This window comes from Mastigoproctus giganteus, chromosome 2 (genome assembly GCF_048544385.1).
Source record: "Mastigoproctus giganteus isolate SK-2022 chromosome 2, ASM4854438v1, whole genome shotgun sequence".
Lineage (NCBI taxonomy): Eukaryota > Metazoa > Arthropoda > Arachnida > Uropygi > Thelyphonidae > Mastigoproctus > Mastigoproctus giganteus.
The window spans coordinates 236,583,583-236,655,671 of NC_143576.1; the positions used below are offsets into that span (position 1 = coordinate 236,583,583).

The 72,089-nt window shown below is 36.4% G+C and overlaps 1 protein-coding gene across 2 annotated transcripts; it reads left to right on the forward strand.

Annotated features, from left to right (window-relative positions):
• The first annotated feature begins 672 nt into the window (after positions 1–672).
• Dpm3 (Dolichyl-phosphate mannosyltransferase subunit 3) lies at positions 673–37,027 on the forward strand. 2 transcript variants are annotated; one of them, XM_090369049.1, is made up of 5 exons: positions 673–773; positions 21,232–21,360; positions 29,507–29,536; positions 32,728–32,805; positions 36,917–37,027. In XM_090369049.1, exons 2-5 carry the CDS (start codon positions 21,241–21,243, stop codon positions 36,971–36,973), a joined length of 285 nt encoding a protein of 94 aa, XP_090225175.1. In that variant the 5' UTR covers positions 673–773; positions 21,232–21,240; the 3' UTR covers positions 36,974–37,027. The 2 variants fall into 2 exon arrangements, with proteins under 2 accessions (XP_090225175.1, XP_090225174.1); XM_090369048.1 differs by lacking the exon at positions 673–773 and adding an exon at positions 1,071–1,348.
• The last annotated feature ends 35,062 nt before the right edge of the window (positions 37,028–72,089 follow it).

Genomic DNA, 72,089 nt, shown 5'->3' on the forward strand with positions numbered 1-72,089 from the left:
CTTGCCTTCTTCAGCTTTATTTATATCTTCCTGCTACTGCACTTCTTCTTTACAATATTGGTATAAAATGGGATTATTCTGCAGGTATGCTTTAGTATACCAGGTTGTTGTTGTAGTTGGGTTTTTAGCAGAAAGCGTTTCGTCGGTTGACGGCGTGGCAGATCCCCCTGAACGGAGCTGTTACACAGAGTGGGTGCAAGGCCCATAACTGATGCCGTGTCTTTCGCTTGCGATCCCCTTGGAGTCCGGATGCTTGGGAGTGCAGTCCTAAGTGATTGTATACTCCACCTAAGGCTAAATACTACCGATAGCAAACAAGTACCGTGAGGGAAAGTTGCAACGAACTATGAAGAGAGAATTCCAAAGTACATAAGTACTAAGGCCATGTTGCTCTGTATGTGTTGTCTGCAAACTATGTGTGTTCTGTGGTCAGTTTTCTTTTTTTGAACGAAAAACCGAGTTTCCGGGAGAAAACCTCATGCGACAATCACTTGACACCGACTAACTCAGCCACGTTGTGAAAACTGCTCATAAAAATTCCTCATGTGATCGACGGGACACAAACTCAGCTCTTTTCCACCCGGTGTGGAGAGCTAGCAATTCTACCAACTGCGTTACCCACTAGGATGCACTGCGTGCCCTTACTTTTTTGTACCTAAAAAACTTAAAACGGTGAAGTGTTGGTGATCCCGCACAGTAGCACATGAATTTAAAATTTAGTTTCAGATCGAAATCTCTTCCATCGGGGGAAAGTATTCATGGGCTGGACATAGGTGAGATAGGAACATATGTAATGTATATCTAATTCCTATATTATTCCTATCTAATCTCTTGGGACACTGAACCAAGCAAGTAATTTTTTGTATAAATGTCTTCATGCAATTAAGAAAATTAAGTAAATATATATTAAAAAGAATAAATGAATGAAAAGTTAATATTGAATTAAATGATAGAGTTTATTATTATTTTGGGATATTTACTGGTTTCTAATCGCATGGCAACGTGGGGTTCCTGCATAATGACACGTACGTTTTTTTCACCTCGTCACATGTTGTATTGCTTCCTTAGATTTATAGTCGTCCAGTTGCGTATCTTTTTATAATTAATAGAAGCCTCTTACGGTATTTGCCTTTCTCGTGACAAAATTACAATACGTTTGGATTATGGAATTAAAATAAGTAATTGAATTGTAATGGCCAGAAGAATTTTATTTTCTGATGAAGCGATTGTTCCGCAACGTGTTTCTGTTTAGGTCTCTCAATTTCATTCATGAATAACAACTTTTTGACTTTGGGTGTGATAAACGCTCGTAATTACGTGTAACTGTATTAATATTCTGCAAATAAAAGTAAGTAAATGTTATGATATTATTTCTGTATTTTTAATTTTTAATTTAGTTGACTGATGATTACTGAACAGAGAAAAGGCATATGAACAGTGTCGGATCCAGTAAGAGCGATTCTCCATCCCCTGAGTTAGCATTAGCAGAGGCATATGATGCAAGAAACAAGCTTATGCAGCATCAGCCAAAAAAAAAAAAAAAAAAAACCACTTCCACTTCACCCCTCCGTTCGTTCGAAATACATGTCCAGCTGAGCCTTAAATTTATTTAGGCTATCAACTTCCACGACAAGGAATGGAAGTCTGTTCCACCAACCAACTACCCGCTGCCAAAAGGCAAATTTCTGCACGTCTATCCTACATCTGTCTTTCCTCATTTTGAATTTATTCCCTCTCAGGTGATTATTCTGAGCAAGAGGCAGAATCCCTTCAGCATTGAGCATGCTCAAACCATTCAAGACTTTATATACCTCTATCAGATCACCTCGCTGGTGAATAGTCTCCAGACACTCTAATTTGCAAAACATAAGCCTTTCTATGTAAGAATACCCCATTGTTCCATTCACTAATCTTGTTGCCCTTCTCTGTACTCGTTCCAGCAGCTCTACATCCTTCTTGAAATGAGGCCTCCAGACCTGTATACAGTACTCAAGGTGTGGCCTAACCATTGCCTTATACAAGGGAATAATCACCTCCTTATCCCTGCTAGAAAAATTCCTGTATATCATTGACAAGACCCATGAGCTACTCTTGCAGCCCATCTGCACTGCTCAGAGAACTTCATATCTGCTTGCACAATTACCCCCAGGTCCTATTCACTCTCTACCACTGTCAATATAGTACTACCACACAGTTGATACGTTGCTCTGGGGTTGCTGTTTCCCATATGTAGTACTTTACATTTGTCAATGTTAAACTTCATTTGCCACCTCTCAGCCCATCTGCTCAACCTTTCCAGATCCTGTTGCAGCAGCATAGTGTCAGTAGTGTCCTTGACAACCCTGCCAACCTTCGTATCGTCTGCAAACTTGGACATTAAGCTTGATATACCATCATCAATATCATTTATAAATACAGAAAACAATAAAGGACCCAATACTGAACCCTGAGGGACTCCACTAATAACATTAGTCCACGATGAGCAGTGTCCATTGATTACCACTCTGTCTTCTCCCCCTCAACCACCCCCTTATCCATAGCAGCAATTTGCCTCCAGTGCCACACTGCTCCAATTTGTTCAGCAGTCTTCCATGTGCAACAGTATCAAAAGCCTTTCTAAGATCCAAGTATATAATATCAAAGTTATTCCCTGCATCCAGTTCTTTTGTGACTGCATCATAGTATCCAATCAAATTGGTCAGGCAAGACTTCCCCTTAACAAAACCATGCTGTGTCTGAGCTATAACTGAAGTCTTGTCTAGATGATCCTGCAGTGCTTCTTTAACCAGTGCCCCTCCTTTAATTTTCCTGGAACAGAAGTTAAACTCACAGGTCTATAATTATTTGTGTTGGCCTTTGATCCTCTTTTGTGAATTGGGGTCACATTTGCACATCTGCAGTCTGTGGGTACCTCCCCTGAGTCCAAGGAAGCTCTTATAATTATGGCTAAGGGTTTGCTTACTTCCTTTGCTGCCTCCTTTAATATAACTGGATAGATCCCATTCACCCCAGGTGCCTTTCTTGTGTTTATCTTCAACAATTTCTCCTCCTCCACTTTACTCTCAGTTATTACAAGGTCCTCTAGCTTACTGCCAGAGTTGAATACACCTCTGGCATTCCCCTCGCTGAATAACTCCTCATGTGTGAATGTCGATGCAAAATATTCATTTAGTTTGTTAGCTACCTGAGCAGGATCATCAACAGTTGACCTATCGATATCCAAGTGGACCAATCTGATTCATCCCCTTTCTTCTGGAGTTTACATAACTAAAGAACTCTGCTGTTTTTCTTTGCATCCCTTGCCAAAGATTTCTCGTAATCTGGCTTTGCCTGCCTAACCTCCTTTGTAACTTGGTTACGGATCAACTTGTATCCATCAGGTGCCTCCGTAGCCAGGTGGGAAGGAGCAGCACTGCATGGCACACGCTTCTTGATTAGACCAGGGTTCGAGCCCGTCACCACCAAATACGGAGGATGCGGAAAGATCAAGGGAATGACCACCGCATATTCCCAGAGCAATATGGTCTTAGTTGCTAATGCTCCTAAAAACCAAATAACAATCAAACAAACAACTTGTATCTATCATAGGCTTCTGTGTCACGTGTTAATTTATATGTATCCCATGCATTTTTCTTCTCTGTCATATGTCTCATAAGTTCATCTGACATCCATTTAGGCCTAAACCTTGAACAATATTTGTTAGTTGGTATGTAAAGCCTAGTAGCTTCCAAGATAAGTTCTTTGAATACTTCCCATTTTGAATTTGCTGTTGGTAACATCTTCAGTTGGACCCACTGTTTAGAATTTAAATGCTGTCTCGGACCATCGTAGTCGCCTTTATGAAAGCAATAACCCTTCCCTTTACCTCTGATGGTAGTTACCTCTTTGAGTAAATCCCACTTCAGAACACTGTGATCACTGCCAAGCAGTTCCGTTATCTGCAGATTCTTAATGCATAAAGAATCACTACTGATAATCAAATCAAGAGTATTACTCCCTCTATTTGCCTCCCGAACATGCTGATGTAGAAGCCAATTATCCAATAAATCCACAAAAGCCTTGCTGGTGTGTGAGTGACCAACCCACAAATTCCAGTCAATATCTGGGAAATTAAAATCCCCCATTATAAGACATCTCTGATGTACTGCCCACTCTATTTCCCTGTAAAGTTTCTTATACTCATCAGAGTCATTAGGCCTATAGCACACTCCTATTCTCAATTTTGATCTCCCAATGCTTATGTCACACCAAACTGACTCGACACTGCACTGTCCAGCGATGTCGAATGGTTTCACTTCCTTGGATTTTATGTGTTTCTTAACTAATAGCATAACCCCTCTTCCCTTCCTATCCTGTCTATCCTTTCTGTAGACGTTGTACTCCCCAAATTTCAGTTCTGCATTCATTATATCTGTGTGACACCACGTCTCTGATATCCCAACAATATCTGCCTTTGATGCTTTGAGCAATACCTCAAATTCATCAAATTTATTTACCAAACTCCTAGCATTGGTGTACACGCAAGTATACATTCACCTGTTTCTATTCTTAGCTACCCTAACACAACCCATGTGTTTATTTGTACCGCAATGACTCCCAGCAGTCTGAAATATCCTGCATCTTGTTTTTCAGGCTTCTGCTCATTCCAATAGAAGCAGTGCAAGAATAACTTTCACCTCTGCCAGTGGCTACTGTTAATCGATTAGTCTTTGTATCCCCCAAGCTAGCAGTTTTCCGACCCACCTAACACTGCCTCGATAGCATCAGCAAATATTCTTGCACCCTTTCTATTTAAGTGTATCCCATCCCTATAGAAGCAGTCTCTCCTTTTAACAAGTACAGCCCAGGCTGAAAAAAATTCTACCCCTTGAGCCTTGCACAATCTTTCCAGGGCCGAATTGATCGACAAGGCTCTCATAATGTGCTCCCTCCTATCGTGTCTGGGCAGAATTGCAGACACTTTCAAATTCAACCCTAATTCACGGCTTGTTTTCAACAGTGACCTGTACTTGTTAAGTAATTCTGCCTGTCTCCTACTCTTGATATGATTAGTGCCAACGTGTACAACTATATCACCTGTTGTGCCCTTAAAAGATGATATCCGCTCTACAACGTCATCAACCTTTGCCCCTGGCAGACATACCCTGGTCCTGTTCCACCTATCCTTTTTACAAAGCACGTTCTCCATTTCCCTGACAATAATCGCCAACAACTACTAGTTCCTGTGGGACCAGCGCATTCTGCCTTGGGGTTGCCGCTGTGTTGCGTGATGAACAAGTGCCAGCTCTGGCATTGATGTGGGCCCCTCAATTTAGTTCCTTCGAGGGTACCACCCTGCCCTTCAAGCTCTCATACAGGCCTACAACAACGCTGAGTTGTTTCCTGATTTCGTTACACTTCTTGCATCGCGTGCACACACAAAGTCATCCCCCATGGCAATATCATGTCCTGTACCTGATCGCTCCACAAACATCATGCAAGCAGTGCATTTTAAAACCCTGTGATTCAGAGGGCAACTGCCCCCCTCAGTTCTCCTCTGAGCCACAGCACTCCCATTAGCTTGAGCCTTTTGCTTTGCTGCTCTGGTTAATTCCAACAAGTACAGTATCGTGCATTTTATTATCGTATGGTAACTGTTCGAGTTGCATGTATATTATATAAAGGCTGGTAAATTCAAATTTTATAATATATATAAAATTCGAATTTAATTTTCAATTGTGTCAGACACATTGTTGTAGCCTCTACCCCACCTCCCAGAAAAACTCTATGGGACCAACTCTCGGTACAAATAATATTGGATATAAGGGACTCATCAGAGCCTCAATGAGGAAGTTTGCTTTTTGCCACCGGCTTTGAAAGTGCCGGTGGCAGTAAGTTTCGAATAGCGAAAAATTTCTATGCGAGGAACTCTAGAAGCAAACTCTTGAAGTTCACCTGTGGGCAGCGGGTTGATGAACACTGCAAAAAGTTGCCTCCCAAATGACAGAGGCAATGAGTCTGGTGAATTCCAAAGTGGAATTAGATTATTATTTTGTAGGCATGGGAAAAGTATAAATGTTTTGTTTTATTTTATTATTATTATTACTTTAATTAATTTTTTTTTTTTTTTTTTTGACTGATGAACAAAAAAGTCAGCTTCTTTGCATGAATTGCCTTGGTACATTTCCAGACAGTTTAATATCTGATTTCAAGTTATTCAGGTAGATATCTGCTGCCATATTCTCATTAAGCCAATTAGATTTTGGATAGTTTTAAAGACAATTAGTTGTGTGATGAGCAGTTGAATGTTGTTAGGAAACTTGTTAATTATATACAGGCAATGCCCATATAACACGGTACTTCTACAACATGGTTTCGCTCTAACACGATTGATAAATTGTGGCAATCCTAGCACAACATGGTACTTATATAATACGGTTTCGCTCTAACACGGTTAGAGAATTTCAGTAAACCTCACACAACAAGGTATTTTTGAGCTTTTATGCGGAGGGAAACCCTGCTATTATTATGTTGGTTGCAATTTTTCAACATTTCCTCGCTGTTGACTCGCTAGTCAAAAAAAATTACCGAGAAATCCGTGAACTTTTGGAAAATTCTAGATTTCAAAGTTTTATTACTATTGAATGACACAACAGGCTATCCAAAAGATTTAAGTCATCCACGCATTGAAGTTATGTACTAGGTTAATACAACCAGTTGTACTAGGTAAATACAACTTCTTTCATTCAGCCATTAGATCAAGGCATTATATCCACCTTTAAAACTCATTACATCAGAAAATCGTTACAATGGATTTTGGTAAAAATTGATTCCGAATCTATTGAAGTAATGGAGGCATGGACACATCTCTCAATTGTGGACTGTATCAGAATCAAAGCTTTATTGCTGAAAGAAGTAAAACTGTCAACAGGTGCGTGTCGGAAAAATGTATGGCCAGAGTTAGTTCATTCAGGAAATATGGTCGAACTGGCAGAAAACGGAATTGGTGTGATAGTAGAACTTGCTCTGTTGATAGGATGGGAGCCCACTGGGCTAGCCAGGTGGGTAAAGTGCTTGCCTGGCAACCCATAGGTCACGGGTTCGAATCCCGCGTCTGGCTTGGAGCAGAGTAAAACTTTGGGAGGTGCATTATGGCCACAGAAGCTGATGTGCCAACAACTAACAAAAAAATAAATAAAAAAAAAAAAGATAGGAGGGGGAAGGTTTTGATGATATGACTACTGAGGTCCTTGTGGGTAGCACAGTTGATAGAATCACCCTCCTCCCCACACCGGCTGGAAAAGACCTGAATTTGAATTCTGTCAATGAGAGGAGGAATTTTTATGGGTCTTTGTCACAACATGGCTGAGTCAGTCAGCTCAGGCAGCATGGTTTTTTCTCTTGGAAACTTGGGTTTTTCGTCCAGTAAAACAGAAAATCGATCTCAGGACACGCAATTTGTAAACAATATACACAGAGTAACAGGGCCTTAGTCGCTGATGCTCCTAAAAAAATGAAATGGTTACTGATAGAAAAAGAGGCTGGCGAAGCGGATTTGGTGGAAGTGGCATCAGAGGTAAAGCCAAATCAATTCAGAAGATTGATAGCGCAGATGAAAATTCTAAACTCCCAAATTTTACGCTAAAAATCATATGGGAAGGCATAAAGTTAGCCGAGCAATTAGAATCTTATTTTTTGAATGCAGATTCTTGAATGAAAGGAGCCCAAAGTTCAAAAGGGAGCTTCCAAAATGCTTAGTTCCATGCGATGAAATTCACAAAGATTTATCAAGCAAGAGCAAACAAACTCAGATTACTGATTTTTTAAAGAGAGCAGAATATACATGAAATCTAGAATGGTGTATTTTTGTTAGTTTTGTTAACATTTTGTTAAAGAAATAGTGTATTTTAGTTTTGTTAACATTTTGTTAAAGAAATAGTGTATTTTAGTTTTGTTAAAATTTTGTTAAAGAAATAGTGTATATTTTTGTTAGCTTTTGGAACGTAACTCCCCCCTTTTTGTACTTTTTCTTAGTCCCGTATAACACGGTTTCGCACAACACGACATTTTATAGGAACCTAACTACTGTGTTGTACGAGGGTTACCTGTAATGAGTTTAGTGCCAAATCACATAAAGCTGAAATAAGTTGTGGGATAACAATTGGATTCACTATCAATAATAGAACTATCTCTCTATCTAACTAAAATATAGAACTGCTATCAAACATTTTGTAATTTGTAAAATTCAGTCTTTCCAATAGTCTTGTATTGAAGTAATTTTAATGGAATGCTTTCAGAGGCAAAAATCTATAAATTCTGGACCCCCCCCCCCCACCAGTAGCTGAATGGTGCCCATGTAATCTTTAATAATTTTACTAAACTTGCTGTCAGGCCCTCCTTATGGTGGTCAACATGGCAGTATGGTAGTTTTGCCACTGAATGTTGTTAATATTTACATGTTCTATCTGATACGAACAGATCTTTATTGAATTTATGGCTTAGATTATTGAACATCTTAACATGAGATTTAACACTATAATCTCTGGTGACTTTAGACTTCTGCTGCCTTTCTCAATAGGAATCATTGTCCCAGTCGTGATATTACTTAAAATTTTTGATTATCATGTCAGATCTTAAAGGACACATCTCCTTTTGATTATTCCTTTCACAAATGAAAGCAATAATCAAAAGGAGATACTTTTACTTTTTGTTGTGAACATTCAGCGATTCTGTTAACAAATTAAAGCAGACCATCAGTCTATTTGGTAAGATAAATTCCTTTTCTATAAAATTTCTGAACATTCCTGACATGCTTGAAGAGCTTAGTATTTTTCTATAGCAGATGGTCTCATTATCTTCTTGACCTGATCATCACTTATAATCAAAACAGCTACACTATCTGCTGCTTTTAAAGTTATGTAACATTTTGTCAGTTTCCTAATGTTGATGTGGTGATTAGCACTGGCATTAACATTAGTTGTGGCATACAATGCAAGAAAGCAAGTTTATACAGCATCAGTCAAAAAAAAAAAAAAAAACTTAATTTCACTTATCCATTATAATAAGGAACTTTATAATAAGGAATTATAATAAGGAACTGTACAGGGAAATAGAATGGGCCAGTAAATCAGAGTGTCTTATAATGGGAGATTTTAATTTCCCAGATATTGACTGGAATTTGGGGGCTGGATACTCACACACTAGCAGGGCTTTTGTGGATTTATTGGATGATTGTTTTCTACATCAGCATGTTCGGGAGGCAACTAGAGGGAGCAATACTCTTGATTTGATTATCAGCAGTGATTCTTCATGCATTAAGAATCTGCAGATAAATGAACCACTAGGTGGCAGTGATCACAGTGTGCTGAAGTGGGATTTACTCAAAGAGGTAACTACCATTAGGGGTAAAGGGAAGGGTTATTGCTTCCGTAAAGGCGACTACGATGGACTGAGACAGTATTTAAATTCTATACAGTGGGACCAACTGATGATGTTACCAACAGCAAATTCAAAATGGGAAGCATTCAAAGAACTTATCTTGGAAGCTACTAGGCTTTACATACCAACTAAGAAATATTGTTCAAGGTTTAGGCCAAAATGGATGTCAGATGAACTAATGAGGCATATGGCAGAGAAGAAAAATGCATGGGATACTTACAAATTAACACATGACACAGAAGCCTATGATAGATACAAGTTGATATGCAACCAAGTTACAAAGGAGGTTAGGCAGGCGAAGGCAGATTACGAGAAATCCTTGGCAAGGGATGCAAAGAAAAACAGCAAAGAGTTCTTTACTTATGTAAACTCTAGAAGGAGAGGGATGAATCAGATTGGTCCTCTTGATATTGATGGGTCAAGTGTTGATGATCCTGCTCAGGTAGCTAACAAACTAAATGAATATTTTGCATCGACATTCACACATGAGGAGTTATTCAGCGAGGGGAATGCCAGAGGTGTATTCAACTCTAGCAGTAAGTTACAGAATCTTGAAATAACTGGGAGTAAAGTGGAGGAGAAACTGTTGAAGATAAACACAAGAAAGGCACCCGGGGTGGATGGGATCTATCCAGTTATATTAAAGGAGGCAGCAAAGGAAGTAAGCAAACCCTTAGCCATAATTATGAGAGCTTCCTTGGACTCAGGGGGGAGGTACCCATAGACTGGAAATGTGCAAATGTGACCCCAATTCACAAAGGAGGATCAAAGGCTGACACAAGTAATTATAGACCTGTGAGCTTAACTTCTGTTCCAGGAAAATTAATGGAGGCACTGGTTAAAGAAGCACTGCAGGATCATTTAGACAAGACTTCAGTTATAGCTCAGACACAGCATGGTTTTGTTAAGGGGAAGTCTTGCCTGACCAACTTGATTGGATACTATGATGCAGTCACAAAAGAACTGGATGCAGGGAATAACTTTGATATTATATACTTGGATCTTAGAAAGGCTTTTGATACTGTTGCACATGGAAGACTGCTACACAAATTGGAGCAGTGTGACATTGGAGGCAAATTACTGCTATGGATAAAGGGGTGGTTGAGGGGGAGAAGACAGAGTGGTAATCAATGGACACTGCTCATCGTGGACTGATGTTATTAGTGGAGTTCCTCAGGGCTCAGTGTTGGGTCCATTATTGTTTTCTGTATTTATAAATGATATTGATGATGGTATATCGGGATTAATGTCCAAGTTTGCAGACGATACAAAGGTTGGCAGGGTTGTCAAGGACACTACTGACACTATGCTGCTGCAACAGGATCTGGAAAGGTTGAGCAGATGGGCTGAGAGGTGGCAAATGAAGTTTAACATTGACAAATGTAAAGTACTACACATGGGAAACAGCAACCCCAGAGCAACGTATCAACTCTGTGGTACAACACTGACAGTGGTAGAGAATGAAAGGGACTTGGGGGTGGTTGTGCAGGCAGATATGAAGTTCTCTGAGCAGTGCAGACGGGCTGCAAGAGTAGCTCATGGAGTATTGTCAATGATATACAGGAATTTTTCCAGCAGGGATAATCAGGTGATTATTCCATTGTATAAGGCGATGGTCAGGCCACACCTAGAGTACTGTATACAGGTCTGGAGGCCTCATTTCAAGAAGGATGTAGAGCTGCTGGAACGAGTACAGAGAAGGGCAACAAGATTAGTGAATGGAACAAAGGGGTGCTCTTACGAAGAAAGGCTTAAGTTTTGCAAATTAGTGTCTGGAGACTAGGCACCAGCGAGGTGATCTGATAGAGGTGTATAAAGCCTTGAATGGTTTAAGCATGCTCAATGCTGATGGGATTCTTCCTCTAGCTCAGAATAATCACCTGAGAGGGCATAAATTCAAATTGAGGAAAGACAGATGTAGGATAGACGTGCGGAAATTTGCCTTTAGCCAGCGGGTGGTTGGTTGGTGGAACAGACTTCCATCCCTTGTGGTGGAGGTTGATAGCCTAAATAAGTTTAAGGCTCGGCTGGACAGGTATTTTGAACGAACGGAGGGGTGAAGTGGAAGTGGTTTTTTTTTTTTTTTTTTTTTTTTGGCTGTTGCTGCATAAGCTTGCTTTCTTGCATCAAATGCCTCTACTAATGCTAATTACCTCCAAAAGTTTTAGTTTTTCCTTGAAATCATTTAAGCTCTCAACTTCAATGACAGTTAGAAGTTTGTTTCAGCAATCAACATCCTTGCCGGCTAAGGGGAAATTTCTGCACATCTGTTCTACAAATTTGAGCAAGAGGAAGAATCCCATCAGCATTGGGCTTGCTCAAAGCCTTAAATACCTCAATCAGATAAGCTCACAGGTGCTTAGTCTCCAGATGCTGCAGTTTCCAGAAGTCAAGTCTTTCTTCGTAAGTGCACAACTTTGTTCCCCCTCGCCAGTCTTGTTGCTTTTCTCTGTACTCGTTCCAGCAGCTCTACATCCTTCCTAAAATGAGTCCTCTGTACCTGTATGCAGAACTCAAGGTGTGGCCTAACCACTGCCTTATACAAATAGACAATGACGCTGCCAGCAAAATTCTTGTATATCATTGACAAAACTCCATGAGCTGTCGAGGTTGCCTGTCTGCACTGTTCAGAGAACTTCATGTTAGACCACACAATTACTCCCGGCGCCTCCGTAGCCAGGTGGGAAGGAGCTGCAGTGCGTAGCACACGCTTCTTGATTAGACCGGGGTTCGAGCCCATCACCACCAAATACGGAGGATGCGGAAAGGTCAGGGAATGACCACCGCATATCCCCCGAGCAATATGGCCTTAGTTGCTAATGCTCCTAAAAACCAAATAACAAACAAACAAACACAATTACTCCCATGTCCTTTTCATTTTCCACTGTCCTCAGTGTAGCATCACACAGTTCATACATTACTCTGGGATTACTGCTACCCATATGCGGTCAAATGTTAAACTTTAGTTGCCATTTCTCTGCCATCTGCCTAATATCTGTAGATCTTGCCATTAACCATCCTACCAATCTTTTTATCATCTCTAAACTTAGACATTAAGCCCGATATACTCTCATCAGTAGTACTAATAAATACAGAAAACAACAATGGGCCCAGCACCAAACCGTGTGGGACTCCACCTATAATATTAGTCCATGAAGAGCAGCGTCCGTTGATTACCACTCTGTCATCTCACCCTCAACCACCCTTTTATCCATTGTAGCAACTTGCCCTTAATACCATACTGCTCCAATTTGTACAGTAGTCTTCCATGTGCAACAGTATCAAAAGCCTTTCTGAAATCCAAGTATATGATATCAAAATTATTTTTTGCATCTGGTTCTTTGTGACTTGTAGTATCCAGTCAAATTTGTCAGACAAGGTTTACCCTTAACAATTCCATGCTCTGTCTGAACTATAACTGCAGTCTTGTCTAGATGATCCTGCATTATTTCTTTAACTAGTGACTCCATTATTTTCCCTCTAACAGAAGTTAAACTAACAGGTCTGTAATTACTCATGTCACCTTCGCCTGAATTCAAGGATGCTCTCATAGTTATAGCTAAGGGTTTTTTTACTTCTTTTGTTGCCTCACTTTATATAACTGAATGGATACCATCCACCCTAGGTGCCTTTCTTATATTTAACTTCAACAATTTATCTTTCACTTTTCTCTCAGTTATTACAAAATCATATTGCTCTCTGCAAGCATTTGATGAACTTCTGGCCTCCACTTCCCTAGAGAATTCCTCATGTGAGAATGTAGATGTAAAATACTCATTCAGATTGTCAGCTACCTTGAGCTTCTTTCTATACTCAGTCGTGTGTTTTATGAAAACCCCAAACACGAGAAGTATTAGAATCTATACTACTTAGTACCGTGCATGGGTTGAAGGTTGAGAAAATGAAAGAAGATACTTTAGCATTAGCATTAGTAGAGGCATTTGATGCAAGAAAGCAAGCTTATGCAGCATCAGCCAAAAAAAAAAAAAAAAAAAAAAAAAAACCACTTCCACTTCACCCCTCCGTTCGTTCGAAATACCTGTCCAGCCGAGCCTTAAACTTATTTAGGCTATCAACTTCCACGACAAGGGATGGAAGTCTGTTCCACCTACCAACCACCCGCTGGCTAAAGGCAAATTTCCGCACGTCTATCCTACATCTGTCTTTCCTCATTTTGAATTTATTCCCTCTCAGGTGATTATTCTGAGCAAGAGGCAGAATCCCTTCAGCATTGAGCATGCTCAAACCATTCAAGACTATATACCTCTATCAGATCACCTCGCTGGTGCCTAGTCTCCAGACACTGTAATTCGCAAAACTTAAGCCTTTCTTCGTAAGAGCACCCCTTTGTTCCATTCACCAATCTTGTTGCCCTTCTCTGTACTCGTTCCAGCAGCTCTACATCCTTCTTGAAATGAGGTTTCCAGGCTTGTATACAGTACTCTAGGTGTGGCCTGACCATTGCCTTATACAAGGGAATAATCACCTCCTTATCCCTGCTAGAAAAATTCCTATATATCATTGACAATACACCATGAGCTACTCTTGCAGCCCGTCTGCACTGCTCAGAGAACTTCATATCTGCCTGCACAACCACCCCCAGGTCCCTTTCATTCTCTACCACTGTCAGTGTAGTACCACAGAGTTGATACGTTGCTCTGGGGTTGCTGTTTCCCATATGTAGTACTTTACATTTGTCAATGTTAAACTTCATTTGCCACCTCTCAGCCCATCTGCTCAACCTTTCCAGATCCTGTTGCAGCAGCATAGTGTCAGTAGTGTCCTTGACAACCCTGCCAACCTTCGTATCGTCTGCAAACTTGGACATTAAGCTTGATATACCCATTAGTCCACGATGAGCAGTGTCCATTCACATTAGACGTGAACTTCTGTAGATTTTAATTGTCAGCAAAATACATATGAAGGAAAGTTGTTCTAGAAAACAGAAATTGAATGAATAAATGAGAAAGAAGAAAAGTTGGTTCTGTGAGTTTGATGTTGGACAGTAAAAGGATGTTGACTGGTTGTGGAATGTATTTGGACTTATTTAGAAGAGATAGGGGAAATTATAGAAGCCAATTCAGAACAGTGCCCATGGAAGTATCTATAGAAAAGACATGGAGCAGAAACAGAATGTCTGAGACAGAGTGGAGATGCTCTATTATAGATGGATTATTAATTAACATCCATCATTGATATGGAATCTAGAAGACTCAGAGGTTTTGGGTGCACCGCCCCAGATGTGGGAACAATATTGTATGGTAGGGCAAATTTGCGATTTCTACAGAGTGAACAGATGTTTGGAAGAAAAGTAATGCCAAGAGCAAAAGAAAAACTCCAATTTTTTAGATACAGAGAAAGCAATATTTGTAATATGCTTATGGTAAGATAGATTAGAAGTCAGGGTAATTCACAATGCAGATATTTGATCTTGCCTAGAAATCAGTGTGTCATCGAAGATAAGCATAGTAGCAGAATTCTTTTTATGAGACATAAGACAGGACTTAGTTTTAGAAGGATTGAAATCTATTAAGTTATCTTTGCCCCACTGAGAATTACCTGGAGAAGAACATTCATTCAAAAGTTGAAGCTGTTTGTGTATGGCAAGGTTTTGCAAACTGGAAGGTAGAATGCAATGTGCTATCATCAGTAAAACTTAAGGATAGGATTTCTGGTTAATGCCGTCATTAATATACAAGAGGAAAAGAGTGGAGAAATAGCTCAATCGTGCAGAATACGAGAATTATTGAAGAAGTCAGAGGACTGAGAGCCATCTACCCTCACCCGCAGTGAGCAGTCAGAGAGAAAACTGGATACCCAGTTACAGTTGAAAAACCATAAGATGGAAGCTTATTTAGAAGACCTTTATGCCAAACATGATCAAAAGCCTTTGAGATGTCAAGAGCAACTACTTGAGTTTCACCAAACTTTTCTATTGACTTTTGGCCATAGATGGGTAACATAGCCAGAATATTACCAATGGATTGACGTCAACAGAATCCATACTGTAAAACGTTGATAAGATGGAAGGTTTCTAGATAGTTTAAGAGTTGGTAGTTAATTGATTTCTCCATTACTTTAGAAAGAGTAAGTGCAATGGGATGATAATTGGATAGAAGGGATTTGTCAACCTTTTTTAAGAACTGGCTGGATATAAGCAAATTTCCAAGCAGAAGGAAAAACACCTTTGGAATAAAGAAAGTGAAAAAAGGTGGCAAAGAACATGGGTAAGTTCAGGAGCACAGGTTTTGAGAACAAGTGGAGAAATACCATCAGGCCCTGAAGCTTTCTTAGCGTCAAGATTGTTCAAAAACCTTCTGACATCCTTTAGACAGAAGACCACAGGAGGCATTGAATGAGCATATTGGGAATGGTGGGAGGTGGTTTACCAGGATCATTAATACATTAGTTGGAAGAAAAATGGATGCTAGCAGGTCAGCTTTATCCTTGGCTGAAGTGACAATAGAACCATCTGGTTTTGACAGAGATGGGAGCAGAGATGGGCAAAAGTTGTGGCCAATAGCTTTGGCAAGAGACAAGAATGCTTGGCTACCTTTAAGGCAAGAAGCAAGTTTTCTACTCTTAGTCTGTTCAAAATCTAGTTTGGACTGATTAATAACTGCTTTACAACTGTTGCGAGCTTTGGTGTAGGCAGAAAATGAACCAAGCTAATTATGCAGTATGCTTCTCTTGAACAGCCTTAGCACATTTATTGGAAAACCAATAACAGATGAGAGTTTAAGGTGGAGTGTGGATTAAAGGATTTCATCCCTACAAGAATAATTTCACTGACACGATCTGAGAAACATTGACATCTGAAGATTTGAAACAGTAATCTGACAAAGAAAAGAAATCTTGCAGGTCATCCCATTTTGCGTTCTTGTAATGCTAAACAACATGAGGTTGAGAATGGCCATGAGAAAAAGGCTCCAATGGAGAAGGGACCATCACCAAGTTGTGATCTGAGGTGTCTAGAGGACCACTCAACTCGACCGTGTACTTAGAAGGATTGTTTGTGAGAAATCAAGAATTGGCTGCTTGTTTTGGATTGTCTGGAATTGTGGTAGGTAAATGAATAATCTGTGCAAGGTCATTAGTAATTGCAAAAGCCTCAACATCTAGACCAGCTGGATCCATGTGACTAGAAAATGGAAGCCAACTGGAGTTGTGAACATTAAAATCAGCAAGGAAAATTACCTCACTGTTGAACAGGAGAAAGTCAAATTTAAAAGAGAGGAAGTGAAAAAGTTCCAAGTAATTAGTGGAGTTTGGAGAATGATAGATACAACAGATGAATTTGACAGTGTGTGGTTGAGAGATTTTACATCAGAGAAGATTCCAAATTGCTAAGTCTCTGAGGGAATATCAGAAAGGACATATGCATGAGTACCGCCTTTGAAGAAAAAGGAATCATACAGCCAGCCATTTGAACAACTGAAATGAGCAGTGGTTGAATGAACCGATAACTGGGATTCTGTCAGAAAACGTACATGGTGTTTGGCATACTGCAATTGGAAATGGACATCATTGAGATTAGAACTGAGACCACATATTTGTGGAATGAATAAGGAAGTGTTTGGGAGGTTTAGATCTTTTAGCTGATAAGTTTTTTCCATTATTTTGACAATTTGTGTATTCAGAAGTAAGAAAGAGTGGCGAGGACATGCTGTATTAAGTCATTCGGGTAAGTTGCTACAATGGATAAAGGGATGGTTGAGTGCGAGACGACAGAGAGTGGTAATCAATGGACACTGCTCTTTGTGGACAAATGTTATTAGCGGAGTTCCCCAAGGTTCGGTATTGGGCCCATTGTTGTTTTGTATATTTATCAGTGATATTGATGAGGGTATATCAGGTTTAATGTCTAAGTTTGCAGATGATACAAAGGTTGGCAGGGTTGTTAATGACAGTAAAGGCAGTATGCTACTTCAACTGGATCTAGTTAAGTTGGGCAAATGGGCTGAGAAGTGGCAACTGAAGTTTAACATTGACAAATGCAAAGTATTGCATATGGGTAGCAATAACAGAAGAGAAACATACCAACTAGGTTGTTCCACACTCAGGGAAGTGAAAAGTGAAAAAGACCTGGTGGTAATTGTGCAGTCAAATATGAAGTTCGCTGAGCAGGGCAGGTCATGGGGTCTTGTCGATGATATATAGGAATTTTGCTAGCAGGGATTGGGAGGTGATTATCCCGTTAAAAAAGGCAATGGCCAGGCTACACCTAGAGTACTGTGTACAGATCTGGGGGCCTCATTTTAGGAAGGATGTAGAGTTGCTAGAACAAGTACAAAGAAGGGCAACAAGATTGGTGAGGGGAACAAAGGGGTGCTCTTACCAAGAAAGGCTTAAGTTCTACAAATTGCTGCACCTGGAGAGTAGGCACCTGCAAGGTGATCTGATTGAGGTGTATAAGGCCTTGAATGGGTTGAGCAAGTGAATGCTGATGGGATTCTTCCTCTTGCTCAGATTAAGAATTTGAGGGGCCACAGATTCAAATTGAGGAAAGACAGTTGTAGAATAGATGTGTGGAAATTTGCCTTTAGCCAGTGAGTAGTTGATTGGTGGAACAGACTTCCATCTTTTGTTGTGGAAGTTGATAGTCTAAATAAATTTAAGGCTGAGCTGGACAGGCATTTGGAACGAATGGAAGGGTGAAATGGGAGGTTTTTTTTTTTTTTTTTGGCTGATGTTGCATAAGCTTGCTTTCTTACATTGTATGCCTCTACTAATGCTAATGCTAATGAAATTGTATAAAGTTACTCCCTTTGTTAACCTGGGAAGAAAATAATAAATAACATTTCAGAATTTTGTTGTTTTGAGACATTCATTCTGTGAAAAGACTTCATTCTTAATTTTCTGCTCCATTCTTGATATTTTTGTCCCATTTGACCATTTTATTAAGATTTGAAGCTCTCATTGAATCTGCATTCCCAATAGAATCCTCCTTTCTTCAAATTTTTTTTTTTGTGGTAGTCCTGTCTAGATAATTTTTTTTTTATACTTAAGCGAAAAAATTAATAATTCTCTCTCTGTTGTTTGACGGTATTCTCAGTTCTGTAGTTTAGCCTATTAGCATCTATATTTTAGTATTAGTATCAGCAACATGATGCAATAAAACAAAGCTTATATTCTACAAACAAAAACAAAAAACCTCTTCATTTTCCCATGATTTCCAGTAATTTGCCTAAACCTTCTTTAAATTTATTTAAACTATTCACTTTCAATACTACATAAAGTTTATTCAACAGTCAATTACTCTCTGAGTGATTGCAAATTTCCACACAGTTGTTCTACAACCACTGTTCTTTTCTTTTTTAAATTTATGACTCCTTGTGTTCATTATTTGAGAATGTTGTTTAGGCACTTAGACCATATTGTGGCAAATTGTGTAATGTCAGTACAGTTGTGTATTCATTAGCTGATTTGCATGTTGTGCAAGTTGAAAAACCTTGAGTAACTTGAGGAGGGGGCCCCTAGTGCATCTAAGATTGGATAACTACAGCTCTGATTGAAGAAACATATAGAAATTCTCCTAGTTTATGATGTGAATCAAAACCACACCTCTCCAAACAAGTGACAAGACCACTATACTGTTACAGAGGACAACTGCAAAAGAGTAAAGATGTTATCAGCATTTAATTTTCTTAATCCTTTTAAAGCCTTAAACAATCCTTCAATCAGGTTTCCTCACAGATTCCTAGTTTCCAGACACTGCAGTTTACAGATAGCTGCATCTTTCATGATAAGAAAATTCTTTTGTAACCCCTAAAAAATTTGTTACTCTTCTCTTGTACCCTTTCCAACAGATCTATGTCCTTCCTAAAATGATGTTTCCAAATCTGTATGCAGTATTCCAGATATGGCCTAACCATGCCTTGCACAATGGGATAATTACATCTTTGTTTTGGTTGGCAGAGTTCCTGAATATTAGTGACAGAGCCCTATGAGCTGTTCTAGTAGCCTGTTTGCACTCTCAGAGAGCTTCATATCAGACTGTACTGTTAACCCAAAGTTTTATCAATTACCCAAGTTTTGTGCTGCCCAGATGATATATTATTTCAGGATAACTTTTATACAAAAGTGCATCATACATTTATCTGTGTTAAACCTCACTTGCTATTTTTCACCCATATGCCTAGTTTATTTAAATTATCTTGTAGCATACCCTGATTTACTGTATTAACCACTATACCCACATTTGTAGACAAAAACTTCAGTATTTCAGTTCAGTTCTTTCAGACAATTCTTTGTCTGAGAGAATTCTCTCACCTTGGTTTTAAATACTTTTTTTTTCTCCATTCTCAAAATATTGAACCCCATGAATAGCCATTTTCTCCTCTTTGCATTCTAAGGATTTCTTTTTCCTCCTTTGATATTACACATTTGATCTTAATTTCACTATGATCAAAAGGGTGTCCCCACTGCAACTAATCTTCTTGAAATCACTATTTGTAGTACTGTTGCCGTTAATCATGAAAGTTTTCGCTTGACCTGGTGTAATACCTCTTCTCTGCATCTATGGTGTTTGACACTCCAAATTACCCGATCTTCTTGAAAATTTTTGTGATGAAAGGTGATCTTTTCCATTACATTCAGGAATTTATTCAGAACCATACTCCTAGTATGGTCATTAATGGGTATAGTTAAGTAGATAACATAGGCTTTGATATTAAATACAAATGAAGACACTTCTCTCTATGCATTCATGAAAAGTAATTTAATGATATTTAACTGGTATAAAATTAAATTAAAAAAATTATCACAATCTTAGAATTTTCCAGTGAATTATAAAATTGAACACAAATTATGTGATATATTTACTTTTACATTTTTTTTTAATTTATATAATAACAAGGGATATTAATAGGATAATAGCAAGAATGCCTTCTGTTATTCTTTTAATTTTTAAAGTGGCTTTTTTGCCAGATATTGCAGTGTTTCCATTTTGTTCTTTTTAAACCAAGTGTTCACAATCCTTGCTTTGTGGTATAGAATGTTATTGTGTGTTTGTGGGTGTAACAACCACTTCCATAAAATTGCCATAATACACAGAATTTTCCTGAAAATTATTCATAAGAAATGCATGTATTTGCCAAAATTACTAGAACATTTTGAGAAACTGTAGCACTATGAAATTAAAAAAAAAATAAAGCATTAAAAAACAAAACACAAAATGAGTTAGGTATAGTACTTCAACCACACAAGTTATGTCAATAGTCATAAAGGAGAAAAATGCTTCAGACAGTATTTTGGTTTTTATAACTGATAAGTGTATTGATAAATGACAATAGAGCCAGCATTTCCATTTGCTGTGAGTTAAATTTGTGTTATTGTTAAGTAAAACTGAAAGCTTTTTTAATTTAACTGAAAGATGGTAATTTAATGATGGCAAATACCACCAGGTGAACCAGTTGTGTGGGATCTTGTATGCACAGAAATCATGGTTTAGTAGATACTGTTTGCTTTTTCCAAAAGTCTATTAAATCAGTTATTTGTTGCCATGGTTTCCCAAACTTACTTGAGTTACACTTTAGGTGTGCCACGAATACTGAGTGAACTCAGTATTCGTGGCACACCTAATGAGTACTTGCCATTGGTTTCAATATAGGTTTACCAAATCTTGTGGCACACCAAAGTGCTGGGGCATACGGTTTAGCAGCACTGGTTTATTACTTGATTTACAATTATCATGTACTTTAACTTTTTTTGTCCTAGTTCCACAAAATTATGGAACATAGTTTTGTGTAACTTAATTAATTTTATTTGTAATATTAATAAGTGCTGAGGTTTTCATATTTTATATCTTTCTAGAAAAGTAAGATGACAAAGCTCTTTCAGTGGCTATTTGGACTTTGTACATTTGTGGGACTTTGGTCATCTATGTTATCAGGACAGATACCATTGAGGATTCCTGCTTCATGTGTTTTTCATGTTTGGATGGTAAGCATGACTTAATGCATGAGAAACTGGGTATTCCAGATTGTCATTTTAAAATGATTTTTATTGTGACTATATTTTAAATATCACTTTATTAACGTATGAATATCTTTTTAATTACAGTAATTATGATTAACTACATTGCCTATACAATAATATTATATTGCACTTACATTGAATATGTTACCATGAACAGTTTTCATGGACATTCTATGTTAAACTATATTTAAATTTTTAAATTTTCATTTAATTTTTAATCTGTGCTAAGTTGTGAGATGGAATACCAGCACAGTCTTTCATTTTATTTGTTGCAGTCAGTAATAGGTTATTTATTTATTTTTTCTTTTATCTTCTGAATATTTCCAAATATTTGTTTGTTTCTGTTTTTGTATAGGGTAAGAAAATGTGCCAAATTTAACCACAATTTATCTGTTCACTGGTCTCTGACCTGTCAGTTGCTTTCATTCACTGAATTTATAATTTCTTGGCACAAGTTTGTCCATCTCTCTCCCACATATGTACACATTACTGTACATATGTGGGAGAGAGAGAGAGATAAATGTTAATGTTTTTTTAATGGTCATTAATTTTGAAGATTTGAACTTTAGGAAGACCACATTTCTCGTGTATATATAAGGTTTAATCAAAAAGCTTAGCGAAATGATTCTGTAATTCTTGACTGCATAGCAATAGTTAAAAGATTGAGAACCAGGCTTACAACAATATCCTTGAGCATGCACCTAGTATGTAATGAGCATAGTATGTGCATGCTCAAGGATACTGTTGTAAGCAGAAATCTGCTTTGAGTGAATATTTGCTTGTCCTATTTTTCATTGGTACAGAAAATTACAAAGTTTGAATGTGTAAACATTAAATTTTGTTGTAAACTTGGAAAATCAGCTACAAAAACATGTAAAATGCTCATTTCAGTTTATGGAGATAATACTGTGGAAGAAAAAAAAAAAAACAGTTTGGTGAAAAATTTTTTTTTTCACTTGAAAATGATAAAACAAGTGGTCATGGTAAATTTCCCAAAATGATCAAAATATCAGTGGTTCACACCATTATTTGATCAGATTGACGACTAACCATTTGAGAAATTGCTAAGGAGACATCCTTTCACTTGGTTTGGTTATGGCCATTTTGACTGAAGATTTTGGCATGAGGCAAGTGAGTGCCAAGTTTGTTCCATGCATTCTTACTTGGGTCCTTGTTTCTTGTAGGTTGTTTGAGCAAGCTGTGTTGGATCCTGCATTTTTACCAAAAATTTATAACCGGTAATGACTTGGTTATATGGATATGACCAAGAGATAAAGTTTCAGGCTCCCAGTGGAAATCATCAACCTCACCAAGGCCAAAAAGAAAGGTGCAACACTCAAAATCATGTGTAGGTCATGCTGATTGCATTTTTTGACAGTGAGAAGGAGGTGGTGTTATGAAATTTGTTCTGAGTGGTATTACTATTAATGGAGCTTTTTTTTGGATTGGCCACTTTGAAAAGAACTTTTGGAGTGTGGCTTACATAAAAAGAATTTCCCAAGAGTATGAGAAATTTGAGTAGACTATTACGAGGACAGGTGCAGGTGAAATTGTTTAATGTAGCAATATAAGATAAAGTAAATCTGGAGAACAGTTAAAATGTTTTGAAGAGTGAAGTGTGTTTATGTCAACAGTAAAGCAAGTATTGCAAGAAGGTAATGAGTCATTTGTGGTCTGAAGTAATTGTGGTCAGCTATTGTTTCCCAGTGTCAAAAGGTGAGCAAAGAGGAAGGAAAAAAAATAGTGCTAGATCATTTAAGTATTAGTAGTGGCAAATGATGCAAGAAAGTATGCTTATAAAGCATCACTGCAAAAAAAAAAAAAAAAACCTTCCCACATCACTCATCCATCCTCTCCAATAATTTGTCTAGTTCTTCCTTGAATTTATTTAAACTACCCACTTCCACAACAATAGGTGTCAGTTTGTTCCAACAATCCACCACCACCCACTGTTTGAAGGCAAACTTCTGCACATCTACCTTGCAGTGATCCTTCCTCAATTTGAATCTGTCCCCTCATGTGCAGTCTGAACAAAAGCCAGAATGCCATCAGCATTGAGCTTGCTCAATCCATTCAAAGCATTAAACATCTCAATCAGATCACCCCATAGGTACCTAGTCTTCAGATGTTGCACTTTGCAGAAATGAAGCCTTTCTTGGTAACGTTTCAGACATTTTGACAGATGTCCTATTCATAGAAAGATTCGCAAGTTTTATGTTTTGAAGAAAACAAGCCCAATTATCAGGTAACTTCTCCATATTTTAAAACAAGACATAAACTTGGATTTTGTATGTTTTCAGTATCTTCAACAGTTTGTCAAACAAATGGGATTTTCATGGGATAAAGTGTCAGTCTGATCACCATACAATTTTGATTGAAAGGAAGGAAATGGCAAGTTGGAGAACTACATATCCTTGAAGGATTAAGAAATATAGAACAGAGGGTTTCCTTTTGTGTACCTTGACAGATCTTATGTTCATTCATCACATGTTAAAAACTTATGCTGACATATGTCTGATAAGCATAGAATTGAAATGTCTAATGGAAAAGGCTCTGTAACAGTACATGCTGGTTAGAAGTGATGCTTTATCAATAATGTGCTTTTAATATTCTCTGCACCTGTTCCATATCATAACTATATATGGAACAGGTGCAGAGAAGAGCAATGAGATTAGTCAGGAGCACAAAATTGTTCTCTTACTAAGAAAGACTTCTGCTCTAAAGATTGTCTGGAAACTTGCCACGAGACATGATTGAAGCTCTTTAAATAGATTGAGTAAACTAAATTCTGATAGCATCTTTACATTCTCAGATGATTCATGCAATGGAATATAAATTTAAAATGAAAAAGGATGGTTGTGGGATAGATTTGCAGAAATTTGTTTTCAAGCAGAGAGTAATTGATTGTGGGAACAAAACTTCCATCTTGTTCTGTGGAAGTGGGTAGTTTGAATAAATTTAAAGAAGAGTTAGACAAATTATTTGAGGGGATGTGTGATAATGTGAGTAGTTTTTTTTGGCTGGTTCTGTATTAGCTTGTTTTCTTCATTTATTACTAATACTAACTAACTTGAAAAATTTCAGATGGGTAGAACAACAACTTTTACAGAATTTAGCATTAGTAGAAGCATATGATGCAAGAAAGCAAGCTTATATAGCATCAGCCAAAAAAAAAACCCTTCCCATTTCACCTATTCATTCACTCCAAATGTTTGTCCAGTTCTGCCATGAACTTAAAGTTGTCGACCTCCACTACAACAAATGGAAGTTTGTTCCAGCACTCAATCACCTGCTGGCTAAAGGCAAATTTCTGCACATCTATTTTACAACTGTCTTTCCTCAATTTGAATTTATGTCCCCTCAAGTCAGTCTGATTAAGAGAAAGATCCCATCAGCATTGAGCTTACTCAAATCATTCAAGGCCTAATTTATTTGTCACCTTTATTTATAAGTGCATATCTGAAAAAAGCTGTCATAGTAGAATTCTTATCAAAGAATATAATGTTACATGAAACTAGAGATTTTGGATATTTATTTATTATTAATATAAAATATACACAACAGGCATGTGCCCAGTTAAAGTGTATAACAGGGCAGAAAATACACAGGAGGATACAATGGTTGTTCATTAGCAAAAGAAATAAATAGAAGAATAACACACTAAGTACAATGATAGTTCATTTCAAACGGAATAAGTCGAACTCAAGGAAATAAAAATATGGTATTCATGACATCCTTAGTTCAGTATCTTGAAGAGAATCGCGGAGATCAGGCAACAGCAGGAGACATCATCACACGCACACACAAGAATTGTTCAGGATGTATTTCATCTTGAGCTCCTCTGTCAGCCAACCAACCTACACCAGGTTCTGTGAAACTCTTTCCTGTCCACAGCCATATCCAGATTATACTTGTTCATGAGTGCCATAGTTCTCTTAAAGAAAGAGTTCTTGGATGTCTCTAACCTAAGGGGTGCTTAGTGTAGGTAAGATGTTTATGCCCCCATCCTGCTGTTCTAAAATCAGAAAACAAGTTCTGATTTTAAAACCGCAGCAAGTGGGAGGATAAATACCCTAGGCATGTCAACCTCGGAGGACAGGGGTTTGGGGGAAAACAGTGAGTGGCACCTGCCATTCACTCCCTTCTTCCTGACTTTTAGTTGAAGTGTGGAGTGGTACCCAAGATCTGAATTTTTACCTATATTGCAATAAAATAAAACAAAATAAGAACTTTTAATGAGTAAGAAGTTAAATTAGAAAACATTTAAATTTAAACATTTAGATTTAAACATTTTTCATTATTATTTTTTTACATTGAATTGTAATAAAAATTTTTTTTTTTAAAATTTAGTGTGTTTATGTATGTGTTCGAATTTTCATTTTTCAGTTAAAAAATATAATACTAGCCAATATTAAATTTTTTCAATGTTTGTTGCACAAATTATCATTTAATCAATATAATGTTAAATTATGCAATTGATTTTTGCTCTGGATCACTTAAGTCACATTTATAAATAACAGAAAATGTTATAATATTGCAAAGTATTACGCTTTCCCACCCGGCTACTTCATAATGCCACCCGGCTGGAAAAATTTCTGGGGAGAACACTTATGACATTTTATGGATTATGCCATATTGTGTCAGCTTAAGTCCTATTGTATTAAAGAACTATTATATTAAAGGACAGGTAGCTTAAAATAATGCTAGTAGTCTTCTCAATGAAGTGAAAATTGCAGTTGCCAGAATATACTCTGGTGCAATGGAAAAAATGATGCTGCAATCATATGATGAAAATTGAGGGCACATTACTGAAACAGTTTTCTTGATGAAGCTGTTGATAATATTACTGACCTAAATCGTGATTCAACTGACTCCAGTACCAATATCAAACAGGAAAAATCAAAATAAAAAGTACAAGGACTGGTACGAAAGTAATGCCTTCTAATTTTTTGCTTTCAAATGTGGTGTCATAGATCATTTCGCATGTCACTGAGTGTTCACTAGAGGTCTCTAGTTTCATCATACTGAGTGGTGCTGTGATCAATCTCATGAGTGCAGCACACAGTTCAAAATGGTGGATGTTACAGATATATGTATTAAGCAAAGAGTGGTGATTGAATTTCTTACCAAGGAAGAAGTGACACCTATTGAAATCCATATGCGTCTCAAAAATGTTTATGGTGACAATACTGTAGATGTGAGTGCAGTTAGACTTTGGTAAGACACTTTAAGAGTGGGGAAAGTGACGTTGTCCACAAGCCATGAAGCGGTTGGCCAGTAATGTCGGTGACAATAGATAACAAAAGCCAGATCGACGTGCTGATTGAAGAGGACTGCTGCATCACAACACACGAATTGTGCAATGCAGGAGATATGGGGGAACCTGCTGTGATAATCATCGTAAAGGAACTGAGCTATAACAAGGTTTGCACTTGGTGGGTCCCGAAAATGCCGACACATGAGCACAAAGAACAGCACCATCAAAATTCACCGTGCAAGAAAAAAAGTTCAAAAGCCAGCCTTGTGTTGGTAAAATCATGGCGAGTATGTTTTGGGACAAACATGGGGTCTTGCTTGTGGACTTCTTGGAGCATGGCACCACAATCAACTCTGATCAATATGTGGAAGCATCGAAAAAGTTTAAAGCCTGCATCTGTAGAGTTCATCCAGACAAAAACCTTAATGAGGTTCTTCTCCATGACAACGCACGACCACACTAGTCTGTGCATGATGGAGGCTATTGCAAAACTGGGGTGCACTGTTCTCCCTCACCCCTCTCATAGTCTGAATCTTGCACCTTCTGACTATTACCTCTTTGGCCCACTGAAGGATGTACTCCGTGGAACCCATTCTACAGACAATGATCGCGAAGCCCTCTGGAGCAAGAGTAAGGACTTTTACAGGATTGGAATACAGCATCTGACTCGGAGATGGCGGAAGTGCATAGAAAATGATGGTGACTTTGTGGAAAAATAACTGTTTATTAATGATTGAGGATTAATTGATGTAAAAGGCATAGTTGTAGGAATTAAATTTTCTGAATAAAAAAATAGGAGGCATTACAGGTTCTTTTCTAAGTGGTCAGGCTATACCAAGAAGTTTTTAAACAGTTGAGAGATGCAATCTGCCATAAAAAAAAATCCTGAAAATGGCAACATGGTGCATTGTCCTTCACCATGACAATGAGCCATGTCACTTGCCATCTGACAATTTTTGACTGACAAAAACATTCTCATTGTGCCACCCACTTTATTTGTCCAATTTGGCACCATGTGACTTTTGACTGTCCCCAAAATTAAAACAGGACATGAAAGGGAAGTGTTTGTGTCAATTCAGCCCAATAGAACAAGTGTGTGCTTGCAAAAGATGATAAAGGTAACTGTGGGAGGAGACAAGGTGCACTGTTTAAAGAAATTTAATATCTTAAAAAAAAAAATCAGTATTTATTCATTAATTTAATGGAGTATAATCAATAACATATAGTTCATTTTAAAAAAAATAACAAAGCAAGAAGCATACATATTAACATTAAAAAATTCAAAGAAAACAAACTTATTTGGGTGTTTCTCCCTCACCCAGTGGGAAAATTGCTGAACCTTTAGAGAGATATGCTGCTGCATCAGTCATATTTTTCTTTTATTTATTTCTTTTATCACTTCATTAAAGTTGTATGGAGCCATATTCCACATTCCCTACACAGTTGTCAAATTCTGATAAATCTACATTATTGTCAAATGCTTTAAATATGTTATACCTTCTTTCTTTTATTACTCTCTCTTTGTTGGTTTTTTCCTGTTTTTATTGGGTTGCAAGTTTGCTTTTTTAAAATATTTTTAGTTTTATGTAAAGATTTATTCTAAACATTGTCTTTCCCAATGTGGTCATCACAGATTATAAACAGAAAAATTTATATTAGTTAACTGTTTATTTATGTTGTTGGGAGAAATGTGTATCTTTAGAACAAGGGAAATAAAGTTTTAAAGGGGGAACAAATTGAATTTTTTGTTTGAGAATCTGACATTTGCAAAAAAATAAATGTAGCTGAGGTTGATGGGATAGAATTCTGAGCATTGATAGCAGTGAATGTTAATGAATTTTTATTAGAATGTGATGGTGATTCTGCTGAAGTAGTAGCAACTGATAATGCATGTGTGAAGTGCCTGCATGATGATTTTGAGATTGAAAAAGAAGATAAAATGGAGAAGAAAATATGATTTACAAGCTTTTTATGAAAAGGATTGCACCTGGCATCTTGTAATTTTCCTAACTTTGATTTTATAGTACAGTTTTAATGATTGAAAATGTTTTTCCTGTGGTTGAAGTGTATGTGTGGTATAGCTTGGTAAACCAAAGAATTATTACATTGTTTTTATCTCCTATTTCAAGTATGTTGATTGTATTTCAATGGGTGCCATGGCCATCTAAAATCAGTTAACTGTTACCAGCTGTTTTATGTTTAAATCTAATAAAATTCATTTCATTAAAGAAAGAATCAATTCATATGTGGCATCTCTCCTGAAACTGCGAGAGAGACGTCACATATCACCACATGATCTAAAACACTGTGTACAAATTTAAACCATTCTTATTCACTTAATACTGATATCTAATGATGGCTTAAAACTGAAGAATTTAGATAAAGCATGATAATAATAAATCTATAACAAATACAAATTGTAACCCTAAAAATTTCAACAGTAAAACTTAACTACACGTTGAGAACTTGGTTTGAAAACCACCCCTCTTTGAAAACAGAAATAAAAATAGTGATACTAGACCTTTCAAGGTCTAAATGAATACTACAACTAATACTCTAATAGTGGCTTAACTGAGAGATATAATTCTTGTGGTGTCTCTCCCTCAGCATCTTCCCTGTCTGTAGAATATTAAAATGCAACCATTTATCATTGAGTAAAATTACTTTTTTTTTTTTTTTTTTTTTTCAGTATTACCAGATACTGAAAAAAAAAAAGGATGACATCACATAAAAGTAGTTATCTGAGATAATGTGGCTGTTGCTAGCTTTCATATATGATTCATTTTGTTCCAAAAAAATTTTTTTTATAATAAATATATTTAAAATTAATTCAGTGTAAATTTTTTGTTTCAGGTGCCAGTGTATACTTTGTTTGTATTTGGGGTAAGTTTTGATTTGTTGTTTATTATTAGAAAACTCACTTGCTCTATTATGACAAAAACAAAATGCATATGCAGTCATTTCTCAATATACATGCTGAGAAATGGCTTAAAATTTTAGTTTAATGCATTTGAACATGTACCAGTTCTCAGTTTGGGAGGCATCAGTATTTGTATGGTGAATGTATTTTATTCATTTTTTATTCATTTCTTTTATTGATTTTATTAACTGATTTTGAGAGTTTGCTAAAATTTAAATATTACGTAGGTCAACATGCTACATAGAAAATTTGTCACACTGCAATGGTTTTGCACTAACTATAATTTTAAATTATTGTAGAATTTTTTGATAGTTACAATTTTTGTTTATAAATTGTGATTATTTGCATTTAACATTGAATTTAAATTTGTTTTTCTGTATTGTAGCACAGTGGAATTTTGTTAATACAAACTTGGTTTATACAACACTCTCACCTATACAAAGCACATTGTTCTCCTGCTAGAAGATAGGCTTTTATACATAACATATTTATTACAAAATTTGGTTTATATATTACAAAGTCGGCATTTATCCTGTGAGAAATAGCTATCTTGTATGGATAATATAATCCTAATTAATTCAAGTTCAATTTATTCCCAAACAAAATGCCTGCAGAGAGAGTATTTCAATTGTGGAAAATTAATTAAAGAAAGATTTGCTATTCTGTTATGCTGCAAAGTATTTGGCTGTACAAAAGTGTATCCAATTGTGATTTGGAAATTTTTCAAGCCAAGATGTTTTAAAGTAGTTAACCAACTTCTATGCAGGTATGGGGTAACATGGCTTGCAGTCAGAAGTTTTCAGTCTTGGTGATTGAGCGTGGACAGAAGAATGCCCTTTCAGAAAAAAAGGGACATTTTGAAGATTCTGATTATTGTACAGTGATTTTTCTAGTCAATTAAGATGAAGATTTCTTCTAATACCATCAATTTGGTATTAGAAGGATTGAAAATGTCAGAAGGTTATCAAATTGTAGCAGGGTGCTTAATGATTTTGTAATAACTGAGAACAAAGTGGAGGAGAAATTGTTGAAGTTAAATAAAGAGGAAAAGAGTGGGAGAAAGCACTGAACCTTGGGGAAGTTTGTAATACTGATTACATATTTTCATTTCATTTATATTGTGCTCTTGTCAGCAGGTAGCACAGTGGTTATAATCACTAGCCTCCAACACTGAGTGGAAAAAAGCCCAACTTCAAATGTCACCAATGACATGAGGAATTTTTATGGGCTTTTTATTGAAACCTCATAGCCTTAATTGCTTTGGCACTTAACATGCACACACTACTGCATACAATTACATTGTTTCTTTTTTCATTGTTTCTCTTATAAATAAAAGCAAACTTTTTTTTTTTAGCAGTCCTCATTATTACAAAAGTGAAAAATATAGATCCTTGAACTTTGTATTAATGAGATTCTATAGGCGCCTCCGTAGCCAGGTGGGAAGGAGCAGCAGTGCGTAGCACACGCTTCTTGATTAGACCGGGGTTCGAGCCCGTCACCACCAAATACGGAGGATGCGGAAAGGTCAGGGAATGACCACCGCATATCCCGGAGCAATATGGCCTTAGTTGCTAATGCTCCTAAAAACCAAATAACAACAACAGTGAGATTCTACTGCTGTAAAATATAAAACTGCTTTATTGATGTAGCCTTGCCTTAGGTTTAACAAATCAAAAAAGTATAAAAGAGAATATGGAAAAAAAATCTAGTGTGAATTAAAAAGTTAAACTATAAAACTTGGTAGGAAAAAAAAAATAGATAAAAGCATTAAATAGAAATTCATGGCCACCAATATGTAGTGTCTGCATTGGTCAAAATTTTTGAAATTTACCTGATCTGTTCTGATGATTTTGGAACCAAGAGCAAATTCAAATAAGTTATCCATACCCTAATGAAACCCAGTCTCTTTTTTTTTTTTTTTTTTTTTTTTTCACACTAACCCTGGTCTTTCTGTGTTGGTAACAAATCTCATTCTGAATGTATTTTCAAGAATATATTCTCAGAAATACATTCTTGTTTGCTACAATTCAGGTTTCTTAGAATTCCTTGTAGTCCTATTTGATACTGGAACTACAAGAAACAATAAACCAACCACACCAGTGCTATGCTAAGCCACTTGGAACCAACCAATGAAGCTAGTAGAAGTGGCTCTAAAGTAACTGCCAGCAATTGGCATCCTAGGCAAATCATGCATTTGGTGAGATGCCAAACTCCAAGGGTAAGTGTAGTGTATGCTGAGGTTTTTGGTGCACTAAAACCATATTGTCCACCTCTAAGGATGGGTCAGCCTTGAGTACAGGAGAACACTTAATAACGTAAGTGTAGTGTATGCTGAGGTTTTTGGTGCACTAAGACCATATTGTCCACCTCTAAGGATGGGTCAGCCTTGAGTACAGGAGAACACTTAATAACGTATGATGTGTATACACTTGGGTTATACAATAGTAAAATACTTAAGTAATTTTTGTGTAGTATGGTGCACAGAAAATATAGCAAAGTGCTCACTGTAGAGATAGAAGCCAGGGGTTAGTACTGATCTGTCATTATTCAAAACAGATTTACTCATAGGTGTGCTCAGAGGGAAGGCTGACAGGTTTAGTTTCCTTGAAGAGACTTGATCAGGAGAAAATAGAAGTTTTTCTCCAGATAAAAGCAACTGATCAGCCCCTCGTCCTCAGGCACTTATAGATTTACTGTTTGCTTAGAAAAATTAGTCAACAAGACTTATTTCTAATGATATTTTTTGATCTTATTATTTAATATAGTGACAGAATTAAGAATAAAATTTTGGCATTCTCTATTTTTCAACTATTTTCATTTTTTGCCTTTTATTTCAAGAAACATTGACTAACTTGGTACACATATGCCTGGAACTGTGATTTTTTTTTTTTTTTTTTTTTTTTTTTAACATGTCTGCTACATTGTTAAGAACTAATCTTAACCATGTAACAGGTGTGTTAAAAAATAAATAATAAGGTAATACATAATAATGTTATAAAAAATAAATAATATGGTAGTCCTCAGTACCAGCTGAGCATTTTTTCGTATTTATATTTAAGTTGTCTAATTTTATGTAGTTTTACTTCAATAGAGATATTTAAATTGAATGTGTTCTACTGGCAGACATATAGAAGAAAATATTTTGTAATTTTAGGTAATTTCTGCTGTAATAGTGTTACACAGGGTATATACATTCAAAAATTGTCCGGAAGCTGCTGAAGAGATTAGAAAAGTAAGTATACTAGGTTAATATGTACAGTAAAATTATCCTCACAACTGGCATAGTGCTTATGAACACTTCCTTCCACATAATTTGAAAAAGTCCTGAGTTCAAATCCTGTCAAGATGAGAGGAATATTTTTCACACCATACCCCAAGTTAGTTAGTTTCAAACCAAGTATAGAGTAGGTGCAATACACTGACATCTCCTAGTCTTTTTGAGTTGGTCCAAGTCATTGAATTAAGGAAACCATTCAATGAATGTTTTTTTTTTTTTTTTTAAACTGAACCTCATTTAAACAGCAAAATTGTAATAATCTAAGGCTTGCTAATTAAAATTCTGTCTAACCCATTCGTTGGTGAGTTTGCTGCATGTTGGATGGATTCTTTGCAGCGAATTTTCTAGCAGCAGGCCCTGTGGATGATTTTTTTTATGGAATTTGTAAAAATGAAAACTTTGTACATAAATATCTTAAAATATTAGTTTTCTTAATTTTATTGTATTGCCCAACATTAAAAAAAAATTAGTCAAAAATAAAATTAGAATTAAAAAAAAAAAAGTTATAATAAAAAAAATTGTAAATGTAATCCACTGGTACTTTTCTGGGTCTTTTTTTTTTTTTTTTAAATTCAGTAATACACTACATTTATTTATAGTATAAATCAGAGCCATGATGCTCAATACATTCTATTTTGCTTTCAATATTTGTAGAAGAATAGGAGAAATTTGCCTCAATGTGATATGTAGAACACTTCTGTATGATACTCTCCAGAAATTAAAATGAATATGTTATGGACAAAGTGATTAAAAAGCAGATTGGGCATTATTCATACTGCCTAGGCACTATATATAAGGACTGGAGATATTGGGCAGAGTGATAAAAATGTGTTAATTTATTACTTTGACCGGGCATTATAAATAATGTTTCCTGATCTCTGGGCAGTGTGATATCCTATAGAGTTACAAAATATTTTTCAATGATTTTAACTTACTGTGTTGGTCTGAAGGTTTGTTGCCTTCAGTAAAGATTATGCATGCTAATTAACAATGAAACAAACTATGAACTCTTAAATTAAGTATTAAACAGTTATTTGTAAATTACATGGTTAAAAATTCTTAAAAATTCAAGTATGACATTTCGAATATCCAAACACACAAAAAAAAACAACACATTCTAATCCAGTATTTTTTTTATTTTATATAGATTTGTTTTAGAAAATTTGATATAAATAAAACATTATCCTAACATTAAATTAACAAGTCTTCTTAAAATAAACACAAAAATAATACATAACAGCATTGAACAAAATAGCTTTAGTTACAAACAAAAAATCGAAAGCAAAATGAATTAAAAACAAATAAAGCTAATTTTTATTTTTAAAAATGAATCGAGAAATTTGTCATATAATTTTTCCTATTTATTCGAACAATTGAGACTTTGTTGGCATTTTTAATTACATATTTTTTTATCTTTCTGACATTTACATCTATCAGAATTACAGCCACCTTTGCAGTTACATTTATTGTAACCTTGCCCTTCTGAAACCAATGACATCCTTGAGCATTCTCTCAATGAAATTTCCATATCTGGTACATCTTTAACGGCCAAGAAATTTTCTTTGCAAGTAGTAAATTTGTTTCTGGAATACAGTGGGTTTAATTTTCCATATTTGGTGCCCAATTTATAGGATATTTTGAATATGAGGTGTTTAGGATTTTCTTTGCTTGCTTTTTTTAGATTTGAAAGAGCAGATTTTCTAGTTGTAGATATATTTTTCATTGTTTAGAAGGATTAATACTTTCAATGAAAGTATTAATCCTTCTAAACATGAATTGTTGGCATTTGGTGAAAATGAAGTTAGAAAATTGTCAATTAGAGTTAAATGCAATTTGTGGATTATTATTAGCCCTATGGTGCAAGGAAGCTTGAGGCTTATGCTGCACCAGCCAAAAATAAAAAAAAAATTCCTGAGTTACCCTGAGAGAGAGAGAGAAAAGTAGAAAGGAATCACCAAGAAAACGAAGAATGATGATATCCAGTTGAGGACCCTGGGTTTGTCAAGCCCATACTCACCAGATGTGAGCCCCTGGGGTCAAATACCTAATTGGTAAGAAGGTTTCGGGGGAATTGAAGCATTTGATAAACGCTGTGAGTACAATACCAATTTCACCGAGTGAATGCGAACGAGGATTTTCACAAATGAATCTGATTGCCAGCCCAACCAGCGCTTCGTTGATGACAAAAACAGTTTCTTCACTACTGTTTCTTAAAACTGTAGGCCCACTGCTGTGACCCCCTTTGATCCAGCAAAATATGTCGATTCGTGGCTGCTTCGGAAACGGCATTCAGCAATCGACACACAAAGAGGAGGTAAAGAAGTCGGCATAGCGTGTCAGATGAGAACTTAATAAAAATTTGGAATATTCTACAAAAACTTTATTATGAAATTATTTTTACTTATTTTACTTATTTTTTTATATACTTGAATAATAAATTTATGCTTAATAAACTGTGTTAATATACTTAATTTGTTGTTCTTATTCTAAAAACATTACTACTAAAGTAACAATATCAGGGGAAAAACTTTAGAGTACTTTTCATATCCTTTTAATTTTCAATTTTTCCTAATAGCAAAGAATGAGTACCGGCACCTATTTTTTTCCAAAAAAAGCACTGGATATATGTAATATCGAAAAGGTTAATTCAAGATCATCCTCCAGCAAAAAAGAAAAAAAAAAAGCAAGTTTTAAATGATAATAACTTGCACAAGAATTTACAGGCTGGTCCGTATTATAAGTTATTTAAAAAATAGTGTATCTCTTTTTTTGGGGGAATAATTTGAATGTAGGAAAAGGACCAAGAACCTTATAATAAAGGAAAGGGTTGAAATTGTAGAGAGGCATTCAAAATATGAAAATGCTGCTGAAGTTGAATGCCAGTTCAAGCAGTTTTTTTAGACATAAACCCACCCACAATAAAGCAAATTTTGATGTTTGAAGTGGAACAGTGCACAGTCTATCGAATCCTGGTAGATGGCATCTCAAAGACATCTGCTGATTTGGAACTTGTAAGAGAGGATGTCAAAAGAAATCTCAAAAGTGAAGTTTGAAACTTAGGTATTAGATCATCCTAATACCAAATTCCTTTATGATTAAATAGAATCATAAAGGAATTTGAATACAAAGTTCATCATCCCATGTTCCTACGAAGTTTGGATGAGGATGATCCAGATAGAAGATTGGAATTTGCTGATTGGTTTTGGCCACGTTACAAAGTGTTACAAACCCAGATACTGTTGACAATGTTTTTGTGGATTGATAGAGCCACATTTAAACTAAATGGAACTGTTAATTGCCATAGCTGTGTTTATTACTCTCTTAGCAACTTCCATTTAGGAGGGATTTAAACATTTCTGGCTTCACAGTCTGGAATGGAATTTGACAGGAGAGCAGTTCAAAATCAGTTTTCAGTATTTTTTTTTTATTATTTTTATTATTATTATTTTTTTTTTCAATGAAAGATGGAGAATTTTCAAAATCTTAGATGAAAAGTTCCCAGATCAGTGGATTGGACGGCTGGGTTTCCTTGCCAGCTTACTAGAATATAATGAATATGTATAACATTAAATTTATAAAACACTTATAATATTAATTATTAGACATAAACCCACCCACAATAAAGCAAATTTTGATGTTTGAAGTGGAACAGTGCACAGAATTGCATAAAAAAAATTTAATTCCATCAGATATGGAATGAAACATTACACTTCTGTGGCCAAATCGAACCATATCTGAACAGTCATTTCTTACATATGATTTAAGAGGAATTACATGCTGGAAAATATATGAAAAAAGAAAGTGCTGGTCACATTACTCAAGGCCTTTAACATTTGAAACAAATAGTACCAGGAGAGAGGTAAATGTTGACATATCCTGGTCAAGTGGTTGCATATACTGTGGCAATGAGAATATGACCAGAAATGTAAAGCTTTGTTGCATTCATCTTTTAGGTAGTTAAAACATTAAGAACTTTTTTCCATGTTTAATATATTGTTTGGTTCATTAGTAACTGCATATTACATCAATATCTTAACGGTGAATTTTCTGTTTCCTGTCTTTACAGCAAATAAAAGAAGCAAAAGAGGATTTGAAATTTAAAGGCTTTGTGTTTGATGAGTAAATTGTTAAAACTTTTATTTTTCAAGGAAATTCTTCCATATGTAACATTGAGGACCATCAGTGTATAGTAATATGTATGATGTGAAAGTAATACAATTCCTTCTTTTGTATATAAAATTGAGTTAATTTTTATTAAAACATTGAAAATACTGACTTTGTTTGATTATGCCATTAAGGACTAAAGAATGCAAAACTGGTTTTAGTGTATGTTCAAAACAGTGCAGCTTTACTGTCTTTATTTTTAGAAGTGGTAACCTGTTAGTGGACACTAAAAAAAAAAAAAAAAAAAAAAAAAAACAACACACTTTTGCACTTTTCAACCACCTTGCCTGCCTGCCCACCTATAAGGTTTTTCTCCTTTGGATTTCCTAAAAATTGAAATGTCTGCTGAATAGGACAAAATGATTTCTGTGCATATAAGTTTCTAACCAGAATATTAGAAATTGCAACTGTGATAGTTTAATCCTTTTGCATGTATACGTTTTTCATGTGTGGGCTCTGTAAAGTACAAATATGCACTGTGTTGACTTTGCATGAGCAGTGCCTCTTTATGTTGGAATGGACTGGTCTGTGATGCTGGTGAAGGCTCAAAAAAAATCAAGAATGGCTGATATAAAATAGTTAAACAGGTGGCAATCAGCGAACCATTCTTCCTTGCAGACAACCTGGGAGGAAGAACAGATTGGTATTAAGATCTTTCCAACTTTAAATGTGCAATGATTGTGGGGCATGATGTGCAGGTGCCAACACCTCAGCAACAGTCAATGTGGTTAAGTGCTTCCATGCTGTGGTATCACGAGTTTACCTTGACTGGCTCATCAGCAGTTGAAAAACTAGTCAAAGGTCACACTTTGGACATCCATGTGCAGTTGATGCCCATGGTATGAGCACCATGTCTCATCGTGTAACAGCAGTGATGCAGCACAGTATGCCAGATAACCCCTCCCAGTACAGTGTAGGAATAGCAAGACCAATATCCACATGGACTATGTGCCGGACATTAGCTTGTACAGGCTATGGCAGCTGACATCCATCATGGATACTGATGCTTGTTGTGAGACAAAATAACTGTGCCTTGCATGGGCATGTCAGCAAACATTTGACAACCAGTGAGGAAATCTGTTGCCTGTACATGCTGGGAAATATTAAAAATTAATATTAATTAAAGGATTTGCCATCTTGAACAGATGGTGAATCTGATCAAGATGTGCCATGCTGCAAGGCCCAGCAGGTTGCTAACTGGTTTCAGGAACATGAAAATGAAGTCTCTTTTCTTCCATGGCCACCCAACTCAACCCAGTTGAGCATGTTTTGGACCTACAGGAAAAGGACACTGGATGATATGGCCACCCACCTGACAATGTGTGGGCATCATCTCCACACGACCATGCAACACCTTGTGGAGTCCATGTCAAGATGTGTAAGGGCTATATTATGTGCAAAAGGTGGCCCACCGAGGTATTAGGTAAGTATTGCTAAAGCAAAGCCAACTCAATGTATAACTATGCATAAGCACCTATTGTCTTTAACATGTCTGTCCATCTGCATGTTACAATTGCATTGCCAGTGGATTGATTTTTCATGTCAGCTAACCCTTCCCAGTACAGTGTAGGAATAGCAAGACCAATATCCACATGGACTGTGCCAGACATAGGCTATGGCAGCTGACATCCATCATGGTTACCAATGCTTATTGTGAGATAATAACTACCTTGCATGGGCATGTCAGCACCAACATTTGACCACCAATGTGAATTAGTTCTAAATTTTATATTTAATTCTTTTAGAAAGATTTGCCGAGCTCTCCCAAATTTTGTTGAAATTGTACAAACAGAAATCTAGCTGTTATTATTTTTTTCCATACAGTTTGTATGGAGAAAGAAATTCACGGATTAAATATGCTTTTAATACTATTGTTATGTATGACTTGGGAACATGGTGTTACTGATGGAGAGATATAGCAGAAGTGACTTAAAAAAAGTATATGGAAGAATACTTTTTAGAAAAACTAAACGGCTAAGTTTAGAGAACAAAATGATAGTTATAACATTAGCAATTAGTTGATAAAATATTTACTTCTTACTTCTATTAATAACAAAGAGAAAAAATTCAATGAATCTAAGCAGCAAATTGAACTGTATACATTATATAATTTGTTTATCTTCTGAATCTATCTAAATATATTTGTCACTTTTAGTGCAGGTTAAGGAAATTTGCTGAATTCATTCACAGTTTACAAGTACAGTCAGTCCTCGTATAGCACGATAGTTGTGTTCCTAGAAACCCTCGTGCAATATAAACAACAGGCCCTATGGGAAAAATAGGGTTAGGTGCCGACCACCCAAGATTGAACACACATTTGTAACCAAAACATTACCAAACACAATAAATTATCGTAATAAAATACTTATGTATTTTATTATCACTATTACGTAATAAAATATTGCTAATGCTTTTGCTTCTATAGTAAGCAGACTTGTTTTTTGTTTGATTTTCTATCCAAACAGATGACAGCCGTTCCATCTCTTCCAATTCTTTGTGTCTTAATCTAATGGATTTTAATTACACTTTGAGTTGTTCCTGCTATGAAAGTTGTTTTTATTTTCTCTGCATTCTTTGTAATTCTCAGTGTTGCCTCATTTAGGTCTGTAGCACGTGCAATATCACATGGTCTTTCATTTCGCTCAAAGCGTCTCACAATTTCATATTTTTTCTCTATCGACAGAGGCAGACTGGCCATAAGCCTTACTGGGGAAACCCTGGTGGGCCGGAGGCCAGTGTGATTTTGGCCATAAACCATAGTATAAGGCCACTATAAATTTTCCTGGGTAAGAATTTTTGACCCAGTCCGCCTCTGTTTATCGATATTGCTTTTCTTTTTCTCTCTGAATCTGCAGTGTCTTCACCAGGATGCTTCCTTTTCACACCTTTTAAGTATTTTACTCATTTTTAGGGAATAAAGCACAATTACAAAATGAGGCATGCTTGATACATAAACAAAGCTGTGCGCGTGTAGCAACTAAATAAACAACACCGTAAAGGCAGAGATACACTATTAACACCTCACATTTTACTAAAGCACATTTCTAGGGCTTACTAAAACAATAAAAACAATTTCCAGTTGTGTTTCTGCTAGTAGAATCTGTTATAAACTGGTAGTGAACTCGATCTAATTGCCGACCGGGCTAGCCGAGTGGGTAATGTACCTGCCCGGCAACCCAAAGGTCGTCGGTTCGTTTCCCGCCTCGCACTTGGATCAAAGTACTGCAAAAACCTTGGGAGGTGCAATATGGCCACAGAAGCCGATGCGCCAACGACTACCAAATCAAAAAAAAAAAATCGATCTAATTGCATTTCCGATTATACCGATAGCTGGAATTATGTTGGTTTTTACGTTATTATGGTGAAATGTGTATCCCCTTCACTGATATAAAAAAAAAAATACATTTTCAAAATCTTCTCTTCATTCCTATCGTGTTGCGTTCAGTTGGAGTGATTCTGCGTTCAACTGCCATTTCTTGTAAACACAGGCAAATCGTGCATAAGCAAATTCGGTTCGTGTTATATAAGATATCGTTCCCCTATTTATAAATAGTGTATTATCAAATTCGTGTAGTGTAAACACATGTTATACGAGGACTGACTATTGTGTTGGTGAAAGAGGTAGTTTTTTTTTTTTTTTTTATTATCACTAGGAAATAGCTTGCTATGCAGGCAGTTTGGTTATATATAACTTAATCATTCATTAGCTTGGGTAAGATTTAAAAAAATAATAATAATAAGCTACCTATTTCACCAATGATAAACAGTGATTCACATTGTTCAGTCTGCTTGACTATCTTAATGCAATAATACTACCTAGGTTTCCATCACAATCTGAAATGAAGATTTATGCTATTGCAATAATACGGAACATGAACATCACATGCGCAAAATGGTACTTATTCCTTACTTAATTAGTAAATGCTAAAAAGTATTGAGAAAAAGAAGGGGTTACATTCTAAGCCATTTGAAAAATAGAGAATTTTTAAACAATGTAAATTTTAGTTCCAATATTTCTATATAGAATGGCAGGTCTTACATTTAGAATATATAGGATCTACCATTATAAATGGTTTACTTAGTAAAGGTGTGCACATTTGAGAAGTTCCTGTACAATGTTTTGAAAGTACCCAAACTGAAATACAGTAATCTTATTTTGATACAATCAGGATAATTGAATAATATTCAACATATTGTTTGTTCTATATATCTTAAGATATGAATTAAACTTTTCAGTAATTAGTTGTCAGATTTTCTTTTGGTTTACCAACCGTTTTTATAACCCAGTTTTATGGCCAGTCATGACAGATTTGTTTACCAAAAATCTGCCATGAAAAATAATTGCAATATATGCTTGTATTATATTGTGATGGTCTAGAGTCCTAAGCTATAAAATTATTTCCTTCTCACAATTACTAGACATGCCTTCAAAAAAAGATGGATTTTTCATTTGAAATTTTGAAGTTCTCCTTTGCAGGTACAGTGGTGAATTATCCAGAAATAGATGAAATTGAAATACTACCAGATTTTGTGCATTTGTGTGAATCCAGTTACTGTGCATAACTAACACAGCTGTGTCAGGGTGAAAATGTTTTGAAGAGCCAGGCAACAAGCAACTAATTAAGGTATAGGTATTATAAATAAAGGGGAAAAAAATCTGTTCAACAGTTGAGCTTTTAAAGGTTGAGATGGGGGAAACAGTAGCTGATATTAAATTAGGATACAGTTTTTCAGGTAACTATTACAGTATTGTGAATGATTTTTTGTTGTGCTGTGATGATCGAGTGGGAAGATAATGAAAATAAAATTGGCCTATCTTATAAAAAAAAATCCTGTTCGTAGTGGTTGCATATGGCTGTGATAGACCCCAATACAACCAATAATTTTTAAAGAATGATCATCTAATGTTCTGAAAACTGCATTACAGTAAAACTGATCCACAACGATAGAACTACAGTAATACACAGTTCACATAAATGAGAAACTAGATACAAATTTGATTTCTTTATACATCAAACTTTACAAATCAGAAGAAATATTGACTTTCTTAAGTCTAACATTCATAACTTGAGTAAATTATGTTTTCAGAATCATCTGGTAGATATGGGATACACTTAAAACTGCTTCTACAGGGATGGGGTACACTTAAATAGAAGGGGTGCAAGAATATTTGCTGATGCTACGAGCCAGTGTTAGGTGGGGGTCAGAAAACTGCTAGCTTGGGAGGGAATACATGGACTAATAGATAACAGTAACTGCTGGCAGAGGTGAAAGTGATTCTTGCACTAATTCCATTGGAATGAGCAGCAGCCTGGAAAACAAGATGCAGGGGATTTCCGAGAGTGCTGGGAGTCATTGCAGTACAAGTAAACACATGGGCCGTGTTAGGGTAGCTAAGAATAGCAACAGGTGCATGTATACTTGTGTGTACACCAATGCAAGGAGTTTGGTAAATAAAATTAATGAATTTGAGGTGTTGGTCAAAACATCAAAGGCAGATATTGTTGGGATATCAGAGACGTGGTGTCACATAGATATAAGGAATGCAGAAATGGAATTTGGGGAAATGTTTATAGGAAGGGTTATGCTATTAGTCAAAATACAGATAAAATCCAAGGAAGTACAGCCAGTCGACATGGCTGGACAGTGCAGTGTCGAGTCAAAGGCAGATATTGTTGGGATATCAGAGACGTGGTGTCACATAGATATAAGGAATGCAGAAATGGAATTTGGGGAAATGTTTATAGGAAGGGTTATGCTATTAGTCAAAATACAGATAAAATCCAAGGAAGTACAGCCAGTCGACATGGCTGGACAGTGCAGTGTCGAGTCAGTTTGGTGCGACATAAGCACTGGAAAATCAAAATTGAGAGTAGGAGTGTGTTATAGGCCTGATGAATATAATAAACAACTGTATAGGGAAATAGAGTGGGCCAGTAAATCAGAGTGTCTTATAATGGGGGATTTTAATTTCCCAGATATTGACTGGAATTTGTGGGTTGGTCACTCACACACTAGCAAGGCTTTTGTGGATTTATTGGATGATGGTTTTCTACCAGAATGTTTGGGAGGCAACTAGAGTGAGTAATACTCTTGATCTGATTATCAGTGGTGATTCTTCATGCATTAAGAATCTGCAGATAAAGGAACCACTAGGTGGCAGTGATCACAGTGTGCTGAAGTGGAATTTACCCAAAGAGGTAACTACCATCAGGTGTAAAGGGAAGGGTTTTTGCTTTCGTAAAGGCGACTACAGGTGTCTGAGACAGTATTTAAATTCTATAAGGTGGAACCAACAGCAAATTCAAAATGGGAAGCATTCAAAGAATTAATCTTGGAAGCTATTATATTGTTCAAGATTTGGGACTAAATGGATGTCAGATGAACTAAGGAGACATGTGACAGAGAAGAAAAATGTATGGGATACATACAAAATAATAGGCGACACGGAAGCCTATGATAGATATAAGCTGGTCTGTCACAAAGGTTAGGCAGGCAAAGGCAGATTACGAGAAATCTATGGTAAAGCATGCAAAGAAAAACAGCAAAGAGTTCTTTCCCTATGTAGAATCTAGAAGGAAGGGGACGAATTGGATTAGCCCACTTGATATTGATGGTTCAACTGTTGATGATCTTGCTCAGGTTGTCGTTATTTGGTTTTTAGGAGCATTAGCAACTAAGGCCATATTGTTCCGAGGATATGAGGTGGTCATTCCTCTGATCTTTCTGCATCCTCCGTATTTGGTGGTCACGGGCTCGAACGCCTGTCTAATCAAAAAGCGTGTGCTACGCACTGCCGCTCCTGCCCACCTGGCTACAGAGGCGCCCCTGCTCAGGTAGCTAACAAACTAAATGGTTATTTTGCATCTACATTCACACATGAGGAGTTATTCAGGGAGGGGAATGCCAGAGGTTAATTAAACTCTGCCAGTAAGCTATATGATTTTGTAATAACTGAGAGTAAAGTGGAGGAGAAATTGTTGAAGATAAATATAAGAAAGGTACCTGGGGTGGATGGGATCTATCCAGTTACATTAAAGGAAGTAATCAAACCCTTAGCTATAATTATGAGAGCTTCCTTGGACTCAGGGGAGGTACGCATGTACTAGAGATGTGCAAATGTGACCCCAATTCACAAAGGACAATACAAGTAATTACAGACCTGTTTAACTTCTGTTCCAGAGAAATTAATGGGACACTGGTTAAAGAACCACTTAAGGATCATCTAGACAAGGCTTCAGTTATAGCTCGGACACAGCATGGTTTTGTTAAGGGGAAGTCTTGTCTGACCAATTTGATTGGATACTATGATGTGGTCACAAAGGAACTGGATGCAGGAAATAACTTTGATATCATATATTTGGATCTTAGAAAGGCTTTTGATACTGTTGCACATGGAAGACTGCTGCACAAATTGGAGTAGTGTGGCATTGGAGGCAAATTGCTGCTATGGTTAAGTGGGAGAAGACAGTGGTAATCAATGGACACTGCTCTTCGTGGACTAATGTTATTAGTGTAGTCCCTCAGAGTTCAGTGTTGGGTCCATTGTTGTTTTCTGTATTCATTGATGATGGTATATCAGGCTTAATGTCCAAGTGCAGACAATACGAAGGTTGGCAGGGTTGTTAATGACAGTATGCTGCTGCTACAGGATCTAGTAATGCTGTGCTGAAAGGTGGCAACTGAAGTTTAACATTGACAAATGTAAAGTACTGCATATGGGAAGCAGTAACACCAGAGTAACGTATCAACTGTGTGGTACTACATCTGGCAAGGGTAGAGAATGAAAAGGACCTGGGGTAACTATGCAGGCATATATAAAGTTTTTTGTGCAGTGCAGATGGTCTACATGAGTAGCTCATGGTGTCTTGTCAATGATATACAGGAATATTTCTAGCAGGGATTAGGAGGTGACTATCTCCTTGTATACGGCAATGGGCAGGCCACACCTTGAGTACTTTTTTTTTTTTTTTATGTAAACTTCAAACACGAAGGTAATAGAACCTATAGTACTTCGTACCGTACTCGGGTTGGAGGTTGAGAAGACGAAAGAAGATATTTGTTGACATTGGATTTGAACTTCTGTAGACTGTAATTTTCAGGAAATACGTATGAAGGAAGGTTGTTCCAGAAAACGGCAGTTGAATGAATAAATTAGGAAGATGAAAAGTTGGTACTGTGAGTTTGAAGTTGGACAGTAAATGGATGTTGGCTTGTGGCGGCACGTGTTCGGACTGTTTTCAAAGAGAGTGCGGGAATTATAGAAGGCAATTCAGACGAACAGTCCCATGGAAGTATCTGTAGAAGAGGCATGCAGCAGAAACAGTACGTCTATGAGACAGAGTGGAAAGACTGTTAGGGATTAGTCATTAATTAACCTAACTGCCCTCTTCTGAATGGAATCAAGAAGCCTGAGAGAGGCTTTGGGACACCACCCCAGATGTGGGAACAATATTTCATGGCAGGGTGGATTTGCGATTTATAGATTTATACAGAGTGAGCAGCTGTTTGGAAGAAAAGTAACGCCGAGAGCGAAAGAGCAAACCAAGTTTTTTAGACGCAGAGGAAGCAATATTTTTAATGTGCTTGTGCCAAGGGAGATTAGAAGGTAGGATAATCCCCAAAAGAGATATATCATTTTGCCTAGAAATCGGGGTATCACTAAAGATAAGCATAGGAGCAGAAGAATCCTTTTTGCGAGATATAAGACAAGACTGAGTTTTAGAAAGGTTCAAATCAAGTAAGTTGTCTTTGCCCCACTGGAGAATTACCTGAAGATCGCCATTTAAGGAATTGGTAGCAGATTTTCGAGAAGTTGAAGCTGATTGAGCAGGACAAGGTTTCTCAAAATGGAAAGTGGGATGCAATGTGCTATCATCGGCAAAACTATGGATAGGATTTGCAGTCAATGGAAGTCATTAATATACAAGAAAAAAAGAGTGGGGGAAAGAACTGAACCTTGGGGGACACCGGCATTAGTTGAGAAGTTAGAAGACAGAGAGCCATCTACCATTACCCTCAGTGAGCGATCATAGAGAAAACTGGATAACCAATTACTAAAAACAGTTGGCAAACCATAAGATGGAAGCTTGTTCGGCAATTTGCTAAACACGATCAAAAGCAAATACCTGTGTTTCACCGAACCTTTCCATTGAATTAGTCCATAAGTCAGAATATCACCAGTGGATCGACACTGACGGAATCCATACTGGCGATCGTTGATCAGACGAAAGGTTTCTAGGTAGTTTAAGAGTTGGTGGTTAATTGATTTCTCCATTACTTTAGAAAGAGTAGAAGTAATTGCAATGGGACGATAATTGGATGGGAGGGATTTGTCACCCTTTTTAGGAACTGGATGGATATGAGCGAATTTCCAAGCAGAAGGAAAAACATCTTTGGAATAAGAAAGCGAAAAAAGGCGGCAAAGAATTAGCATTAGCATTAGCATTAGCATTAGCATTAGTAGAGGCATTTGATGCAAGAAAGCAAGCTTATGCAGCATCAGCCAAAAAAAAAAAAAAAAAAAAAAAACCCACTTCCACTTCATCCCTCTGTTCGTTCCAAATACCTGTCCAGTTGAGCCTTAAACTTATTTAGGCTATCAACCTCCACCACAAGGGATGGAAGTCTGTTCCACCAACCAACCACCCGCTGGCTAAAGGCAAATTTCCTCACGTCTATCCTGCATCTGTCTTTCCTCAATTTGAATTTATGCCCTCTCAGGTGATTTTTCTGAGCTAGAGGAAGAATCCCATCAGCATTGAGCATGCTTAAACCATTCAAGGCTTTATACACCTCTATCAGATCACCTCGCTGGTGCCTAGTCTCCAGACACTGTAATTTTCAAAACTTAAGCCTTTCTTCGTAAGAGCACCCCTTTGTTCCATTCACTAATCTTGTTGCCCTTCTCTGTACTCGTTCCAGCAGCTCTACATCCTTCTTGAAATGAGGCCTCCAGACCTGTATACAGTACTCTAGGTGTGGCCTGACCATTGCCTTATACAATGGAATAATCACCTCCTTATCCCTGCTGGAAAAATTCCTGTATATCATTGACAATACTCCATGAGCTACTCTTGCAGCCCGTCTGCACTGCTCAGAGAACTTCATATCTGCCTGCACAACCACCCCCAAGTCCCTTTCATTCTCTACCACTGTCAGTGTAGTACCACAGGGTTGATACGTTGCTCTGGGGTTGCTGTTTCCCATGTGTAGTACTTTACATTTGTCAATGTTAAACTTCATTTGCCACCTCTCAGCCCATCTGCTCAACCTTTCCAGATCCTGTTGCAGCAGCATAGTGTCAGTAGTGTCCTTGACAACCCTGCCAACCTTTGTATCATCTGCAAACTTGGACATTAAGCTTGATATACCATCATCAATATCATTTATAAATACAGAAAACAATAATGGAACCAACACTGAGCCCTGAGGGACTCCACTAATAACATTAGTCCACGACGAGCAGTGTCCATTGATTACCACTCTCTGTCTTCTCCCCCTCAACCACCCCTTTATCCATAGCAGCAATTTACCTTCAATGTCACACTGCTCCAATTTGTGTAGCAGTCTTCCATGTGCAACAGTATGAAAAGCCTTTCTAAGATCCAAGTATATAATATCAAAGTTATTCCCTGCATCCAGTTCTTTTGTGACTGCATCATAATATCCAATCAAGTTGGTCAGGCAAGACTTCCCCTTAACAAAACCATGCTGTGTCTGAGCTATAACTGAAGTCTTGTCTAAATGATCCTGCAGTGCTTCTTTAACCAGTGCCTCCATTAATTTTCCTGGAACAGAAGTTAAGCTCACAGGTCTATAATTACTTGTGTCAGCCTTTGATCCTCCTTTGTGAATTGGGGTCACATTTGCACATTTCCAGTCTATGGGTACCTCCTCTGAGTCCAAGGAAGCTCTCATAATTATGGCTAAGGGTTTGCTTACTTCCTTTGCTGCCTCCTTTAATATAACTGGATAGATCCCATCCACCCCGGGTGCCTTTCTTGTGTTTATCTTCAACAGTTTCTCCTCCACTTTACTCCCAGTTATTTCAAGATTCTGTAGCTTACTGCTAGAGTTGAATACACCTCTGGCATTCCCCTTGCTGAATAACTCCTCATGTGTGAATGTCGACGCAAAATATTCATTTAGTTTGTTAGCTACCTGAGCAGGATCATCAACAGTTGACCCATCAATATCAAGTGGACCAATCTGATTCATCCCCTTCCTTCTAGAGTTAACATAAGTAAAGAACTCTTTGCTGTTTTTCTCTGCATCCCTTGCCAAGAATTTCTCGTAATCTGCCTTTGCCTGCCTAACCTCCTTTGTAACTTGGTTGCATATCAACTTGTATCTATCATAGGCTTCTGTGTCATGTGTTAATTTGTAAGTATCCCATGCATTTTTCTTCTCTGCCACATGTCTCATTAGTTCATCTGACATCCATTTTGGCCTAAACCTTGAACAATATTTCTTACTTGGTATGTAAAGCCTAGTAGCTTCCAAGATAAGTTCTTTGAATGCTTCCCATTTTGAATTTGCTGTTGGTAACATCATCAGTTGGTCCCACTGTATAGAATTTAAATACTGTCTCAGTCCATCGTAGTCGCCTTTACGGAAGCAATAACCCTTCCCTTTACCCCTAATTGTAGTTACCTCTTTGAGTAAATCCCACTTCAGCACACTGTGATCACTGCCACCTAGTGGTTCTTTTATCTGCAGATTCTTAATGCATGAAGAATCACTGCTGATAATCAAATCAAGAGTATTACTCCCTTTAGTTGTCTCCCGAACATGCTGATGTAGAAAACAATCATCCAATAAATCCACAAAAGCCCTGCTAGTGTGTGAGTAACCAGCCCCCAAATTCCAGTCAATATCTGGGAAATTAAAATCTCCCATTATAAGACTCTCTGATTTACTGGCCCACTCTATTTCCCTGTACAGTTCCTTATTATACTCATCAGAGTCATTAGGCCTATACCACACTCCTACTCTCAATTTTGATCTCCCAATGCTTATGTCACACCAAACTGACTCAACACTGCACTGTCCGGCGATGTCGACTGGCTTCACTTCCTTGGTTTTTATGTGTTTCTTAACTAATAGCATAACCCCTCCTCCCTTCCTATCCTGTCTATCCTTTCTGTAGACGTTGTACTCCCCAAATTGCAGTTCTGCATCCCTTATATCTGTGTGACACCACGTCTCTGATATCCCAACAATATCTGCCTTTGATGTTTTGAGCAATACCTCAAATTCATCAAATTTATTTACTAAACTCCTAGGATTGGTGTACACGCAAGTATACCTGCACCTGTTTCTATTCTTAGCTACCCTAACACAACCCATGTGTTTACTTGTACCGCAATGGCTCCCAGCAGTCTCTGAAATACCATGCATCTTGTTTTCCAGGCTTCTGCTCATTCTAATAGAAGCAGTGCAAGAATCTCTTTCACCTCTGCCAGTGGCTACTGTCAATCTATTGGTCTTTGTCTCCCCCCAAGCTAGCAGTTTTCCGACCCACCTAACACTGCCTCTATAGCATCAGAAAATATTCTTGCACCCTTTCTATTTAAGTGTATCCCATCCCTGTAGAAGCAATCTCTCCTGTTAACAAGTACAGTCCAGGCTGAAAAAAATTCTACCCCTTGAGCCTTGCACAATCTTTCCAGGGCCGAATTGATCGACAAGGCTCTCATCATATACTCCCTCCTATCGTGTCTGGGCAGAATTGCAGACACTTTCAAATTCAACCCTAATTCTCGGCTTTTGTTCAACAGTGACCTGTACTTGTTAAGTAATTCTGCCGGTCTCCTACTCTTAATAGGAGTAAGTTCAGGAGCACAGGTTTTGAGAACAAGTGGAGAAATACCATCGGGACCTGGGGCTTTCTTAGCATCAAGATTCGTCAAAATCCTTCTGTCATCCTTTAGACGGAAGACCACAGGAGGCATTGAATGGAGCGTGTTGGGAATGGTGGTAGGTGTTTTACCAAGATCATTAATACATGAGTTGGAATCAAAATGGGATGCTAGCAGGTCAGCTTTATCCTTGGCTGAAGTGACAACAGAACCATCTGGTTTGGACAGAGGTGGGAGCAGAGATGGGCAGAAATTGCGGCCAATAGCTTTAGCAAGAAACCAGAATGCTCGGCTACCATTAGGGCAAGAAGCAAGTTTTCTACTCTTAGCCTGTTCAAACTCTTGTTTGGACTGATTAATTAATAGCTTTACAATTGTTGCGAGCTTTGGTGTAGGCACAAAATAAAACTGAAGAATTAGAAACAAGCCAATTACGATATGCAACATTCTTCTGTTGAACAGCCTTAGCATACTTATTGGAAAACCAAGGTTTAGAAAAAAGACGAGATTTTAAAGTGGAGTGTGGGATAAAGGATTCCATTCCTGCAAGAATAATTTCACTGACACAATCTGAGCAAACGTTGACATCAAAAGTTTTGAAACAGTAATCCGACTAAGGAAAAGAAGAAAAGAAGTCTCGAAGGTCATCCCATTTTGCATTCTTGTAATGCCAAGCAACACGAGGTTGGTTATAGTCACGAGATAAAGGTTCCATTGGAGAAGAGGCAATCACCAAGTTTTGATCTGAAGTGCCTAAAGGACCTCTCACTTCGACCGTGTACTTAGAAGGGTTGTTTGTGAGAAAAAGATCAAGCGTATTGGCTGTATGATTATGATTGTCCGGTATTCTTGTAGGTAAATGAACAATCTGTGCAAGGCCATTAGTAATTGCAAAAGCTTCAGCACTAGAAAACGGAAGCCAGCTGGAGTTGTGAACATTAAAATCACCAAGGAAAATTATCTCACTGTGAGGAAAGTTGGACTGGAGAAAGTCAAGTTGCAAAGAGCTCCAAGTGATTAGTGGAGTTGGGAGAACGGTAGAGACAACAGATGAATTTGACACAATGAGGTAGAGAGATTTTAAGCCATAGAAGATCAAAGAGAGGAGATTCCAAATTGCCAAGCTCTGACAGGGAATATCAGAACGGACATATGCACAAGTACCACCTTTGAGGCGAAAGGAATCATACAGCGAATAATTTGGGCATCTGAGATGAGCAATAGTTGAATCAACCGATAACTGAGATTCTGTCAGAAAAAGTACATGGGGTTTGGTAGACTGCAAGTGGGAACGGACATCGTTGAGATTAGAATTGAGATCACGTAAATTTGTGAAAAATTTAACCCCGGGGGCTCACATCTGGTGAGTATGGGCTTGGCAAACCCAGGGTCCTGAGCTGGAGATCATCATTCTACTCTTTCTTGGTGATTCCTTTCTTCTCTCTCTCTCTGTCAGGGTATTTTTCTCTCTCTCTCTTTGGGATTTTTTTTTTTTTTTTTTGGCTGGTGCAGCATAAGCCCCAGGCTTCCTTGTACCATGTGGCTAATAGTAATAATAATAATAAATGAATTAGGAAGTGAATTAGGAGTACTGTATACAGGTGTGAAATTCTCATTTTGAGAAGAATGTAAAGCTGCTGCAGCGAGTGCAGAGAAGGGAAACATGATTAGTGAATGGAACAAAGGGTTGCTCATTCGAAGAAAGGCTTAAAATTTGCAAATTGCAGTGTGTGGAGACTACGCACCTGCGAGGTGATATGATTGAGGTGTATAAAGCCTTGAATGGTTTGAGCATGCTCAATGGTGATGGGATTCTTCCTCTTGCTCAGAATAATCACCTGAGAAGATAAATTCAAATTGAGGAAAGACAGTTGTAGGATGGATTATGTGCATGTTTGCCTTTAGCGAGCGTGTGGTGGATTGCTGGAACAAACTTCCATCTGTCGTAGAAGTTGATAGCTTAAATAGATTCAAGGCAGAACTAGACAAATATTTGGAGCTAGTGAATGATTGAAGTTAGATTTTTTTTTTGACTGATGCTATATAAGCTTGCTTTCTTGCGTCATGTGCCTTTACTAATGCTAATATAAAAGCATTTATCACTAATTGTTTATTCATTTATCTACGTGTATTACCCATCTTAAAACCCTTAAGTGTGTTTGTTAGGACTATATCCAGCACAAGTTTTCAGAGTATAGTAAGATTTCAATATTTGCGCTCCTTTTGTGCGTGGGTACATTTTCATGGAGAAGCAAAACCCAATGAATCAAATTTCGTCATCTTGTTTCCTGAGTTACAGTTTTTAATTTTAGCACAAAATGGGTTTCTGGCAACCCATCTTGCACAAACTTTGGACATTCTCAAATGCTCATGTATTATTGTTAAAATGATTCCTTTGGTAATGTTAAGCATTTCAAGTTCAGAGATTTTAATTCTTCTGATTTCTAAAATTTTTTCTTCAATGACCGGAGTTGATTCAGAATTGATTGCTTCATATGGCTGCCCAGACTGGTTCATTATCAACTATCTCCTGTTCTCTTTTGAACTCTGCTGACCATCTTGTAATAGTAGAATAACTGAATGATACTTAACATTAGCCATTCTTTTATGGATTTTTTTTAGCATTTCTATCGTTTTTGGTCAAAAATTTGATTAAGGAATGATGTTTTATTTGCTGGATATTCATTCTTCCACCTACCAACATAAAAAAAAATTAATTTTAGAAACTGCATAAGACACTGACATGCAATTTTTTCATGTATTATTTTATAAGACAAACCATCAAAATAACCTATTCTATAATTTATTAATGAATTCTGTTCTCAGAACTTTTTGATCACTCTCATACATTATGCTATGTTATACTGTTTCATATCTAATCCTATCAGCTGCTGATTTACCCGTTCAATATTTCATTTGCCTCCAGTATGAGCAGTGTCCTACTATCTGCATTACACCATACTATCAATATTAGTTGTGTAACTGCTAGGTTTGCCTTTATTGTAATCCGAGTAGAAGAGCAGAGCAAAGCATTTGGTACTGAGTAGAGCTTACAATACCGGTAAAAATCTTAGTATCGGTATTTTTAATTTATGAAACCGGGGTACCAGTATTCCAAAAACAACCGTTTCTCTCAATAAATTTTGATGACAACTAGGTGCAATAAATTAAGGAAAAGACAAGTACTGTAATTACTTGAATTCATGTTTTAAATAAACTTTTATTGCAATAATAAATATTCACGAAAAAAATCATTAAAATACAGTTATTCTAAAAACAAAGAAATACATATTGTTACTGCAAAGTTTAGTTATGTTTAAGCATCCACACTACCTGTTTGAATAAAGTGAGCTCTTAAGAAACATAAGCAATTAATAGTATGATCGTTTAAAATGGATCTAATTTTGGAAAAATCAGTATTTGATAAGATCCATATTAAAATTAGAATAAATTGTATGTATGTATGTATGTATCAAATACTGAGATAATCACAGACGATCTCAGTCCATGTTTTCTAGGCTTTTAACTTTTTTAGCAAAAATAGTTAAAAATATTTCATTAATTTCCAACTCAAGTTTATCTTTTAAAATCTCATTGGCGTCAGACAATTTCTTATTTTGGAAAGAATTTGCGGAACGCTGATGTTCTGTTCCACGTTGGTCTTCCATGGTTGAATTATGTTCATCATTTACTGAAGGAGAAAGACGTTTCATTAAGCGAAGCATAATTTCACTATAGTATCTTTATTGAGTCTGGGAGAGAGCAAAGAGTGGGGATAAAGAATAAAGAAGAGAGCAAAGAGTGCAGTTAAGGAATTCTTCACATATATAAATGCAAAGAACAGAAGGGCAAATCAGATTGGACCCTTATGTAATGGACGTGGGACAGTATTAGATATCATAGCTGAAGTTGCAGATGAACGCAACAGTTACTTAGTATCGATATTTACATTAAAAAAAAAACCTTTGTGTCAATGAGATGTTATGGAAGTAAAGTTGAAAAAATATAATTAATAATGTTGAAATTTCAAATGATTATTTAATGAGAAAACTTTTGCGACTACAGGCAAGTAAGGCTCCTGTGGTTCATGGCATATACCCTATAATCTTAAAGGAGGCTACAATTGAGTGCATTGAACCATTAAGGCTAGTTACGAGAGCATCACTGGACTTAGGAGAGATTCCATTGGATTGGTGTAAATTGGAACATAAAGGCGGTTCTAGGAGTGTCATGGGAAATCACCGACCGGCCAGTCTAACTTCAGTAGTAGGAAAAATCATGCAGGCAATGATCAAGGGTGGAATTCAGGATCATTTAGATGGAAATGGAATTCTGTAGGATACACAGCACGGTTTTGTAAAGGGAAAATCATGTTTAACAAATCTGGTTAGACATTTCGACAGGTCACTTGTGAGCTGGATTTAGGGAATAAATTCAACATTATTTGGATTTCAGAAAAGCATTTGACTCAGTTCCACATGAGTGGTTACTTTATAAGTTGGAGCAGGCTGGAATCATAGGGAAAATCCTTAGATGGATAGCACGATGGTTTGAGGGCACAAGGCAGAGGGTTGTGATAAATGGTTATTTCTCAAATTGGGTTAATGTAAGAAGTGGGGTTCCCCAAGGATTAGTATTTGGGACGTGAGGTCTAAACTTGTAGATGATGTAAAGATCAGTAGAGTATTTAATGATCATCGCCAAGCACAGCTTCTTCAGAGTGACCTAGATAGACTTCCGGGATGGTCAGAAAAGTGGTAGCTATGCTTTAATTCAGCAAAATGCAAGGTCTTACACCTGGGGAACGGCAACCCCAAAATAACTTATACACTTGGTGGAGTTGAACTAAAGTAATGGAGGAACGGTGCTTGGGAGTTACGATATGGTCAGACACAAAGTTGTCCGAGAATTGTGGACAGGTTGCAATGTTGCATGGTGTCCTATTGATGATTTATCGAACATTTGCTAGTAGAGATAACGTCATAATCACATGAAGGTGATTTTATAATCTTTATGTGATTAAATTATAAACAATTATTTTTTTAAAATTAGTACCGAAAAACCAGTATTTTTTGTATCAATACCAAAAAAAAAATGACCGGGATCCCGGTATTGTAAGCCCTAGTACTGAGTACGTATATGTTTGCGTGCATAGCAAAAATACTCTACATTTCTCAGCATATTACATCAGGATACAATTTTTTTAAAAACTGTATGTTACTTTGGTTCCTTTGTGTCTGTTCTATCATTTCATTTCAAATAACTTAAAACATTCCACTCTTTTCAAATTGATTTACTGTACAAGTCACTTCAGTTGATTTTTGTAAGATCAACTAAAGATATCTATTCACCAATCAAGGAGAGCAGCATCACCTTTCCATTGCCAGTGTTTGAGATTATAAGTACAGTAAACAACAAGAATATAACCTGCTTGCAGATTACATCAAACATTTGTGACTATTAATATTTAAATAACCTTGAATGAGTAACTAGTATAGTAAAAGCTTTTTTTGTCAATTCTTTGAACACTATGTTCACATAATTGGTAAAAAAAAAAAAAAAACAGTAGGTAACAATAGTAAAATAAATTTTGGACATGCACAAAGTAACCATGCTGTAATTAACAAAAAAATGTGTACATATGGGAAATCAAAATAAGATTGAATTTATTTTTTAAATAAAAAAAAAAATATATATATATATATACTGATGAGCCAGAACATTATGACCAGCAAATCATTATGCAAATCGAAGCAACTGCAAGTGAACTATGGCACGTGCATGGTATAAAAAACACCTGATACTGAGCTCTGTTAATCAGTGTTACTCTTGTTCTTCACATGGGAAAGGCAGTGGACTTAAGCGAGTTTGACAAAGGCCAAATTGCAATGGCCAGACAGCTGGGTCACAGCATATCCGAAACGGCACGGCTGGTGGTGGGGTGCTCACGGTCAGCCGTGGTTAGTACCTACCGAAAGTGGTCCAAGGAGGGGGAACCCACAAACTGCCGACAAGGTGATGGATGACCACGGCTCATCCAATGCTCGAGGTGAGTGAAGGCTCTCCCGGATGGTATGTGGCAACAGAAGGGAGACTGTGGTGCAATTCGCTGGTAATTGGAATGTTAGTGATGGGAGTAATGTCACAACACAGTACATCGAACCCTGCTGAAAATGGGGCTGCATAACCGCAGGCCACTCAGAGTGCCCAACAGTTCACTGGCAATAGTGCCTGCAATGGGCACATGAGCATCGAAACTGGACATTGAGTGATTGGAAGTAGGTTGTCTGGTCTGATGAATCACATTTCCTGTTGCACCATGTGGACGGCCGGGTACGTGTGCGTCATTTACCTGGGGAAATGATGGTACCTGGACCATGGGACAAAAACAAGCTGGTGACAGCAGTGTCATGCTTTGAGCGATGTTCTGCTGGAATACCCTGGGGCCAGTCATCCATGTTCCAGGCACCCTGATGTCTGCCACCTACCTAAACATCCTAAACATCATTGCTGACCAGGTACCCTTTTGTGGCAACGGTCTTCTCCTCTGGCAGTGCAGTCTTTCAGCAGGATAATGCGCCATGCCACACCACCCAGATTGTTCGAGACTGGTTTGTGGAACATGAGGAAGACCTCCAGGTATTGCCCTGGTCTCCAAATTCCCCAGACATCAATCCCATCAAGCATCTGTGGTTTGTGTTGGAACAGCAACTCCGATCTGCATCTCAACCACGGACCTTACAGCAGTTAAAGGATCTGCTAGTTACGTGTTGGTAACAGATACCACAAGACATTTAGAAATCTTGTAGTGTCCATGCCTTGCCGGGTACAAGCTGTTTTGGCTGCACACGGAGGACCAACATCATATTAAGTAGTTGGTCATGTTTTGGCTCATCGGTATAGTTCTAATTTTTTTTATATAGTAGGTGCTACCAAGTGGTAATTATTTTAGTTCTAGTTTTATGAATATCCTTAATTTGACGTGACATTTAATAATTGATCGTTATCTGACTGCCTTGATTTGCATTCTGTAATAAAAGCAAATAAAATTATCATCATAATACAGGGTGTCTAAAAAAGAATGGTGGGGTTTTGATAGCCAATAATTGGGAAAGTAATAAAGATTAAAGAAATGAAATTCTATTTTAAACAGTCAGTCAAATAGTTTGTAACAAGCTTAGTAAATTTCTACATGCACACCATTTGCTCTGCACATGTCCAATCTATATTCTACTTCATTCCATACATATTGCAGCATCTCTCGGTACCTGATCAGCAGCTTCTTGGATTCTTAGTTTCAAATGGTCTGAGTCATGAATGCTTTCCATATAAACAATTCTTTGCATAGTCCCAAAAGAAACAAAAGAAAAAAAATCAAGGTTTGACACCTTGATTTTTTATTTTGGGACTATGCAAAGAATTCAGGGCTCCTAAGTGGCCATGGAATGGATCTCCCCTGCCAATCCACCTTCCAGGAAATTTTACATTAAAAACATACCCTGTGCATTTAGTCTTTAAAATACATTATCATTTGTTCACCATTTGGCATCTCTGATATTGTGGAAACACTTCACAACTGTGATGGCATGTTTGCATTATAAGGATACCTACCCACCCACCGATCATAGACCAACAGCTTTGAAACAGTGCCATCTGGGTGGTAGTATCCACTGAGAATAACAGTAGTCTTCTCTACTAGAGAAGTGTTACTTATTTGACGTAATGCGATACCTGGTATCTCATTGTGAAGGTAGCCACAATATGAAATAAAATTTAAAACGATGCCGTTACACTACTTACATAGTTTAATTTATGGGTAAACTATGGAGTATCTAAACTGATATATAATTAAAAACATTTGCTGAGAAGCGTGGTGGTGTCCTATCTTGCTTAAAAATTGTTTGAAAGGCCATTTTCTTTTAAATGAGGGAAAAGAAAATTTTCTAGCACGTCCAAGTAAATCTGCATTAGTTTTCCCCAAATAAAAATAGCTCAAAGATACGATCACATGTTAATCCCACAACCAAATATTCACCTTGGGGCTTATCACAAATATGTTCTTTAACCACACGACGATTTTCTGCTTCCCATACTGGCCATTATAATTTACGCATCCACTGACATGAAACGTGGCTTCATCGCTGAACACTGTGTTTAAGAAATTTGATTTAACAGAAAATTTGCATATTCAACACACTGTGGCTTGTCAATGCTGAATCTGGTACAAAAGTTGGATTTTGTAACAGATTTTGTTTGGATTTGTCGTCTATGTAACACATCCTGCATTGTTTGTTGATTTCCAAAATTGTAAACTACAACTACGAACTGATTTCCCTGGGCTGTGAATGCAATTGTCTAATGATTTCCATGACTTCATCCAATGTTCTTAGCCTTGCTGTGCTTTTCTTTTTTAAAATACTACCAGCGTCTTCAAACTAACAAGGCCACCTTCTGATGCTATTCTCATGTGAAAGATCTATTAAATTCATGCCAAAAATGTTACACAGTAATAAATGACTTCTGCTTGGCTAGCAACAAAACACAATACACTTTTTCTTTTAGAGTAAACATGGCTGCCATCCTTGATACTGGGAATGAAAATGTTCAAAATTTACTTGTTTTGGATATACCCCACTATTCTTTTTCAGACACCCTGTATGCACTTCATGTTTTATTAACCCTTTACTTGGGGCATTTGTGGTAAATGTCCACAAAAGCAGCTTAAATTTGAAAGTAAAAATATCCATTAAAGTGATGTCACTGTAAATTTTAGTATTTCTTCATTGTTGGTTTGTCTTTTGATCTGTAGCATTAATTCTTTGTTTTAAGGTTTCACCATAAAAAATAATAAAAGGAAAGTGTTTTTTAGGCTTGGTGAAGCAAATTCTTGAACATAATTATCAAGCGTTTCAAAGTAGGAATTTAAAATTAGCTACATCTGGCACCATTATAACCTTTAATCTGAAGCAAGTGAATGGAAATGCCTGCCAGCCTCATGGGTTGTTTGTCTGCAGTTAGGAGCCAATCAATGCAGCTTGCAGTTTTTTCGATATTTGTTTCTTTCAAGGTTTGTTCATTGACAGTGATGATAATGCCCAAATGCAGGCATTAAAAATATGTTATGAAAAATAGCACATGTGTGAAAGCTGTCAGAAGAGAGGTTTATTTAAAAAAAAATTATACACATTTCCAATATAAAAATGAATTTTTCACTACCCCACTCAATAAAACATTAAAAATTAAGATGCCTCTTAAAAGTAAGCAAATTTGAATTATTTAATGCTTTTAATCCAAGCATATCAGTGGCAAAAAAAGTCCACCATGTGCCTGCTAATGTTATACCATTCACATGCCTGGTAAAGGGTTAATTTTATGCTCAAAAAGGATCTAGCTGCAAAGAAAATGACTATAATTGGTGACTGGTACTAGAATATAAATATGCTGGTTACTAGAGCTATCTGGCTGCTGAAATGCTGGATAGCAAAGCCTTCACTGTAGTCACGGTATCACATCATTTACAATTCAGGTGATGCCATACAGGACACATTGGAAATGGTTGTCAGTATATTGAACAATATATTATGTCATAACTGAGTAGAATGTGTGCTAAATTACCAACAAAATCATTCTATTGGTAAAAATATTTTGTAGAAGTATACTAGAGGTATGTCTTCTTCACATTCAAGAAAAATTATGCAAAGCAACAACTTGGGCATGCATTAAAGCAATCTCTTGATGAACTTTACAGATGTCTAAAAAGCAGCATACTTCAGTTAAATAAATCCACAAGATAAGTTGAATTTCAAATCTGTTTATTAGACTTCAGTCTACTATTTAAAATTACAACTGATTTCTAATTTACAGAATACATAGAAATAAATGCAAATAAATTTGCAACCACATAATACCTAAAATGCATACAGTAAATGTGATAGAAATTACTTAAAAGCAGCAAGCGGCTCATCAAACTGTAAAATGCTAAACATCTTATGGACAATGAATCTACCACTCTGCAAAACATGGTGGTTTTACAAATTATTTCTCTGTGAATCATTTTAACAAAAATAGAAATTCATAAACCAGATAGTTTAATTTTTCCCCCCCCATTATGACATGAAATTCTTAATCTAATTAATGTTTATGAGGAATGTAATGGCAGTGGAAAGAGATGAGCAACAGAATATTTTGTAAAAATGGGTTAATGACATGAAGAGATGTTGTAAATTGCTATTTAAGTAAACAGCATTTTAGTTTCACAAAAAGCATACAGGATAATGAAGATATAAAATTCTTGCATTACAGTTATTCCCAGTAAACAAATATTAGAAAAATATAAAAAGAAGCAGATACAATATGGCTTCTGTTGCAGCCATTCTTGTTCCTAATGTGAAGAATGGACTGTTCAGTGAAAGGGCACTGTGATTGAGATTCATGATGGAATAAAATGTTTGGATGTGGTTCCAACAGGGGGAAAAATAACCATGAATAGTAAATGGACAGAATGAAGCAAAATCTCCAAGTGCAATTTCCCAAACAGCACCAGAGAAAATGACCCAATACCTCATCAGCAAAACCAGAGTCAGCAAAATTTCGGCATACAGGACCCTGTCACTACAGTTTTCTCATGACATAATAGTGCATTGTTGAGGGATTTACAGAATACACATTAAGTGCATTTAGGTCCCCACTGCAGAGCTGTGATCAATCCTATCTAAAAGTAAAAACAGGCATCGCACCACTACAACAGAAAAGCATCATGTACAGTAGTCAGAGAACTGATGTTGATAAGTCAGCCATAACCATGGCTGTTTGGGTGTTGGGCACAAATCACCTATCTAACTCCACACGAAAAGAAATCACTGGCACCTCAATAACATTTCCACAGGGGACAGTCTGAAGTGTTGTTTGTGAAATATGGTCATCATACATACAAAAGGGAACAAAGGCACACAACAATACATCCTGTTTTTGTAAATGTTGCATCATTGAAAAATACTTGTATGACAAAAGTTGGAGGTGATACATACAGAAAATTTAAGTAGTCAACCAGCACAATAGCAACAGGAGTGCTCTTTCAGGCTCTGATCAATCACCACAGTCTTGCCAACTCATATTTAAGAACATGGAAAGACAAGTAAATGAAGAAGGGAAAGACTGATTCTTAAAAAGACTTGAAATTAATTTCTTCTGCCAGTTGGAACCACATCCAAAGATTACTTTGAGAATGGATAGAAAAAAAAAATTTGATTAGCTGTAACAGAGTTGCAGCAGTTCAAGAAAAAATCTCTAGATATTACTTATTACTCAGGTTAGCACAGAGCACATTAAGGTTACTGCTGAAACATTAGAAATGTCATCTTAACAGTTATGTATACTTGTATACAAGAGGATAGAGATTTAATGAATGCAGAGAACCAGTCAGCTGAAGATCATGTGCTGAAACCAGATTAATTCATTTTAAGCTGTAGAGAGAAGATTACAATATTAGCTCATAAAACAATAATCATACAAGTACAGCAATTAATAACTAACACATTTTTCCGCTGCTAGTTATTTAAAATGGATAAGTCAAATTCATTCAAAGAAAAGTTTGACAGAAAATAACTTATTCCATAAAATTATAAAAAAAGTCAGCCACTTCAATACGGTGATAGTGACTTTCAGTCAGGTTGATAAGCAACTGTTACCAAACTCCACTGCTAAAGCCAAGCAGTTAATTTACAATGGCAAGGTTTTTAAATCAAACAAGTGTTCTTTGTTCATCTGTATTCCCCGGGCTGAAAATCAATTGTGCAGGTAAACATAGTGACTAAAGTAGGGAGAAAACAGATGGTTAGGGGTTACTCACTTATTCCTTACTAACACATGGAAGAAAAGTCTAGTGAGTGACCTTATGCTACCTGTCGTTTTTCTGCTTAAAAGCAAAAGTACCAAACTAAAATCTTGGAAATGCCATTAGTGAAATATATGACTGTTAAAGCCATTAAAACTAAACCGTCTGGGTTAGCAAGAGCAAACATATGTACTCCAGACTCAAAACTGTTGGTAAATATAAACAATATGTGTATCTCTCTCTTTCAGGATAGACATCCTACACAAGAGATAGACATGCAAAGAAAATCACATTCTCAACTTTCAATTTCTCTGTCAATTTTTATTCTGTATCTACAAATGTAAGAGGGTTTGATATAAGCTCCCAACAGTGTCCTTTATATTTTATGAAGTGAAAAATAGTAAATATTTGCACATATTTCTGAAAAATATGGTCAAACACTGTTAGAGATCATACAGTAGCAAAAATACAAAGCTCATTCTACAAACCCTTCTTTTCCATAACTTTTTATACATCATTATTGCTTGGTAAATAGGACCTCAAAAAATTAACTCAACAGCCAATAACACTGAGATACTTACAAATTTAATAACTGATTATTATATATCTTATATAATAAGATATATATATTATTTCAAGGTCTGAAATACAACATAGGTCTTAAAAGACACAAACGAAAACATCTGCCTTCTTTAACATCAATGCGATTAATAAGGCTTAGGATGTTGATGACTTTTTATTTTTTTTCTGAGAAGTCCAGTGGAATGCTTAATAAATAAATGTTTCATGGTATCTGGTTTCATTTTACATTTTTTAACTATTTCTTAATGTTACAACATTTTTAAATAATTTGGGACATTTTTAGTAACTTTAGAATGTTTTTCAGTTGCAGAACCTCTCTGTACATGATTGGCCAAATTACCATATGACATTTGAATAGGTCTTGTAAATCAGCATACAGCTGTTGAAATTTGTTATAAAGAGAATATAGGTGTACATTATATGAGGTGTGATCTAAAAGTTTGGGGACTGAACTGATATTTGTAAAATAAAGCTTACAGCCATTTAAATAGATCTCCTTTGAAATGGTTTCCTTGACACTAAATTTCTAAAACTTTTAGAAGCACTCCTGATAGGCTTCTTTTTGAATAGGTAACAATTGCTGTGTTACATTCTGAGTAATCCCCTCAGCTTTTGTGAATCCATGTCCTTTCAATTTTTTTTTTTTTTTTTTTTGTTTAAGAAACAAAAAATGGAGATAAATCCAGTATGGCAAATAGGAGACCGCAATGATGAAATATTTTGCAAGAAATACTTGAATGGAAGGCACCAAGTGTACAAGGTCATTATCATGATGCAAGTGACAATTCCCTGAAGCATACTTTTCCTATCATTTTCTCCAAACAACATTGCCCAATTACTGTAGAACTGTTTTGTGCATCCCTGGTTCACAATTTCATAATGAATAATTATGAATTTGCAAGTTAAAAAAAAATCAAGTGTGGTTCAGCATCAGTACACTGATAAAGATCTTAACATGTGAGAACTCTCTCTGCTCTTAAAAGCATTAGCAGTGGCAAATGATGCAAGAAGGCAAGCTTATTCAGCATCAGCAAAAAAAAAAAAAAAAAAAAAAACCAAACAAAAACACCAACCATTCCCTCCAATAGTTTGTCTAGTTCTTCCTTGAATTTATTTAAACTATCAACTTCCAACAACAACAACAACAGATAGAAGTTTGCTCAAACAATCAACCACCCATTGGCTAAAGGCAAACTTCCACACATCTATTCTGCAAGCATCCTTCCTCAGTTTGAAATTGTGCTCCCTCATGTGTGGTCTGAGCAAGAGGGAAAATCCCATCAGCACTGAGCTTGCTCAATCCATTCAAAACCTTAAACACCTCAATCAGATCACCTTACCGGTGCCTAGTCTCCAGATGTTGCAATTTGCGAAACTGAAGCCTTTTCTTGGTAAGAGCATCCCTTTGTTCCCCTCACCAATCTTATTTCCCTTCTCTGTACTCCCTTCCAACAGCTCCTATCCTCTCTATGATCAGTGAGGTAATCTTATTTTCCTTCTCTACTCGTTCCAGCAGCTCCACATCCTCTCTGTGATCAGTGAGGTACAAACTTGCCTGAAATGAATCATATTCCAAAATTATTAAAATTGATGTCTCACAAGAAATAGAAATACCAGTTTCACTAGCAACTTTGCAAATAATTAAATGTCAATCACTCTTGATTAGATCATGAATATGAACCAACTTTGATGGCCATCTTTAAACTTTACGAACCAAAAAGCTTTCAAATGACACTTTTGAAAACTGTTTTAACATTTCGTGGGTTTCTGTTTTACTTTTTACTAATTTGATGCAAATTTGCTGCTCAACAAAATCACTTATTTCAAAATGTGATGAAACACAAAACACCCATTCAATGTGTATAATTCACACTGGCTGCAGATAAAAGGGGGCGATTCATGCATAATCATGTGTAGATAGGCCAATGAACATGACATGACATGACAAGATGTAAATCACTGCCACTGCAATTTCAAGATACAAAGCCAGTCCCTGAACTTTTTGATCACACCTTGTATGTATAAACAATGAAGGTTAGGATTTACCCAAAAGAACTGTTACAACTGAACTGAAAGCAAAAGTTTTGCAGGTTAAAATGTGAAGTGTCCTCTAAAGACAGTCATTTAAAAAAACTGGTGTCCAAATTTTGTAAAGTTACTTTTTTTAAGAGATGGATCTACACCAGGGTTTTTCAAACTGCGGGTTGCAAAATAAATAAAATAGGTCGTGACTAACAGAAAAAAATGCACAGAAATGTTTGGAATACAGCTTATAAAATAAAACTTTTCTGAAAGCGGTTCATTTCTCTTTACACTTTTTTTTTTTTTATATTCTCTGGAGACCAGTTTTCAGTTTCGAATTACTTCAGAAAATGTAATGTACAGGCAATCACAGCATAACATGGTTTAGCTCTAACATGATTGATAAATTGTGGCAATCCTCGCATAACACAGAGAATTTTGGTAACAGGGTATTTTTGTGCAGGGAAAACCTTGCTATTATGTTGGATGTAATTTTTCAACATTTCCACTCTTTCTGAATTCCCGCTGTTGACTCGCTAGTCAAAAAAATTGAGAAATCTGTGTATTTTATTTTATTGGGAAATTCCCATGTTACGTTCTGTGCTATTGAACGTGTACTTGTTGAAAAATCTAGATTTCAAAGTTTTATTACTATTGGATAGCACACCAAGCCATCCAAATGTTGAAGTTATGTTCCTTTAAAACTCATTCCATCAGAAAATCGTTACAATGGATTTTGGAAAAAATTGATTCCAAATCTATTGAAGTAATGGAGGCATTGACACATCTCTTAATTGTGGACCGTATCAAAATCATAGCTTTATCACTGAAAGAAGTAAAACCGTCAACGTTAAATGCATGTGGAAAAATGTATGGCCAGAGTCAGTTCAATCAGGAAATATGATCGAACAGGCAGAAAATGGAATCGGTGTGATAGCAGAACTTGTTACGTCAGTAGGAGGGGAAGGTTTGATGATATGACTACTGAAGCCCTCGTGGGTAGCACAGTTCATAGAATCACCCCCCCACACTGGATGGAAAAGACCCGAGTTTGAATCCTGTTGATGAAAGGAGGAATTTTTATGGGTCTTTTTCACAATGTGGCTGAGTTAATTGGGCTCAGGTGAGGGCAGCATGGTCTTTTCTCCTGGAAACTCGGGTTTTCCGTCCAGCAAAACAGAAAGTCGACCTCTAGGATGTGTATTTTTGTTAGCTTTGGAACATAACCCCCTTTTTGTACTTTTTCTTAGTCCCAAATAACACAGTTTCACACAACAAGACATTTTACAGGAACCTAATAACCATGTTATACGAGGGTTACCTGTATTCGTAATGATGTGGAAGGTTTATCATAAAGAAAATAGTGTTACTTTTTTCTGTATTAAATTCTAAAAGGAATTGCATTGTAGTGATATAGCTGTTCCTTATATTGTACTTAATGCTGTATTGCTATGGGAATAGGGGAGAGCAGAGTTCCCCAGTATGGCCCTGGAAAACCAACAAAGGTGCTGGCAAGATAAGGATGCCGGCCCCGTGGCTAGCAGTCAGTGGCTGGCCAGAGAGCATTGCTGGGGCACGGGTTTGTGTTGTTTGATTTTTTAAAATTTACTTTGCATTCTTTTTTATTTTACTTCTTTAATTTAGCCGCTACACTTTACAAATCACAGCGCCCTAACATCTAAATTGACAACAAGAAATTACCCTTGAAATGGACCGTTTCATTATTAGGAAAAAGAACGATGAAGGAACAGAAGCAGCATCAAGTTCAATGGGTACGTCTGAAAATGTAATTTCTACAAACATCTTGAAAGATATTAACCAGCAAACTTTGACTTCTTCTGAGACATCTGATAAAAAGGTCAAATTCAAATGAAAATGACAGGCCTCAGTGTAAAATCTGTAATGATATTCTTGCCAATGAGTTTGAAACCCTCAAAACTAAAAAGACATTTGGAAAAACAGCACCTCGAACTTGTGAATAAGCCCTTAGAATATTTTCAATGAAAGAAACAAGATTTACAGTTATCAGCACAAGTTTTTACTCGTCATTTTACAACTGTTAATGAGAAAGCTTTATTGTTATTGTATCTTGTTGTATATTGTGTGGCAAAAGAGAAACTGCCTCACACATTTGCTGAAAAATTAACAGTTGTATCTGTCAGTGACAATACAATATCAAGTAGAATTTGTTCAATTGCAGAACATTTAGAAGCAATGCTTATTATGCAACTGCAGCTAGATTTTGCAATACAGCTGGACGAGAGCACCGGTATTACAAATTGTGCTACACTTTTAGTTTATGTTAGATATGAGCGGCAAGATGATTTTGTGGAGGACTTGCTAAGTTGTTTAAATTTGACTTTGTATACAACTGGCTCAGATATATTTGCTGCATTAGAAAAGTGTCTTGTTGAGCAGTATAAATTAAACTTAAACAAACTGCAAGGGGATTACAAGTGATGGAGTAGCAAATATGACCAGAAAACAGAGTTATTAAAAGATTTTTAGAGGCAACTGATAATGCTATTTGGAATCACTGTTTTATACATCGACAAGCTTTGGCATTGAAGGGAATTTCGATGAATCTTAAGGATATATTGAAAAAAGTAGTTAAGATTGTGAATTTCATCAAAGGAAGCTCATTAAATAGTAGAATATTTAAAATATTCTGTTCAGAGATTGGAGCTGAACATAGCCACTTACTGGATCACACAGAAGTTCGTTGGTTGTCACAAGGTAGGGTACTTAGCAGGGTGTATGAATTCAGAAATGAGATTCATATCTTTTTAGTGGAAAGAAACAATCACTTGGCACAACTTTTTGAGGATGATATTTGGGTTACCAAATTGGCTTACTTAGCCAATATTTTTGGTATTCTTAATGAGTTGAACTTAAAACTTCAAGGAAAGAATGATAATATATTCCAACATATTGAATATACTGAAAGGTTCCAGAAGATGTTAAGGTTATGGAAAACAAGACTTCAAAGTCATCGACCTACCTATTATGTTTCCAATATTGTTACAACACACTGAGGAGAACATTGTCAACAAAGATATTTTAAGCAGGTTAAAACTTGAGATATTGTCACATCTCACTTCTCTATCTCAGAGTTTTAATAATTATTTTCCAGGGTAGAAATGTGAAACAGTAAAGAAAAGCTTTTGGATAAAAAATCCATTTACGTTTCAAAGTCCTGAGTCAGTAATTGAGTTAAACTTGATACCTGAAGATGAGACTGAATTGCTGCATCTTAATAGTTCATTTACACTGAAGAATGATCTTGAGAAATTACGTTTGTCATCATTTTGGATTAAGGTTAAAGGAGAATTTCCACTATTAAGGAAAAAAGCTATTTTGATACTATTACCTTTCACGACTACTTATTTGTGTGAACTAGGATATTCAACACTAACTCAATTAAAAACAAAGATAGAAACAGGCTCAACACTGCACCAGAAATGCATGTAGCACTGTCTTCTTATATTCCCAAGTGGAATCAACTACTTATGAACTATCAAGCACATCCATCTCATTAAATAAAAATCTGTATTCAAATGTATATTGTTTAACTGCGCAGTGCATTTTTGCTAATTTTGCAATTTCTTGTTCAAATGTTTCATTTTTATTATTTTTACTTTTTCCTAATGTTAATAAATTGACATTTCTTCATAAAAATGGATATATGCAATTAAATATGTACCATCCATAACAAATATGCAGCATTGGTCAATAATGAATAAATTAACATAATAACTCACACAAAGTTTGTGTCTTTAATTTATCACACATGTACTGGGTCACAATACAAAATGTGGTTCCTACAGTGGGTCACAGTCAAAAACACTGCTCTACACTGTACTTTAAACTGTGAAAAACAAAGGTGGCTCCAAAAAAACACTTCACCTTACTTCAAGTATACCTACTGTGATAAACACATTCAAGCAGTCCAACATAAAAGATTAATTTGTGTTTTTGGTCAATGTGGTGATTGAAACTATTGAATCTGATAATCTCTGCCACATTTCTTTTAGCAACAAAGGGTTTGGAGAAAGTTAATTGCTCAGTAATCTGCAAATTGTTTGGTGAGTCTATATCTGTTATGACCAGAGTTCAGCATGACTTTTTTTTTAATGATACTGCTCTAAATATGATTAGAGCAGCTGCAACAATATAAGCATTCTATTGTAGAATGGTATATAGAACTTGGTTTTTCTTATGCTTAAACATAGAACAAATTGCTGAAGTACAGTGAAATTTTGCAAACATTGATGCACATGTTTAAAAAGGATTTTTGAAAGCATCAGCTCATTTTGAATATTTCAAAAAGAAGCCAGTGGGCCTAGCATTACCTCTACAACCAATGATAACAGGGTGGGTTTTTTTTTTTTTTTTTTGATTTGGTAGTTGTTGGCACATCGGCTTCTGTGGCCATATTGCACCTCCCAAGGTTTTTGCAGTACTTTGATCCAAGCCCGAGGCGGGAATCGAACCCACGACCTTTGGGTTGCCGGGCAGGTAGTTTACCCACTCGGCTAGCCCGGTCGGCGAACAGGGTGGGAAACTTGGTTAAATGCCTGCATTTATTATTATGAGAACTTCAAGATTAAGAGAGGAGTCAAGAGCAATTGAAAAAAAAAAAAAAAAAACATTCATCTGAATTGTCAAAGATATGTTCCCCAAACCAAACACTGAGGGTACTTTAGCATGAATGAAATCAGATTTCTGGATTTCATCAAAACCAATCACAAGCCTAGAAAAGAGAGGCTAGACATTGCCCTAATTCAGAAAGTTGTAGAATGATTTCAATGAAGACAGAGTTGAACAATCCATGTCAACCAAATTAAACAAAGTGCTAAATAACAATTTTAAACTGTGTGAAATTTGCAGTATCCTATCTGGAGAAAAAAAACTAATTTATCTAGTTTTTATATAAGAACTTCTGGCAGACAATGATTGTTTCATTTCCTTTATTCAATAGCCAGAGCATGCATTCTGTTATCAGGTGCAGTGCAGTATAAGTTCAAACATCAAAAGTTTTTTTTTTTTTTTTTGATTAAAAAAAAAACAAACAAGCAGGAGCTTACAACCAATCATTATTAGCAAGAATACAATCATCACCATATTTAGTGATGAATGTATCTGACGATCAATACCACATATTTCACGTGGGATGTGAACCTCTGTCAACTGAACTACTTGTGTGCAACTACACACCTGCACTTGACTACCTGGCTGTTCACAGAAATTCAGATCTATGAAAGTTTATTTTTGTAGTGATTTATGTTAGTAATTAATGTTTGGTCAGAAGTCAAATGTGAGTAATTACTGTTTTGTCAAACAGCAAGTAAAAACTGGCAATACTGCATCACTCTTTTCATTTTATATAAATTTTCCACTTTTAGGTCATTTTTGAAACATTCTAAAGGTAAACAAGGCACTATTTTAAGGATATTTTCCAGAAAATTTAAGTCATCAACATCCCAGCCCTAGGCAATTAATATAATCTTTTTAGCTAGAAAAATGACATTAGGGAAAGTGGCAGTTTGAAACACCTTTTTTAATTCAATTTTGTTATCTGAAGAATTTTAGTATTCATTTAAGTATAAACAGTCTTCTTTAAGTCTTAATCATGTTAAGAATTACACTTGAATAATGAATATTAATAATAATTTACAGCCCTGGTTAGATGGTCTTTTAAAATATCTATGGAGAAACAACTATCACTCGGTAAATCTCTTATAATTCTGTTACATTAACAGATAATGATGGATGGATGATTGAACTGCATATAAATATAAAGCATATACATCAGAGAAAATGAGCTATTGCCACCAAAAAAACAGAAATATTAAATTTCTTCAGAAAAGTGAGGCTTTAGTCTATATATATATATATATATATATACAGTATGTACATCACTGCATAGTTACTATAACAAGTTGGAATGTAATATGACTTTTTTAATATTCAACTGGATTTTTTCCCCACAATCTTCTATCAACTAAACTGGAGGCAGTTGATCAGCTCTCTCCTCCCAACTTACAGGTAAAGTCAGCCATATAATGTAACCAAGACCACTACAGGCAAAATGGTGAGCAGTATAGACAAAATGGAAACTAAGCCGATGGCTTCAGAACAGTTTTACCAACTCATTCAGACATAAGATCAAAATTACTATAACACATACTCTAAAGAAAAAATAATTTTTCTGAAAGGAAGAATCTGATGGAATGTAGTTTGATATGCTGATTGCAGGTTAAATGCATAAAATCTCTACTGACTGTTAAGTATGCATAAATAATGCTCTTATTGGTCACGTGACATGGTTTATGACAAGCAAACTTGTTAATAACTTTGCAGATGCAATAGTGTAGGTGCAAATTTGAGATTGGGTTATTGGGTATCATGGCAGATGCACAGAAAGTGAAAATTCTTGATTCAAGAAAATCATGCATTGTTTAGAATAGCTGTAACATTTGTCTTTTTATATCTGTTCCTCGTACAATTTTCCTTAAATGGAAACTAAGCTGACGGCTTAGTGTCATCACTATTTCTGTGTTTCTGAGTTTCAAGATAGAAAAAATCCATCTGTGGCACCCACAGACTTTTTCTCAAAGTAATGAATGACAAAATGGCAGGAACTACTTAATACTTGGGGCAAACCTAACCCGCGCCCAGAGAGTCCATGGAATATATTTCCATAGATATTACAATTTCTAGATTCATATTTATAAAAACAATGTAAGTATTGAATGTGAATATGTTTAACAACTTTTATTCATATAAGTTTAGGAAGTATCCCACAGTCACCTGATTTGCCAATCAGGTTAGTACTTGAAATAATGCTTTTACTAATCAGTTGAGAACTTTTAATTGAATAAAATAAATTTCCTGCTTCTACTCTGTAAAAGCAACACAGGGAATTAACTGCAGAAAAACGAGTATTGTGTGGTATTGTGTTTTTGAATACATAAATAAGTATGTATTCATTCTGAGCAAATTAAGTTGGGCCGCTATTATGTTCCACACTTCCAAGAGATCTCTGAAGTACAGTTATTGCTACTAATCAATAGCATAATTTAAGATTCTTCCTATTGGTGTAAATTTGTGAATCAGAGGGGTAATGTAATATTAAGAGAAGAGCACTTGAAGATGATGTATGTAATTACCAGACTGGTTCACTACTTTTATGCATACAAAAAGATTTACAACTCACAGGCATTTGAAAATCTTGATGGAAAAAAAAAACCCTCATCTCTATGTACTGTGTTATATGCATGCAGTCCTGAGAAAGCAAAAATGAGTAACAAGTAATAGGCATTTAAATTAGAAATACTCTGTGATTCACTTATTTTACTCTGTTATAGTTTAAAGATCAAAGAAACAGTACAATGCAAGGGTGTCAACCTGGTTGCTCATGGGCTGTAACTCAATGTTGTCAATTTTTTGAAGTTCATATGTTTTAACATATATGAAAGTGATGGTAAGTAGTGATAATTAAAGAAGGCATACCAAGTTTTATAAAATTTCAATAACACTCACAAATTTGTATCTTAAGCATTTCTAATCAGGAGATGGTTTTTATGCAAGAAATCAATTACACAAAAAATATTCAGTATATTTTTTTCAGAAATGCCACACTGGTACCTGTGTGGTGTGTCCACTAGTCTGAGAAGACTGCAGAATATGGCCTATGAGTATTTGAGTCTGTCACTCCAAGCATAAAGAAAATCAAAGAAGTACTGTTTAGCGGACTTGCACCTAGAAAATTT

Coding starts and splice junctions, on each gene's coding strand:
- Dpm3 (XM_090369049.1), top strand. CDS start 21,241: ATGACAAAGCTCTTTCAGTGGCTATTTGGACTTTGTACATTTGTGGGA. Junction 21,361..29,506: donor GTGTTTTTCATGTTTGGATG/GTAAGCATGACT, acceptor TTTTTGTTTCAG/GTGCCAGTGTATACTTTGTT. Junction 32,806..36,916: donor CTGCTGAAGAGATTAGAAAA/GTAAGTATACTA, acceptor CTGTCTTTACAG/CAAATAAAAGAAGCAAAAGA.